A 72,089-nucleotide genomic window follows, 5' to 3' on the forward strand; every position below is an offset into this window, starting at 1 on the left:
TGCCCTCACCAACAGGCTCACAGGCGTCTCTGATGGAGGCAGTTCTTCAATTTAGGTCCCCTCTCCTTTGTATCAAGTTGACCAAAAAACAGCATATACAAAACTGAAGGATACGTTAAACATATTTCAAACGTATACTGTTAAGTAAGGAAAACCATAGGACAGGTAAGGTGTTATATAAAGTGCACAGATTAAAATACAGATGGTTCTATGCTTGTTTGTGGATATGTGGGCAAGAAGCACACTAACCTCTTCAAGTGAATACTTTGGACGGGGCAGGAAGGTAATTTAAGCTAACACTGTTGGGAGTTTTTAAAGACTTACCTTATTTTAAATTATGTGAATGGGGGAGTGGGTTATGTGCACGAGGTGCAGGTGTCAACAAAGGCCAGAAGAGGGTGTCTAATCCCTTGGAGCTGCCTGATATGGGAGTTGGGATCCGAACCCTGGTCCTCTGTGAGAGCAAAGAATGCTCTTACCTGCTGAGCCATCTCTAAAACCCATGATGGTATTGGTTTTATTTGTTTTCCTTAAATAGTAATGTTTTAACTCTAGATACTTAATCTATAATAATAAAATTACTGTGAGGAGGGTAAGAGTGCTCATTGTACCATTTTTGTATTTTCTCAATTTTTAGTTTAAGTGTGAAATACCTTTTCACTCTAGACCCATTAAATTAATTTGTAAATAAACTCAAATTAGAAGCTTGGGTTAGAGACACTGGATGCTGTACCCACCACCTTGATCTACCTCTGCATACATGGGAAAAATTGGCAAGAGTATCTTGTGTGACGAATCAGAATTGGTGTGTGTTTACCGTTGGCAACCTGCAGGTGCTAAGTAAGCTTCTTGAACTGTGCCTTCAGAACACTCATCTTCAAAAAAGAAAAATAAACAGTGCAAAGAAGATAAAATTGAGTGACAATTTGAGAGTTATTAGAGTTCAGCAAGAAGAATTATATTAGGACTGAAAGCTCAGTGGTTAAGAGCACTGGCTGCTCTTGCGGAGGACCCAGGTTCAGTTCCTAACACCTACATGACAGCTTGCAGTCACCTATAACTCTAGATCCCTGGAATCCTACAGCCCCTCTGGTCTCTGCACACACTAGGCACACATGTAATACACATACACACACCAAGCATACATGCAAAAATGCACACACATGCCAGGCACACATGTAATTCACACAAGCACACACATCAGGAACACATGTAATGTGATGCATTTATCTAATTATTCTTTACTAATAAAAATTCGGGAGTCAGATATTGGGGTAAGAACCTGAATGATCACAGAAATGATGGAAAAGTGACCAGTGACCATCCAAAAAACCAAGACCCTCTCTAAGTCCTACCCTACTACTTCCTGTCTTTCTATCCTCAGTCCTCCAAAACCTCTTTGGTCAATTTTGGTCAGCTAGTAGCAAGCTCCACCCTGAGTCAAAATAAATTTTATTGTCGTTTTGGGAGCTTCAAAATATCACACAACAATAATGCACACATCAGGCATACATGTAATGCATACACACGTCAGACATACTTGTAATGCACACACACACCATGCACACATGTAACGCACACACATATCAGGCACACATGTAATATGCACATATCAGGCACACATGTAAATCTCATACACACACCAAAGCACACATAATATACATACCAGGCACACATGTAATGAACACACACCAGGGACACATGTAATTGTAATGTGAACACACACATGCAGACACATCAAATAAAAATAAATAAATCTTAAAAAATTAAAGTAATAGATCATAGTGATACACAAGGCATGAGGAGAATGAAACTCGGTTCTCTACTTCCCCACTTTTATTTCCAAGCAACAGAGGTACTTGAAGATGTTGGTTGAGTACAAAACAAGTCATTGTAATTCTTGGAGCATAGCAATACTAGTCTTTATATGCAAACTGCCTATGGATACATTCAGACATACCTGGGCACCAATACTGGGTCATCTACCATGACTCAAATAGGAGGGGTTTTTTACATGCTAATTTTGCTTTGCCCTCAGATTCACAAAGGTAATAAAAAATTTATTGAACTATAAATGGCCACCGCACTATATGGCATGCATATATTTTCTTAGTTAGCTTTCATCCCATCATTGTGGAGGAGACATTGGGCTGTATTTCCACTGTATTGGTAAGAGAATTGTTGCAGGATATTTGATCACACTGTGAACCCCGAGATTACATTATTTACTGGAAAACTTGTGTCTATTGTGGTGTGACTCAGCCCTAGAACACATCTTTTAATCCAAGAGCTTTCTGTTTATTGTAAACAGAATTAAATAAAATCAGCCATAGGTCAAGAGGCAAACAAGCAACCAGTTGACAAGATAAAACCATAGAGAGTAAGAGGGAGTCAGGAGAACAAACAGAGACAGAGACAGAGACAGAGAGATGCACAGGAAGTAGAAGGGAGGGGCATTGAGTTGGAGAAGTTTTATTTGAGATGAAAAGAAAGGTTCCTTTTTTTTTTTCAGGTACATCGGTGGAGGAGGAAAGTCAACCAGCTGCTTTCTCTGCCTCCCTGAGCTAGCAGGCTTTCTCCCCAGCATCTGGCTTTACTGGTAAAATTGAACAATTGAGATTTTGTTTAAAACAAAACAAAAAAACAGAGAACTAAAGGTCAGAGGTATGAAATGACTTGCCCAAGATCAGACTAAGGCTACAAATGGTGTTGCTGACCATTAGGATGTGTCTAATTACAACCCTAACACCCCTTCCACACATCAGCATCATTATCTGCCTGTGGGCGCTAATAGCTCTCATAATTAAGACATCTCTGGTGTTCAGAATATGTGTTTATTCTTATAAATAATCATGGCTAGGTAATAGGCTAGAATTTTTAAAGATAGTTACTTCTTTAAAATCTAGTTTTCACTCTGGAATGTTTTATTTAGATTGATTCTCTCTCTTTCTCTCTCTCTCTCTCTCTCTCTCTCTCTCTCTCTCTCTCTCTCTCTCTCTGTGTGTGTGTGTGTGTGTGTGTTTTGTGTGTGTGTGTGTGTGTGTGTGTGTTGTGTGCATGCAAGCTTGCTTGCAAGTGAATATAAAGGTTAGAGGACATCTTGCATAAATTTTTTCTTTCCTCCTACCCATGTGGGTCTTAGAGATCGAAGTCAGGTCAGCAGGTGTCTGGCAGCAAATGCCTTTACCCCTGAACCATCTTGTCAACTTTGAGATGCTTTTAATTGCTGCCATAATTTAAGGATAAATATTATACAATACTAAAATATTAGTAAGTTATCAAACTTGTATTTGGTAGTCAATAAAAATATTAATAGCTTTTATGTCTTATAAATATTTCATAGTTTGAGGCTTAATGAAAAGCAAAAAATCTATAACACAAGTAAATTCTAACTTTCATATTCAATATACAGTCACAGAACATCTATCACCTCAGTTTCAGAGGTATCAACATAAGCATTTTCTCTTCTCATTAATCTAAAATAGAAATATACACTATCTTAACTGCAATTTTACTCAATACTTGTATAATACTTTACTTTTTAGGGTACTCTGACATCTAGCGGAATGATTATAGCCATTCAAAACATATAAAATACACACTTTACTTTTTACTTTTTAAAAAACAATTAACATCCTAAGTAAAAGACTGATCACTTAACTGCTAATGATTTATGGTTTTTGGTTTGTTTGGTTGCTGCTGCTGCTGCTATTGCTTCTCTTCTTCTTCTTCTTCTTCTTCTTCTTCTTCTTCTTCTTCTTCTTCTTCATCTTCTTCTTCTTCTTCTTCTTCTCCTCCTCCTCCTCCTCCTCTCCCTCCTCCTCCTCTTTCTCCTCCTCCTCCTCCTTTTCTCCTGTTCCTGCTGCTCCTGCTGCTCCTGCTGCTCCTGCTGCTCCTGCTGCTCCTGCTGCTCCTGCTGCTCCTGCTTCTGTCACTGTGGCTTGAGCAGGGTCTCACTAAGTATGACCTGAAACTTTCTATGTACATCAGGCTGGTCTCAAACTCACAAAGATCCACCTTTGCCTCCCAAGTGTTGGGATTGAAGATCTACACCACCACACCCTATCCTATGAGATTTTTAATATTGTAGATTGTATATCAACTCAAGATAATCAATATAAAATATCATTTAAGATTTCTATATTCCAGCTGGGTGATGGTGGCTCATACCTTCAGGGCCAGTGTGGTCTACAGAACAAATTCCAGAACAGGCAGGGATACACTTGTCTCAAAAAAAATTCTATATCCCATCCCATTGATCTGAGAGACTGGCTAAGCCACGATAAATACAATGTGCATGGCCTCCAGGTAGGTAAAGATTTTGATCTTTGTCCTAAGACCAATGAAAAGACATTGATGGGTTGAAAGCAAAAGATTAACTTGATGAAATTTGGAAGGATTTCATAATTATGAAGTAATTGGTTGACTTTTGACAGACCATTTACTAATACTTATGAAATACTATTAACTTTTCTTGAAGCATATTAATTCTATAATAGTAATATTTGACCGGAAAGTTTGTACCTTTTAAAGGTTTAGTGGATAAGATGGAAGAAAGTTTATGACATCTGTGTGTGAGCAGACACTTGAATGGAGGCAATAGTGTTACAGAAAAGAGCAAAGAGACAGCAAGTGAGACCTTGAGAAATTTCCATTAAGGTTCCGAAAAATGAGGATGTAGGAAAAACACATGAGAGGTCCTACTTGAGAGGTAGAAGGAATATCGGAGGAACGTTCTATGGTGCAGGCAAAGCAAGAGAGATTCTAGAGGAATTGCAACACATAAAATTAACACGTCAAATATGTACTTGGTACATGGATGAAATTTCAATGCATGATGATGGCTGAGGAGAAAACAGTGGAGAAAAATCACTGCTAAAAGCAGTTCTTGTAAATAATGTGGAAGGAGCCACATTGAAGTGATCTGGGGTAAATGAAAATTAATAGACACTAAGGCAGTATTCGCTGATCATTCTAAAGTTTTGACCACTATGGAAGGAAGGAGGTAAACGGGGCAAAGCCATGGTGGTGAGTAGAGGCAGTATTTGTGGTTGTGGGAATGGAGGGAGATGCGATTAGAATCAAGAGATCCTGGTGTATATTTAAATGCTGGCAAGGATCCTGTGGAAAGGGGAAAACTGAAAATATGGATAAATATGCAAGTTCTGAGGTGGCAGAGGGAGAATTTGGGCCACTCACATAAGGACTGACGTCTGATGGGGAACAGAAGGAGAGGAGGAATGGCAGGATTAAGTGGAAGCGGGAAAGGATGCTTACCCCTTCCCAGGGAATAAACAGAGTGCTTCCTTATGCTGGGAGTCAGTGAAAACGGGTGCTGCACAAGTCCTGAGTCCTGATCCCTAGCATGTGTGCCAAAGCTAGGCATGTTCACTTGTATCTGTAACCCAGTACTGGGTGCTGAGACGGGGGAACCCTGGGGATCAATGAATCTTCCTCTGAGCTTGTCGTGCATGTGCATGGGCACATGTACACATGTACCCACACATACACGTGCACACACATGCATATGCCACACACGAAAAGTTAATTAATGAAATAAAAAGGAATGCTTGTTTATATCTTCCAGTACCATTGAACACTGCTGACTCAGTTTTACTCTCTATCAATAATGAAAATAATTTTAAAAAGCAATACAAGTTGGCAGAGAGAGGACAAAGGGAAGATAAATAAATACACGAGTTCCCATTATCTCATCTTTAATATAGTAACGAAATGAATATGTTTAAGATTAAAACAAGTAGCTTGGAAAAGAGAAGAAAGGAGATAGTGATGGGTGCAAAGAGACATACACCAGTATCCCAGCACTCAGGAACCTAAGCAGGAGGTTACAAGTTCGAGGCCAGCCTCGGCTAGAGAGACCCTGTCAAAAAAAAAAAAAAAAAAGGAAAAAGAAATAACTCATACAAAATAGCTCTGTATGTGTCTTCCCAGACCCATCCATTCCATTCTCTTACTCTGTTGCTCTCCTTCTCGTGTTTGGACCTGATTCACCCATGCTTCATCCATGTATACAGAAAGAGACTTTATAAAATATAAGATATAAAAGACTTTATAAAATATAAAAGAACTTAAATACTCAGAATTAGTCAACATTGGCATGTGTTAATGAACACAGTCAGTCCCTTTCATCATTGTTCATTTCTGTGCTGTTTAAATATTTTGATGCCATGCACTATATTCATTAAATCACTGAAGTATTTGCTTCAAAATCAAAAAATAAAAGCAAGAAATGTTATGCAAGTGTAAGCATGTACACACGCAAGAACGTGAGCGCACACCTATACACAGACAGAAGTTGAAACTACAAGCAGCGTAGAAAGACACAATAGAAGAATCTATGCTGCCCACCCTTCTACTCTTCAGTGTCCCCTTGCTGCCTTCCCAGAAGTAAGCATAGCACCTGGACAGTTCCTTCCTTCCTTTCCTTCTTTCCCTCTTCCTCTCTCCCACCCTCCCTCCCTCCCTTCTTTCCTTCCTTCCTTCCTCCTTTCCCTTCCCTTCCCTTCCTTCCTTCCTTCCTTCTTTCCTTTTTTCCTTCCTTCATTAAAGGAAACTGGTGAGGTGACTCAGTACCAGAATTCAGTTCTCAGTCCTCCAGTGTGGGTCACTGTCTGTAACTCCAGGGGATTTCTTCTAGCTTCTGAATGCAGTAGGCACACATGTGATCCATGGACAAACATACAGACAAGACACCCATATACTTTTTTAAGTCATTCTACACCATAACATACAGATACACTTGTCTGGTATTGTTCCTTAATAATATATAGCAAAATTCACACAAATAATTTAACTTTTTAGTTTTGTTTAAAATGGCATTAAATAGCAAATTTTAGAAATACTAACATGATTAGTATTAATCATGAGTCAAAAGATAGACGACAGAAGAAATTACAGTTTGCTCCAACATGTTTTAACAGAATCCCCTCCCCCTTTTCTCCTGTAAGTTTTGTTTTCTTTCAGTTGGGAATGAAATCCATGACCTTACATATACGCTTGGAAAATTCTACCCACTGGGCTACATCCTCATAATTTTCCACCCGATTCTTTCAAATTATAGAGCTGGCCTAAAACCTGCAGAGAAGTTCTGGGAGCATAAGACTCCTTTAGTTCTTGTTCAATGACAGCAGAGCAAATGCTAATAGCTGTTCTCTCCTTCTCCGCTAACACAAGCTCTATTTTGTCCAAGATGACAATATGTACTGTTAAAAATAAGAGCTACTATTCTCTCACAAATGCCCTTCGTTTTTTAACAGGGCACATTACATTTATTAGATTAAACTGCCATTGTGAGGGGCTAACTGGCCCAGTTCTAGCTAGTGATGTGAAAATCAAAGTTTACTAGCTGAGGAATAGAGAAATGCTTGACTTCAAATAGAGAAAGAACACTAAGCTGGTGTGAACTTTTGCCTTACCCTTCATCTGCTTATCGAGCTGAGACTATATGAGGTACTTAGAGGTTCCGAGGCATCTTGAGATGTCGTGATTAAAGTTACATGATAAGAATCGCAAAGCAGAACCCAGCATATACAGTGGTCCGGTCCCTGGCATAAGGGAAGGAGAGAGAAGAGAAGAGAGGGAAGAACAAGAATGAAAAAAACAGAAAGAGGACGATGAGTTTGAAACCATCCTCAGGTTCCTGAAGGCAGCCTGGGTTACACGATGCCCTGCCTCAGAAAACAGAAACGAAATTAGCTGAGTGTGGGGGCTCATGCCTTTATCCCAACACCAAGAATTGGAAGACTGAGGCCCTGCCACACAGTTCAGAACTCAAGAGTGAATGAACGCATAGCAGGGTAGGATCTGGGTTCCCCTATTGTCTCTCTGACACACGCTCACAGATCCTCCCAAAGCTTTGTTTCCTAAATGATTCTAAACATGTCTCAGACAATCACAAGCCATCACAGGGAATTGATCTCTTCACCACAGACTCAGGGCCTGGCAGGGAGTGAAGCAATAGCCGGGTAGGGGACAGTAAAGACAAAGGTCTCCACTCAAGCCACAGGTAGCCCTTGACACCCGGCCACATTCTGTAGTGTCGGTTCTATTTATGCTTAAAGAACTTTAGTCCAAGCTTTCCTGTCAGAGATACTCACTGAGGCTCCCTGGGAGAATCAGGGCGGGTGCACAGCAGCCCAGGAAGCTCCTGCTCTTGGAAGAACTTCCACTGATGCTATGATCACGGACTGGTCCCTAGTGACCTCCAGAGTCGCTGTTCCGAGAGCTTCAGGCAGGAGTTGCACCCCCTCCAAGGGTCGCTGTCCCCCCAACACACACACACCCCCGGACGCACTACAGCGACCCCACCCGGCGGTGAGTCCTCGGTCGCCCGCCAGGGGCCGCTGTTCCCCCGGACCAGTGCACTACAGAGACTCCGCCCGGCGGTGAGTCCTGGGCCGCCCGCCAGGGGTCGCTGTTCCCGCGAGAACCCCTGCCGAGGCCACGCCCCCGCGACCGGTTGTCTTCCGCCGCCCGGGAGGGAGCCGGCTCCACACTGCGGGACCGCGGGGCCGGGGCGGGTGTCCTCCCTGACGGACGCGACCTGCAGCCCGGCGGCGGCTGCTCGGCGACGCGCCAGGCCGGGCGGGCGCGCGCTCTCGCGTCGGGCTCGCCACACCCCCCGCCTCCCCCCGCCCCCAGAAACGACAGCTGCGCGGGGCTGGCGCCGCCTCCCGCCACCTCCCACGTCCGCCCCGCCGTCGCCCGGCGCCCCAGCCCCGCCGTCTCCGCGGCGTCCCCCGCCTCCCCGCTAGCCCAGCCGGCGGCTCTGTCCCGCCGCCGCCGCCGCCGTCGCCCGGCATGAACATCATGGATTTCAACGTGAAGAAGCTGGCGGCCGACGCGGGCACCTTCCTCAGTCGGGCCGTGCAGGTACGGCGGCGACGGTTGAGGACGGGGCGGTGGCGCCGGGGAGGCCGAGGGGGACGACGACGCCAACGACCCGGCCTGCTGCTGGGCGCGGCCTGGCGCCCCGGTCCCGCCGGTCGTTTCCGCTTCGCTCTGCCCAACCGCCGCTCGGCGCCGAGCGAGGCGAGCCCGGACGCGGCCCCGAGCGTCCGCCACCCCGGACACCTTGGGCTCACCCCGGGCCGGAGGCCTCGGTGCCCCGGCGGGCGAGCCAGGGCAGGCTGAGCACCTCTGCGCCACCCCCACCCTTCCCTTGGGTCGCCCTCGCCCTCCGGGCCGCGTCCAAGGAGGGAGTTTCCTTTTCCTGCCCTTCTGCCAGCTCTGTTCCCACCAGAGCTTAGCAGTCCGTGCGGGTAATGGAGATCGCCTGTCCCTGTCGGCGCCCCAACTTCACCAAGGACGCAGGAAACCTGGGATTAGGGGCGCCCTTACCCATTGCCCATTTGGCAGGGGTGAGAGGCGGGCAGGACTCGTGTTGTTGTGTCCGTGGTCACGTTGGTATTTTTCTGGCACCCTTGGAGGGGAAGAGTTCGCTGCGTCTCCTTATTCTGTAATCAAGGAAGAGAACTTGGGCAATAGGGAACTTGGGCTGATTTTTACAGTCAACACATGATGCAAACGCAGTTAAATCTATGAACAGATGTCAATTTCACAACACGGGTTATAAACAATCTGGTATTTGCGTTACTGACATAGGGTAGCAACAGCATTCTCTTCTGTAAGGAGAAAAGTAATGTCCCGTGTGCCAGAATTACACCGCACTATACGTCCCTTCTGTTACTTCATTTCTTGTATCTTTTACCCTAATTTTATTGACATCGTTGATGTCCTATTGAGATGTCCTTGGCAAAAGAATGAGAGAGGCCCCCAATTAATGACCGCCTATCTTATGAAAAATAGTGTGACGAGCAGTTTGCTGTACATTTAACATATTCGCTGCACCCTCTGTCACCTCGCCAGAGACGCAATAGTAACCTCCTTTGGATAAAAGGAAGCAGCCTCAGAGGTGTAAATAGCTTGCTTGACTTGTGTGGCTAGTTGTAAGCTGTTGCCCTCTGGCCTACTCCAGTACTAGAAGCTGATTTTTCTGAGTGAGCACTGCAGGCTTACGTGTAGACTAGCAACACGATGCGGCCCTAAAAGACCTTGAAGATCATTTGTTATCAACAGTGAGTAACTCGGACAGATGGGAGATTCTAATTCCATCTTGCTTTTGATTTCCTGAACCGATGATTGACAAGCTAGCTGCCATACTTTATCCTTTATCCTCCGTCCTTCCCAGATATGTATAGCGAAATAAATTTAAAGAAAAACATTTTTAGACTTAAGATCGACTCCACTAGAGAACAGAGTCCGGTATTTTTTTGTCTAGTGTTGCTTACCTGTATTCTGGATATTTAATGAAGAGTTGACATTTCAGAATGCCACAGCTTAATACAGTTGTTTCAGACACATAATGTATTCTTCTTCAACAGGGCACACTTATGAAATTCAATCTAAATTATTGAAAGACTCAGTTTTAAAAAAGTAAATCTAGAAAAACTTAAAAGCTGCACTTCCCAAATAAATTTTAATTGTTCGTTGTTTCAAGTGCTTTTTAAAAAGGTTTTTAAGTTGTATCCTAATATGTGAGCTGGCAAATAATTTTCAGTCTTATTCCAGCATATGTTCCATGCTTAGCTTCTGTATTAGGAACACCACTGACTAGCAGCTAATACAATCAACAAAGTGTTTCTCCTCATGAAACTTAGTCTCACAGAACGCAGACTAGAGCATAGCAGGTGATGGTAGTGAATAGTGTGCTAGGAGAGGTGATTGTCGAGTTGCAGCAGTGGGGGAATTCGGCATGCTATTCTCATAGGATGAGTACGAGACCTGAGTGAAGTATTGAGACACAGTATGTGGAGGTTTTGCTTGGCTTTTGTTTTGGAAGAAAGGTATTCCAGACAAAAGAAACAAGTTCAAAGACTCTGGGGCTCTAGGGATACTGGGGAGATCCCGTGGGAAAGAGCTGTGATCACACTGGCTGAGGGTGTTTGTGATTTAGTTGGCAGTCTTGACTGTCACATTAGCCCTGGAGTGTGAGAAAAAGATGTGTGAAAAAGGACCCCTTGGATTTTGGATTCAACCAATTTTTATTAAAAAGGGAAAATTTTAAATGGAGAAAGTCTCCTTTAGTATTAAGGTTCCTTTTATATTGTCTGTAACTATTAATGTCACGTGCTGAAATATTATGGTTAAACTTACAGTTTGGGGTTTGCTGTACAGTTGAGAGCAGATTAGCAGAACGGTGATAGTTATTGAAGATGAATTGTGGGTACAGGCTTACAAAGTTTCATTATACTGTTTCCACTATACGGTTAGGTTTTGTATGTTTGACACATTCCACAGTGTTTTTTAATTAAATTTTTAAGGAAAAGGGGGTGTTTCTAAAACAAAACATGAAACCTAGAATGCTGGCATAGTAGTTTACAACAAAACACTGGTTTTTATTTCAGCATTTAGTCAATAACCGAGTTACTTCTCTAAGCTGTGGTGATGCAGGTACAGTGCCAGTGCCAGCTTCATGCTAAGAATAGTTCTAAGAGCTGTGCCGATGAAGGTAGTGGGGAGCCAAGCCTTCTCTGTCTTCAGATCAACTACTATAGGTACTTTCATGTCACCCAGACATTTTTATTAGAAATTAAATTTCTTGCTTAAAAAAAAAAAAACATGAGTTCAAAACTATTCAAGTATATAAATAGGTAGATAAGTCTTGACTTAGAAAAATACTAGGATAGAATGTATAAGTGGCTGAGCGTTACTTACTCATCACAGTCCCTGCCTTAAAGCAGTGTCTAGAGAGAATCTGTGAATTAAACGTTTTATCTTCATGCTGGTTTTCTGTGCTACAGATGAAATAGTATGAAACACTGTGCATCAGATTATACTTTTTGAGAAGTTGGGCCCCCAAATGTAAGATCCTGGGAAATTATTATTTTTATAAGTTTGCATTTTGATAAACAGAAATATAACATTAGCAGTGTTACTGTGGATCTGCCCTAGCCCCTCCCACGTTTTTTTTAAATTCAAGATAGCATTTAAGCCATCCTTAATTTGGTAATTAACTGAGTGTCCTGTAAGAAGCAAAGATAGACCTACAGTGCTGCAAACAAGGAAGCCCAGGGTATGGTATATTTGAATTATGGGAGTAAAATGAAGATTACTAACTTCTTGAGGTCAGCATAAAATTATTCAATCCCAACTCTGACACCTCAGATAAAATGTTTAAATAACTCCAACTCTCAACTTATTCCTCACTAGAATTATTATCCCTATCCTGTAAGGTTTTTTTTTTAATGATACATACCTTAGTATCTGGAATTTTTGAACATAAACTGAGCCCTGACATTGGGAAATTCAGAAGCATGACAAAGATGCATTATCTTCATTGAGGGGGAAAAAAGTCATTGTAAAAATAAACTACGCATGGTTGCACATACCCCAATGCCTGAACTCAGGAAGGTAAGGCAGGAAAATCAAGTTGAAGGCCAGACTGGGTATATATGCATGATTGTCTGCCTCTCAATAATGATGATAATAGCAAATGTGTTAAAATTTTTGAAAAGCTAATAACAAAACTATGTTTACTGAAATATGAGGCATATATATGAGTATAGTAACGACAGAAAACTGAATGTGAATGTGGGGATGTTTGCAGGTTCTTCAGTGCCTGCTCATGTGGGCCTTCCTTCAGCGCTGTTTTCTAGCAAGTTTCCACATTCAGACTCCTAACAGTAATCCATGAGGAGGTTACTGTTACTGTCTTTGAGGGTTTGTTTTGTTCATTGTCTGCTCACTAAAGTAAAAGTTTTTATTTTTGTAGAGTCTCACTGTATATGAGTCACTGTTCGAGTTTGCTTTCTGTCGCTGTGATAAAGACATAATCAAAACCAACTCGGAAAGAAAGGGTTTATTAGTCTTAGAGTTCACAGTCCACCAGCAAGGGAAGCCAAGGCAGGAACCCACGGAAGAGACCAGGTCCACCTGCCTACAGATGATAGTGGGCTGGGTCCCCTACCTCAGGTTCACAAGAAAATGCCCCACAGACATGCCTACAGGCCAGTCTGATGGAGGGAGTTCCTCCTTTGGTTTTTTGTTTGTTTGTTTGTTTTGTTTTGTTTTGTTTTGACCGGGTATATGAAGTTGACAACCATGATTAGGTGTCACAGTTATATATTTATTTATAAGTTATATAAAGTTCGCTTTTTTCTTGTTTCTTTGAAGACTCTTAAGTCCATAGCAAATATATGACTTGTTAGAAATATCATCTTTGCTCTCTTATATTCTCACTATATTTTTAAGACCAAAATATAAAAAATAATAAGCCAACAGGCCTACTAGACTGAGATTATTAAGTATTTTTTCCCAAATAACTGACTTTCTAATCATTAGCTCTGAAATACTGTCCCAAACTTGCCTGAATCCTAACTTGTTTTGATAAATTCAGTGACAATTTCTTGAGTCACTGTCATAAACATGTTTTAATAGTTTCTAATCTGTACTGTAAATCTAGTGTTTCTAAACATGTTAGACAAAACTGAGATTTTGCATACTAGACAGGGAGGGGCTGTATTTTCCTCACCCTTAGATAATACGTTTCAGTTAGTTCTACCTTGTAACAGACCAAACTTACTAGAAGAGTACCTCACACAACCACTGACCTAATAGATAATGATGTTTAAATTCATGATGTTGACTTCTGTTATTAATCTGTTCTTTGAAAATCTAGTCTTAGTCACAACAGATTCTCTAAGGAAATTAATATTTGATACGTATAAACATGGCACGTAAGCTGCTCCTTCCTCACCGATGCCGTCTCTCTAAACTCCCCTCCCAGGCTGTACCTTGCTTCTTCCTCGGTGACGATGTCCCCGATTCTCCTGTTTTCTCCTCTTCAATAGCTGTTCCTCTCTACTTAGATTTATTACATCACTCAGAAAACAGCAGAGTCGTCTGGTTGGTTTTCTGTTGAGCATATGCTGATTGTTTAAGCTTTGTTTCTTCCCTACAAAAATGTTAGATTCTTAAGAACAGAAACTTTGCCTATTTTGTTGGAAACCTAAGTGCTTACCCTAGTGAGTACTAGTTAGTAACTAGCGTGTGTGTGTGTGTGTGTGTGTGTGTGTGTGTGTGTGATGTATATATATGTATATACATACATATAGAAGGAGAGAACCTATTGCTACAAGTTGCACTCTTGACTGCCACATATGTGCATATGCATGCGCATATACACTAAATAAAATGTAATTTTAACTTTTTAAGGAAAGACTAAATATTTGTTGAAGGAATGGATGGAATAAAGGAACAACTGGCATATATTTTAAAAGCTAAAAGAAGTTTTTCTTGATCATCTTTTAAAGATGTTCATCTAAGTGTGTTTCCTTTGTCTCTGTGCTTTCTGAGTTTTACCTCACCATTGGAGGTGAAGTTTTAACATGTAAAATTCTAATATATGCCTCTCCAAAAGATCTGCTGCTTAGAATCCCTAAAGTAAAGAATACCAGACTGCATCCTCAGAATGAGAGTGCAGTTTATATGGCTGACCTCAGCATCAGGGGCTTGCCATTATTGCTACGCAATTCTTAGTTACAGGGTACTGCCTGTGTCCAGTATATGGCAACTTTGGGGGTCTCAAGGAAGTAGTTGGTCTCTGGCCCTATATAGGCTCTTTAGTAAAGAATATGTGGACCCTTCAGCTAAGAGTGCTGATAATCCTTTGAAAGTATTTAGTAATAGTAAGGCCCAAGGATATGGATATAAGACTCAGAAAAATAAAGCAAAAGAAAGGATTGTAAGTGAGGGGAGAGAAAGGTAGACATTGTTTTATTAGCTAACCACTGGATTTTTCTACAGTAAAGGGCAAACACCATATATTCTAGAAGAGAGTTACAGATGATGTAGCACTTCAGATATCACATCTGGTGATTAGTTGAAAGTACCCAGAAGACTCCATATGAACAGAGACCTTTTTTCTCTTATTATATAGACACTGCTGCCTTTCCTTAGCCACCGTCACAGCCATATAATAAAAATGGGTATGTTGAATGTATCCAACCTCATTTTCTTACCTTTAAAGAGAACACCTCCACTTTGGGCCTGGAGAGATGGCCCAGTGGATAAGAATACATACTAACTGCTCTTGCAGACCGAGGACCTGAGTTCAGTTCCCAGCACCCATGTCTGATGGATGACAACTCCCTGTAATTCCAACTTCAGGGATCAGTTACCTCTTCTGGACTCTGGGCACCTACACTCATGTATGCACACACACATACACATATTTAAATTTGTTTTAAAAAATAAGTCTTATAAAAATACTTCTACTGTGTGAATAATGTAGCAAAATATAACCTATAAACACCTTGTTAGAACATACCCTGAAGAAACAAACCTAAGTGGTGTCTGCATAGGTCCCACAAATGTGTAGCTTGGGTATGATTCAACTTGTAAGTAATAAATAAGTCAAAATTTAAATATTTCAAATTTGAGTAGCAATTAGCAGGTTCTAAACAGATATTTTTTCTGTAGACAGTCTTTCTTAATCCTCAAAATGTTTATGATTTGGGAAGCTGAAAAAAGTCAAAAACCATTTTGAGCTACACAGTGAAACCCTATCTCAAAAAGATTATAATATGTTATATCACTTTTATAAGAAAGTTGCCTGTGTCAGTTAGCATACATATAGTCAGGATCTAAACTCAGATTTCACCAGTTCAAATCTCAGTATTGTTAGGAATGTTTATGTACCATGAAATTTAGAATTCACATCATGCATGTTAGCAGAAGACATAAAATAGTCATCATAAGTGCTGTAGTAAGGGTGATGGATTACCATAGGCATGCACACACACACAAAACTTTCATAAGTAATGGTTTACAGATAAGCCTGGAGTTTATTTGTTTATATGCTTAGGATTATTTGGATTTGAATTTGATTTTCACTTATTAACAATTTCCTAGCATATATTTGAGATGTGTTTATATATTTATATACTTATTTTAAATAATCACAGTTCACAGAAGAGAAGCTTGGCCAAGCAGAGAAGACGGAATTGGATGCTCACTTGGAAAACCTTCTTAGCAAAGCCGAATGTACCAAAATATGGACAGAAAAGATAATGAAACAGACTGAAGTGCTTTTGCAGCCAAATCCAAGTAAGATATTTGCTTCTTGTCCAGCCTACGTATTGCTGGTAAACGTTTTTAAGGTTGAAAGTAGAGTCTGTGTCTTTCAGGTCTATGGCTTTTCTATCAAGTGTGATTTGGATTAGGAAGAGATGGTGAAATTTTCTGTATACCTCCTAACAGGTTTACAGTAGCACTTTAGAGTCCTCACATTTTAAATCTCATATTTTCCCATAAGTTATTGCACTTAATTTTTGTACAATCGCCAAGTGTTTAGGATCACACAAGTCAATAGCCTTGCAAATAGGGTGTGCACTAATTCTTAGAAATGGGACTGCTAAGTGAGCCTCTTATGCAAAGTAGCTAACTAGAAGGGGAGCTTCACCTAGAAGCAAATATAGACAGCTCGTCTTTTTAAGGTACATTTTAAATATCAAAACTAAAGGGAAAAGCCTACAATGCCTGTTTTCCTTTCCCTATTGCTTTTGTGAACACATTGCAAAATTCCATAGCCTTACATTTCAAGCATTACAAAAATACTAATAATCGTATGCCATTGTAGTTAAACTGTAGTAACTTTTATAAAATAAGTATGGAAGCCTCGAATGAGGCTTCTTATCTTTGGTTATCAGGGACACAGTTCAATGTCTCTGCTCATTAAAGAACATTTAAGTTATATACAGCTATACTTTAAAATTTACTTCTAGTTCTTTTTCTACCCAGAGGTCCCACATACATAGAACAGTTTGTATGCGGTGTATTTTTCAGAATGGCAAGTAAGCCCATGACTGGCAAGCCGAGAACTGTAATACAGTGCCCAACTATCCTCCTTTTCATTGTTTCCTAGTAAGCCAGGTTGATTGTTTTGTGCTCTGATTATAAAATTCATGGGCTTAAAGTAACCTCTTATTTTCTCTGAAAGTCCTATAGGTTTTATAGTTTAAAGAAAATGCATAAGTGCATAACATTATAGCAGAATTGCCTGCATACTTTCAGATCTGGGGAATGACTTAATGAATGGAAGCAGTATTTACTAATTTACCACATATTTTATTTACTGAATCAAAATCAATTTAGACTTCACCTTTTAATTCTTGATCATATAACTCAAAAGCAATTGTAGCTGAAAATCACAATCAGAAACCTAAAACCTGGACAGCACTCATGGGTGTTCTTTCAAAATGATTCATCTTGGTTGTCAGCAAAGGTTTTGGGGTTTTGTTTTTTGTTTTTGTTTAGAAGTGGGGTCTCACTGTATAGCTCTGCTAACATGGAACTAACTAAGCAGATCAGGCTGGCCTTAAACTTACAGATAATCTCCTGCCTCTGCCTCCAGAGTTCTGAGACTATAGGCGTGAGCCTCTGTGCCTAACTAACAAAAGGTGTTTAAGTTCTGCTTTAAAATTCTTGTGGTTTTGCTGCAGACTCTGCCAAAAATCAAGGATTATTTTGACATTGTCTAATTAATATATTTTGTGTACTACAGACTAACCCTTTTTTGTGTTATAAATTTTATAACATTATTTTCACCAACTTGTATTTCCATTACTGTTTCAGGACCTTTTTCTTTAAAAAAAAGAAAAAGAAAGAAAGAAAGAAAGAAAGAAAGGAAGGAAGGAAGGAAGGAAGGAAGGAAGGAAGGAAGGAAGGAAGGGAAGGAAGGAAGGAAAACTTTTCACTGTCACTTAGGAAGACACCAAACATTCACTTCTGACTGCCACATGTCCCTGTGTGCATGCACGTGGGCACAAGTTTTAGGGATCACACTGTTGCTGGGTCTGAAGTTTAGACTCTGTGTCTGTATTTAGACTCTCTGTAAGAGAGAATTCATGCATGTTCATGATAAAACATGTCAGCTATGGCTTTTGTAGCTGACTAGCCCTGATTTTATTTAAGATGATGAACATAACTTTAGAGTAGATTAAAGGCAGCTTCACTGGATATTAAGTTTATAATTCTTCTTCTGAAACTTAAGATCTCAAAGAATACCCAAATAACAAGTTTAACTTGAGAATGTTTCTATACTAAGGTATATTACCAGGTTTCTGAACTATAAACTTTTAGAGATTATATAATAGTCAACATATAATTATATATTATTAAATTTAAAGATATATACTTGAATAAATGCTAATTTTATATTTTTAAGAAGTAGTAAGTGACTGGAGGGGAACAAACCTCTAAATAATTTTGCTTTTTTGAAATACTTGCTGATTGATTTAAAATTCTTTTCATTTGTTTTGGGTTTTGGGAAAAGGTCTTCTCTGTGTAATAGAGGCTGGCCATGAACTCCACCTCCCCAGTACTGGAGTTACAGGTCTGTCTTTTGAAACACTGGTATTTGTAACCTTTCTCCTAGATGCCAGGATAGAAGAATTTGTTTATGAGAAACTGGATAGAAAAGCCCCGAGTCGTGTAAACAACCCGGAGCTTCTGGGACAGTATATGATCGATGCCGGGACCGAGTTCGGCCCAGGGACAGCTTATGGTGAGTGGAACTGAGGGTTCTGTTTAAAGATGTGAGCATACAGTAGAGCCAATCTTAACTTTGTTTATTATGTTAAAATTCTGATGGAAAAATAGTTATTTAGAACATTCACATCTTAGATCTTTTAGATCTAAATGTTAAATGAAGTCATATTCTTACTAGCTTTCAATGCCTCTGTTATAGTAGAAATTGTTGTAATGTCTTACATTAAAACTTTGAGTGCTTATTGATATTAAAGCACTTCACATGCTAAGTGATCGGCCAGACCACATTGCTTGTAACTGCTGCAGTGTTAGCCCAGGTGTGTCAGTGGTCATCCTCTCTGGATGCGTAAGTGCGCGGCATTTCTAGTTCCTGTTTTCCGTCACTGTTTACAGGTGACCAGCTTGTTATTGCTGGAGCAACTTGTATTACATTTGAAGTTTTTTGTTGTTGTTTTATTTTGCTCTGGGTACATGTATGTGACTATGTACGTCTATATGAATGTGTGTGGTGTACATACCACAGTGCTTATTCAGAGATCAGAGGACAACTTGAAGGAATTAGCACTCTTCAAATTCAGGAATCAAATTCAGGTTGTCAGACTTGGCAGCAAATACCTTTACCTGTTAAGCCAACTCTGGTCCTACACAGACCTCAAAGTTCCATGTTTCTATTATCAGACCTAATTTTCTTATGGCATAACACTATTTCAGATTTCTGTGCTAATATTCTCTTTGTGTCAGAAGGAAACAAACCTAAATATTATTTAATGCCACTAGTTGACTGAATAAATATATGTGTTTGTGTGTGTGTAGCATTGAAATATTTACAGTATATTCTTTATAATTCTAAATCTGAGAGATCTGAAATGATTAACTCTGAAATTAAAGTGTGACTGCTAATTTTAAAGAAATTTCAGGCTTTATTGCTTGCTTGTTCTGAACTTATACAGAATCTATTACTAGAAAATAATGGCCAGAAATGGGTATCCTAGGCATTGGTCTAAGCACAATATAATATATTTATTATTTTGGTAAATCCTCACTTTTTATATCTTTTGGAGTTTTGAAACAGAGTCTTGCTATGTAACATTTTTAATAGTATAAATTCTGTTGTGCCCATTTTAAAAACAAGGAAATTTAGGTTTGAAGAGGCTAAATAATCTGTGACAACCCTGATAACAATTCAGAGACAGGGCTCTTAACTCCTTAACAATGTGGATCTAATCCCATTTTAACATAAAAGGATTAAGATCTAAAGAACCTAAGTTTACTGGAGGAGAATTGGAAATAGAATCCTGATCACACGCTCTTTCTGTCTGCTCTAACTCTGTTTAAATATCTGTACTAAACTCTTGTGAAACATGAGCCTGCCTGCCTGTTTTCCTTTTTTTCTCTCTCCCTCCCTCCTTCCTCTCACCTACCCCTCCTTCCTTCCCTTCCCCCTCCCTCCTTTCCTCTTTCTTTCTTTCTTTCTTTCTGAGGGAGAAAGAGTTTCTTTTGGCTCACACTTGCAGATTACAGCAAAGACACATAAGAGAGATGGTTCATGCATCTGTATTAGAAGCTGAGATGAACACTAGTTAGTGCTCAGCTCATCCTGTATTTCAGAGTCTGCAGTCCCTGCCAGGGAAGAGTTGCACTCACAGTGAAGATGTGTGTTCCTTCCTCAATTAACACAACACAGACACACCCAGACTCTGTCGTGTTGACACTTAACACTAACCATCACCCCTAGCTTATGATAACAAAATGAATGAATTTCACATAAAGCTTTGTAAATGTCTTCAAGCATTCTTGGTTTGATTGTTAGAAATTATAGTTATGGCCAAGTGGTGGTGGCGCACACCTTTAATCCCAGCACTCAGGAGGCAGAGGCAGGCGAATCTCCGTGAGTTCGAGGCCAGCCTGATTTATAAAACTAGTTCTAGAACAGTTACCAAAGCTACAGAGAAACCCTGTCTCAAAAACAACAACAACAAAAATTATAGTTATGATGTGCTAGGCAGTTAGTTCATCTTTGTCATTTTCATTTAGATATTTACTTTTAATTTGCTTTTTAAATTTTTTTTCTTTTGCAGGTAATGCCCTTATTAAATGTGGAGAAACACAGAAACGAATCGGAACAGCTGACAGAGAGCTGATTCAAACATCAGCCTTAAATTTCCTCACTCCTTTAAGAAACTTTATAGAAGGGGATTACAAAACAATCGCAGTGAGTTGGGAAATATTCCATTTGTCACATAATTTAGATATATGCTTAGTTTTTAATGCATAATCCTAGTGCTGGTAAATGTTGTAGATTAAAACATTTAAATACTCTGAACAGGTGCCTATTCATCCAAGCACAAACCTTAAAGAGTTATTAGTAACACAGTCCCCATTTTTCAGTCCTGCATTGTTGTTGATATGCCTGTGCATTGATTTTCATGCATTACCAACTCTCAAATCTATGGTGGATTTGTTAGTATTCAGGCACACCTAGCCCACCCTTTGGAGACCTGGCAGAATGCATCACTACTGTGCACATGCCTTGTAAGCAGGCAATACCCTAACCTGCTGTGTGGTCTCTGTGCACATGCACTGTGCTCCTTCCTTTAAAAGGCACAACCCTTCTCTCTCTTCCCTTCTCCCCAGCCCCTGCCCATCTCTCTGCCTCTCTGTGTCTCTCTTAGTCTCTCTGCCTCTCTACACCTCTGTGTGTGTGTGTGTGTCTGTGTCTGTGTCTGTGTCTGTGTCTGTGTCTGTCTCTCTACATCCCTGTATCTCTCTCTCTCTCTCTCTCTCTCTCTCTCTCTCTCTCTCTCTCTCTCTCTCACCCCCCCCACGAGGCCACTCTGCACTCCCTTCCTCTCCTCCACCCAATAAAGAAACCCTGCGCATGAGTGCTGTTTGTTTGGTATGTCTCTTTCTCACCCACCCTGAGGCCCCTTGGCTCTAGCACACCAAGGTCTCTCACACTCCGTTTTACAACAGAAATTCCTGTAATGATTATGAAAGCAAAGTAGCATTATAGTATACTTGCATATTAATTTAACTGAAACTAGAAACCTAGTAATTAGTTCTACTTCTATACTTGAGTTATTTATAAACAACAGCTATACTAATTATTTCTGCTCCTATACTTTATCTATGTGTTCCAGGAAGTGTAATATTTTTAAAATGTTATTTATTTCATAAACATTTATGTTGTCACTGTCTTTCTAAATTTAATCTGCTAGTCCATGAACTTGTCTTATTCCTGCTATTTTTCCATAAGACTTTCTCAGTGCTACTCATTGGTATACATACACGCTCAAACTTTAATTTGCATATTCTATTTTACAGAGTGTCCTAGAAGTTTCAGTATGCTTAAGCATGACTTCATCTCTGTATACATAAGTAGTTTGGGCTTGGCCTAAATTGGTATAACTAAAGAAGGTACTAGCTTATGCCAAGAAAATGGCTCAGTATGAGAGTGCTTACCTAGCATGATGAAGACTGGGGTTCAATTCCTTCCACTAAACAAGTAACATGTCAATAGAATGAAATCTGATATATGAAATATAAAAGTTAAGAAAACAGACTCAACTATATTTAGTATAAAGCATTATACAGTAACTTGAGTTATGTTTATGTATTATTTTGTCTATAAATTTGAAATTCTGTTTTAGAGTAATTGAGTTACATTTGTTGCTGTAACTTGCAGCTTGCCCAGACTGTAAGGGAGTTCACAGAGCCTTGTCCTAGGCCCCTCTAACAATCTGAAACAGCTTCTTAGCCCTAGCCACCTCTGACACTCAGCCAAATGGCTCTCGGTTGTGGGAGCTAGACTGCATTGTAGGATGGTTAGCAACGTCCCTGGCTTCTGCCAAGTAAATGCTATTTTAACACCTCCTAATTGTAGCATCCGAAGACCGATAGTGCCAGATGTTCCAGAGGGAAGCCTGGTAGGAGGGAAACATACGGCAAGATATTAAAACCAATACACCTTTATTTCTGAGACATCTTTTCCAAATTCCTTGGATTCAGAATCTGGAATGTCTTGAAGTAGTTTTAATGGGGCGGGTAAGGGGAATGTCGGATATAATGTGCCTATAATCGTAGCATTCAGAAAGCAGAAGCAGGAGTATTGCCACAGTTCAGGGCCAGTCTGATCTGGTCTACATAGTGGATGTCCTATCTCCAAGCAAAAAGGAAAGATACCTGTAGGGTGTCTTTATGAGCTTGCACACATCCTCCATGTAGGGTGATTTCTTAAATGTGGATAATCTTAGCTTTTACTTTGTTCTTTTTGATTATTTGTAGAAAGAAAGAAAACTGTTACAGAATAAGAGACTGGATTTGGATGCTGCAAAAACGAGACTTAAAAAGGCAAAAGCTGCAGAAACTAAAAGTTCAGTAAGTAGTGTATGTTTATCTGTTTCTAATAGAAAAATACTTTGACTTAATAACTTCAAAAGTATTTTGCTAGTACACTGTTTAAGGTATAGACTAGACTATGGCATTTGGAATGTATTTTTGTCTTGAAAGAGATTGATGAGAACTAAATCCATCCAAGTAAACACTAGTGGTCATTATCAGGAGGCTTCAGTCCCCAGCACTGAGGTGACACTGTAGCTGCTCTGTGCTTCATTCCTAGTGTGCATGGCTAATAGGCTTTTTAAAAAAAATAATTATAGGATTTTTAAAAAATAATTATGGGAGAAGATTTTAATCAAGATTAAAATGAATCAAGTTTGAGAATATTTGCCTATGACAAAGTAATTTTCTTTCCATATCTAACTCAAAATAAATAAAGGAATTATCATCAAGAATAGTTCCAAAAGATTGAATAGTGTTAGCTGGGCGGTGGTGATGCACGCCTTTAATCCAAGCACTCAGGAGGCAGAGGCAAGCAGATCTGTGTGAATTTGAGGCCACCCTGGTCTATGAGAGCTAGTTCTAGGACAGCCAGAGCTGTTACACAGAGAAACTCTGTCTCAAAAAAACAAAAAAAAAAAAAAAAAAGATTGAATAGTCTTAACATAGTTTCCCTCGTAGCTTTTTCAGAGGAAGAAACCCATGTGAATTAATAAGTTTTGCTATATTTTTTAGAAAACCAGCCTTAAAATAGTTTTTAAAATTATCTATTAAAATTATAGTCCAGTGTTTTTATGCATAACTTTTATTAAGTAGTTTTAGTTTTAAACCTAGTCTAATAGGCGTGCTGTGTATATTTTTGTTCTATTATATACAGCACTTAAATTAGATTTAAATTCTAACAGTTTGAAAAATAGTATAAGTGAGTGTGAGTTTGTTAGAGGAATTAACATTTTAATTTGAACTTAGGGATGTGTTTTGTTAAGAGGGACTTCCCACCACAACCACAATCATTTTATAATAAACATATAGTTACAATACTAGTGATGTCAATAGTTTTCTTTGGAGAAAGAAAGGTTGAAAATTGCTCTGTGGTGAAATTGGTGCTTTGTATTAGCTACCGCTAGGGAAGGGCTAGCTTTGATAAGATATTAAATGCAAATTCACTCTCATTTCCATGTCTCCGTTTATCATGACATCATTACACAGTGTGATTCCCCTTAAGCACGCTATCTGTAAAATTAAAATTTATAAAAGAATGCTGTAGATAGCAAGAGACCCTACTGGTTTCTAGTTGTTAAGATAAATGAATTCGTTTGAATTTACTTTAAGATACAAATTTTATAATTAGGAAAGTCTTAACAAGAATCATTGCGAAAAAATATCTAGAGTAGAAAAAATCTTTGATGATTATGGAATAAGAATAATATTACCAGGCTCCAACACAAACATTTATTTAACAACCATTATGATGCTTCTTTATGATGGCTGCTTTTCAACCTAGAAAAGTGCCGGAAAGCACACAGATCTAGCTGTACCTGCCCTTTGGTGTTACTGACGTGTGGCTCCACTAAATAGAGTCGTCTTCTGAGAAGTGATTCTTCTTGATACATCTGAAAAACTTGTTGGCAGTTGATATAGCCATGAAATTTCATGTTCAGAATTAAAAGATGATACAGGTGGTATAACCCAGCAATTTATGTAAAGGTTTTTAGAATTACTACATTGTACAATCAGATTTATCTGTAGACAAATAATGAAGGTATTAGCCCAGACAAAAATCTGTTACTATTTTCCCAATAGTTCATTCTTTTCATTCTGTTTCAGACATTATTGCCGTAAGTCTGAATTACTTTTTGCCCTGTCTTTCAAGTAAATGAAAATGATACAGACTACTGCAAGTTTAGTTTTGCTTTTTATTTACTTATTTTTTTTTTTGCTTTTTTTCTGATATTTTTCTTGGTGTTGAGTTGGCAAGTACCCTAAATATTGTTTAATTTCACTGTTTGTTTTGTTTTTTAATGTGTATTATTTTGTGACTGCCCATTACTGTCCTAGTGAGGTCTGGGAGCCAGGTTTATTCCACTTTCTAAAATGTGTCCTTTACTGTTTTCCTGTTCTCGCTCTTTTAATTCTCTATGTGAGATGTACTCTAATACGAAGTTCATTAATAGTGCAAAAAATTTCTGCTACCCTCAGTCCACAAATTTTTAGATTAAACTTTTTGATGATTTAGCTCAATCAGTAAAAAAGTTTTTGACCTACCTGTGTCTAGTATTGGCTAATTTCTGTACTGGTTACTGTATTGAAGAAAGGTAAAACAGCATCACAGGTGTTTCCCAAAATATGCCAGCCTAGTGAAAAAGGAAATGAACAGCTTGTTGATGCAGTAGGACTTGTGTGAGAGTGTGACCTCACTAGAGACTGCTGCCCTGGATTCTGTTTCCTGCATCACAAAATAAATAGTAATAAAGTAAAATAAGCCAGACATAGATACACCTCTAATCCCAGTACTTGGGACTTGGGAGTTAGAGTTCCCTCTGCTACATAGTGACGTTGAGGCTGGCATGGGGTGAATGAGAAATGTTTTTCTTAAAAAAAAAAAGTAAATAAGTTTGCCAGAGAATCAAGAAAAAACTTGGATTAGTGCATCTAAATTATATTTGGTAACTTAATATTAGCTTTTTAAATTTTTAATGAGAAAAAACGCTGTTTTTAGTGTTTTCTAGCATTTAAAGGAATCTGAGAAAACGGTCCTTCAGGTAATTCACATAGCGTATGTTCTCTCCGTGGACATAAGTATTGCCACAGCCATCTAAATATTTGCCCTGTAATCCTAGTAGGTTAGAACACTGTCCGCACCCGTAACTTTACCTATACACATTTGTGTTTTCAGTTTTTTAGAATTACAGGGACTGTGTGACTTTCATAGTATGAGGAAGATCTGACTGAGAACTGAAACAGGAAATGGTTAGAGATGCCAAAAATACACAGCATAGAAATGAGGTTTAATAGGAAGTTTGTTGGTATGAAGTAGGCATTTATAGATAAAAATTTAATTGTGTTAGTTAATTTGTAATTTTTAAAGAGGTATGTTTCCCCCAAACAAGTCTGGTTTGAAATAAAATACCAACTGGTTTTTATTTTGAAAATTCTTTATCTTTTGGTAGGCACCGTTATATGAAATATGTAGAAAAACAAATACAGTTTGTTTTTTCTAGAAAGAACAGCAGCTCTCTTAACGCCTGTTGAGCATGTGCTTTATTGTACAGAAGTAACCTGTTCCGGTGTGTTCATAGATATAATGTGTTCTTTGTCTCCCACCTATGCACTTAAGCAACTAAACTCCGCCCGCCTTGAAGGAGATAGCATTATGGTAAATTTCTCTTACATGCTCAACTTCCTGCATGTAAAATGGCTGAAGGTTTGTTGGCCTACTGTGTTTTCTACATCTTCAGTAAAATGCCTTCTCTTGCTATTAGCTGCATGTAGAAATCTAAATAACTAAAGTTAATTATTGATTATGTCTGGGGAAAAATACCACTTGAGGTGATACTGAAACCTGAAGATCTGCCAGATTTGTAGGTCATGTTAAAACAGATTTTAAAATCATTGGTGTAGTGTTAGTTTAGACTGCAGTTTCATTGTGCCACTTGTAGCAGTGAAAATCACCAAGATTTACCTTACTTGGAAAACAGTAAAAGTATACAAATTAACTTTGTTTTTTGTTTAATAACTTCAATATTTATCATATTGTTATTGGAATTCAATATAGAATTTTTTTCTGCCATCCCAGGATGCGATAGATTCCCATGGCCAGGGCTACTCCATGTCCAGTACTAACTCCCTTAAAATTTCAGAGTAGTGATAGCTTGGAATAAGAGAATGAAAGTTGTTTATAATAACTAACGTACACATTGAGCTCAAATTGAAGAAAGTTTTGAGATGTTACATTTGTTTTTGGTTTTTGTTTTTTACTTTAATAAAATAAAATTATGTGAAGATAGGAAAAGAGTTAATTCATGTTAGCCTCTAGCAATTGATAATCCTTGGAGCTGGGTGCATGGTTCAGTTAGTATAGTGCTTGCCATGCACTCAGGAGGACCTGAGTTTGGATTCCCCAGCACCCACATCAAAAATCCATATATTGTAGTGCATATCTACAACCCCAGCACTGGAGGCCAGGGTAGAGACAGGAAAATCCCTAGTGCTAATTGGTAAGTTCCAGCTTCAATAAGAGACCCTGGTCAAATGTAAGGTGGAGAGCAGACAAGAAAGACACCTAAAGTCAATCTCCACCCTCTATTATATATGTACCACTACCACCACCCCATCATGCAAACGCACAGACACATGCAAATTAATTCTTGGAATTATAGTATAAATAAATTACTGCCATTTAAAGTGACAAGAAATCAACAGTCTACTTAATAATTAATGGCTCGTTGATTGCTTTTATTCTATTAGCATTGAATCAAAACATGAAAAATAAACCTGATGTTTTGGAATTTGCCTTTGTTCCCAACTATTAATTTTTGAAGTGCTGGCTAAATTACAACTTTCATTATATAGCAAGAGAACGTATTATTTATTTCCATTGACCTATCTATAGGTAATTGAAAAGGGTGAGACTATTTCAGTCATTTTTAATTTTGTATAAATCAGGTTTTCTCTTGTCCATGGTAAAAATATCTTAAGCAATTTGCAAAACTTTGCTTGATTTATTAAAAGCATTTGTTTTACAGTCATTTATCATCTACTTAGAATAAGATCTTTAACTGACAACCTTAAATTTATTATATTTCAAATTGATTGTTTATACAAAAAATAGTTGTATCAGTAACATTCAATGTCTGTATATCCTTTTATTTACTAAAATTTTAGAATTTATACATAAAAGAAAAGTTAGAAATCATGTAGTTCAAACCTCTCACTTTACATTAGAGACTCTGTCGGTTTTCTATGAAAGATCAAATATTCTCAATTTGCAAAAACTTAAGTTATTATCTGTAGAGTTACAATATTTTGAAGTTGGTAGTATTGATACATATAAAAGGCAGACTTCAAAATATATTCAGCTATACTGATTTACATTACTATTGTGTTCACTTTGTAAGGGGGAGGCTATGCCATTTAAATTAAATACATTTTTTTGTACTAAGTTGTAGGAAATGTTAAATTCCAACTTCATTTCATGCTCTAAATTTCTCTCTAATTTTTAATGCTGGCTAGATTTGGGCAGAGGAAGTGACAAAAGTAAGTAAAATTTTAAACTACAGAATCATGAAACAAGAGTTTAATTGACAATCATTCAATAAATGTTAAATGGGCACGAGCTTTGGAGTCACTCACAATTATGAACTATGTTGCAATTCTTTTAAAATTGGAAAATTAAGGAAATTATCAAGTTTGTTTACTATTAGCAGTTTCATACAACAGTGGAATTGAGCTCCAAAGATGCTGTATATACCATGGGGAATCCTAGACAACAGTTAAGCAAGTGGCACCATATTAATGCTTTGCTAGAAGACAGGTGAAATACTTGATTTATTCATTGACAATTATTTTTACAAATGTAAAGAATACTGAATGTTGTGACCACCTGTCTTCAGAGAACTGGGTTTTAGGGAAGTAAAGGTAGTTCTCTTGAGCACCAAAATGAAATTTTCTTTCACTTTAGTAGAAAATGTAAAGTAAATTTTATACCTGTAAAATGTATAGTTCATACCTGCATAAAACACAGCATAACAAGTAATTTTATTTATAATCAACATCATAATTAATCATAATTACATCTTCATCATTGTACAATGTGACAGATCTTTTGGTTTTTTTTGTCTTCTCCCTTAGTGTCATACTGCTACTTGTAAAAGCTCACCAGTCTGCCTGTTGTCAGCTGCCCCTCTGCCTCTGTTACCATCTCTCACTTTCTTTTGGCTGGGAAATAAAGTTTTAATTTAAGAAATTAAATAGGAAAAGTATAATTTTAGTGCAGATTCATTTCCAAACTTAGTTGAGGTTTTCAGACATTTGTCCTTGACTTCTGGTTCTCAGACTTACCAAAGTCTGCATTCCAAATGAGGATAATGTTAGTAATTGAGGGTGGGTACTTACTGTGGCCTCAGATATTTACATAGCTTGGTGAGCCTTGACTTTTATTCTATCACTTAGAAAATTGCTGATTCTACAGTGTTTCATGCATAGTTTGTTGTACTATTGATTGTGTGGCTTGGCAGCGCAGTGTGAAATGCTTGACTTAAGATCTCATCTTCCTGTGTGGAATCTTAATCAGCCTAGTGTGGTCCCACCATGGCTTCTGAGTTCTTTTGAACCTCCAGCATGAAAAGAAGGCCGAATAACATGTGAGAGAATATAAGTTGAACCATAAAATTGGGCTGTAATAAAAATACTATGACCAAAAGCCACCTAAGGTAGAAAGTTTATTTTGACTTACGGTTCGAGAGGGAGAGTCCATCATGGCAGGGAAGGCATGGCAGGGCAATAGGAGTAGGAAGCTGGCTGATCACATTTTCAACCGTTCCTAGGAATCAAAGAAAGAAAAAACAGGAAGTGGGGCAAGGCTATAGACTCAGAAAGCTCACCACAGAGTTGTACTTCCTACAGCAAGATGCACCTTCTAAATATTCCATGACCTCCTGTCTTAGGTTTCATTCCTATGAAGAGACACTGCACCAGTGGCAACTCTTATAAAGGAAAGCATTCAGTTGGGGGCGGTTACAGTTTCAGAGGTTTAGTCCATTGTCTTCAAGGCAAGAAGCATGCCAGCAGGCTTAGTGCTGGAGAAAGAGCTGAGAGTTCTACATCCCAATCTAAAGGCAACAGGAAAGGCAAGACACTGGGCCTGATTTGAGCATCTGAAACCCAAAGCCCACCTCCAGTGACACACTTCCTCCAACAAGGTTACACTTCCAATAATGCCACTCCCTGTGAGCCTGTGGGGGATATTTTATTCAAACCACCACACCTCCCAAAATAACATCACCAACTTTGGACTGTTCAGTACATGAGCCAATGAAGGACAATTTTTATTCAGACCACCACTTGGGGCATCTTTCCTTAGTACAAATTCATAAAAAAAAAATATATATGTCTACAAGACTGAAAAGTAAGCTGGGCAGTGGTTGCTCACGTCTTCAATCCCAGCACTCGGGAGGCAAAGGCAGGCGGATATCTGAGTTCGAGGCCAATGTGGTCAACAAGAGCTAGTTCCAGGACAGGCTCCAAAGCTACAGAGAAACCCTGTCTCAAAAAACCAAAAAAAAAAAAAAAAAAAAAAAACCCTGAAAAGTAGGGGAAATTTATATTTTTATATTTAAAAAAATAGTCTTATATAAGAGTATATGAAAGCGCAGTAAATTTGTCTAAGGATTTGAGTTCTTTTAGTGTACTTTAACTTCTATCATTTTATCATTTAAAAAATGTACAGAATTCAGAACTTTATGTTCCTAAAGACCTAACCTAAGGCCATACGTAAGTAGGTAGGTCAGCCAAGATTGTTAGAGCAAATCCTCAGTAGTATGATAAGCTTTTCTAGCATATAGTTTGCCCATTTTCCAAGTTACATCTTAAAGGATCTCTTCCTATACACCAACCCATGTTAAAGGGTCATAGTAAATAGGTAGTTTGCTAGCAGAAATTAGATGGTCTTTTCCCCACTAATCTTTACCTTAATTGTAAATGAAGTGAGAAAGAAAAAAGACACTCTAGAAGATCAATGATTATTGGTAAAATTCATTGTCTCTAAGCCTCTCTTCTGTATCATTTCTTGTTCATTAAACTGATGATTGTTGTTGGACAGGCCACCTGTTCATTTCCTGACCACCCAGACTCCTGAAAAAAACACACAGAAACTGTATTAATTAAATCACTGTTTGGCCTGTTAGCTCTAGCTTCTTATTGGTTAGCTCTTACATCTTAATTTAACCCATCTCTATTAATCTTTGTATTGCCTCGTGGCTGTGGTTTACCAGCAAGGTTTCAGCTCGTCTGTTCCTGGCAGCAGCTATATGGTGTCTTCTGACTCTGCCTTCTTTCTCCCAGCATTCAGTTTAGTTTTCCTCACCTAGCTGTCCTCTACCCTATCACAAGCCAAGGCAGTTTTCTTATTCATTAACCAATCAAAGCAACACGTATACAGAAGGACTTCCCACACCAGATGATGCTTATTATTCTCTATTATATTGGTCAGGTGGATAGACAGTTCAGGACATTTGACTATTTATAGCAACCTTGAAGTTATACTGGAGCCTGCTGAAGAGATGAGGCTCATTCCTGCTGTTTACTTTCTCAGAATCTCAAGTCTGGACAGTGCAGTGTGACTCTCTGGGCTTCACAGTATGGTGCTGTTCAGCTGAAGTTAACCATTAAATTTTTTCAGACTTAGAAGACTAATACCATGGCTTTAATGAGATGAGTTAATACTGTCTTTGTTTCCTTTTCTGGCCATTACAGCATTGTCATCATTTCAAGTCTCATGTGTCTTGCTCACTTTCAGCTGACACCTAAGCTTGTCATTTGTGTATGTTTGTGCGCAAGTAGTCCTGTTAGTCCATCACAAACGCCTGTGTGCAACCAGCCCACTTTACCTTTCAAGTTCATTTATTTTGATTTCCTGAAGATTTTTCTATTAAGAAAAGCTATTTTGTAGTCATCAAGCAGAACAGTAGTGTGGTAACAAATGTGACCTGAGGTGACTGGGATTTTTTATGCCTTCTGGGGAAAGAGCACTCTTTCCACGAACTTTTTTCTACTTCCTCCTGCCTTCCAGAGAAAATTGACTTTAGGCCTCCTAAAGTATTTGGTTTGACTTGAAGTTAATGTATTAACTTTAATTATTGTGTAATATAATTCAAGCTTATTTTTATAAATCTAGTCTAGTAATCAGTGCTTACTTAGTCCCCTCCCTGAGTTCTGTCACCAGTAGGATGGTAGAGCAACTGACCGTGCACTTCTTTGTTAGCTGGCTTATGGGGGTCACTTTTGTCACCAAAGGATGAAAGAGAGGAAGAAGGCTATGGGAGGAAAATGTTTGACCTTGCTCTGATACGTCTAAGAAGTGATGTCAGTTGTCTGCCTGTGGTTACTATGCTGGAGATTCTCACTAGCAATAGTTTCCAGTAGTGGAGTTAAGCTTGTTGTTTCAAATAAACTGTGAAGTTTAATTTTTCCTCCTCATTTTCCTACCAACTACTTCTAACCAAAGTTTTGACATCTTTAATGCCAGGATTTAGTATATTTAGATTTTTGTTAACTTTACAGTAAACTGTTTTGTTCCTGCATCAAACAGAAGCCAGCAGCACCACCTACTTCTCCTTTCCAAAGTCAGCGGCTGGTTCTTGGTGACTTGAAGAGTATTTGTATCATCAAATCAGGGGCTTAGTGGACTTCCTTCTCCTTGAGTCAGTGTACTAGCACACTGAAGAGCAGCCGTAACTGCTAGAAAACTTTTAAACCCTAATCCTAATAAATAATGCTCCTGACTAAAGACTATTGTACATACTTTAGAGAGAAATTGTAAAAGGAAGTTAAGTTGTAAGACAACCAAGAGCTGTCTTAGCAACAAGTGGTTATTAACTAAACACAAGAGGTGGAAATCCTTTGGCTTTGTAATTGAAGACTGTTGTTAACTTTAAGTATGGGGGGGAAAGCACACAGTAATAAATTGGAATTTTTGAACATAATAGTGTTTTATACTTAAAAAACTATGGTACTGGAGATTTTATAAAATACTTCGGCAAAATACTAGAAAAGGTATGCAATATCATGACTGTCATAATATGTCTTCAGACTGTAAAGCTTTGGCATGAGTCAAGTGTGGGTGAGGAATAAATTCTGTGCATGTGTTTGGTGACACAATTAAGAAAACCAGTTAAGGCGCACGCACAAGCACACACACAACACACATAAAGAGTTAGGGAATTTTCAAATTCTTATTTGGAGTATATTGGGGGGATTTTTTGAGGGGTCCTGTGTAAAGTGAACTAAATCTTCTAATGAGATCCTTAAAGTGTATTCTGATTTAAGTCTGAACAGGAATTACGAATAACTCAAAGTGAATTTGATCGTCAAGCAGAGATTACCCGACTTCTGCTAGAGGGAATCAGCAGTACACACGTGAGTATTAAATCATTCTGAACAAAAGACGCTGAGACAGCACTTAGGCAGCTAAGGAGGAGTTTGTGAAGTTAAGGGCACCCTGAGCTACATAACAGACACTGCCTTTAAAGAGAGCTTCTTGCGTAGTTATCTATCAAGGAGAGTTTGAAGTGTGAGATTTAGAAGCAATCTGAAGAAATATTTAAATTTTATATATCATCACCCATTTTGCCCATTTCATAAATCTTCATATTGCTTCTTCTTGGCTAAACAAAGTTTGTCAATATATTGTTCACCAGTAATTAGACCTAATAAACCTGGTCGGAATGTGAGCATTAATCAGCTTTGTAGTAGGATACTGCAGGTTACCTTCCTCATGACAGTGTTATCCTTTGTTCCTCCTGGCTTTTGGCACTTGAAGAACTGAGAACTGACTGTACTTTTCCATTGCAGGCCCATCATCTCCGCTGTCTGAATGACTTCGTAGAAGCCCAGATGACTTACTATGCACAGTGTTACCAGTACATGTTAGACCTCCAGAAACAACTGGGAAGGTAGCAATTTCCTTTTCCTATATGAAAGTCATGTGGGTCGAGTGCAGACTGGGAAGGAGGCTCAGTGGGTGAGCACTAAGCCCAACAGTGGAGGACCCGAATAAAGCAGGCTCAGCAGCATGCCTCTGTAATCCCAGCAACCTGACAGCAGCATGGTAGGCAGAGACAAGAAAAGCCCCACTTCTGGGCCTGGGAACACGAGACTTACAGGGACACAGGGTTGGCAGGAACATGAGGTTAGCAGGGACATTAGGGGGCATTAGAGAAGAAGAATGAATGAAAGCAAAGCATGACACGTATGTATGAAAATGCCGGGATAAAACTCGTTACTTTGCACAGTAACAACAAAAGAGACATCTTTTTTTAAGTCCTGATGAAAGAAGTTCACATGTTTTTATTTTTATGTGTGAGGCTGATGAGCTGGCTCAGTGGGTAAAGGCTCCTGCTGCCAGGCCTGATAGCTTGAGTTCAGTTCCCAGAGCCCATGGTAGACGGAGAGAACTGGCACCTGAGAGTGTCCTCTGACTGCCACATGCCCACCATGGCACACATACATGCACACACCAGAGAAAATAAATGAAATTTAATAAAAGATATTTAAGATTTTTATCTATAATCCAATAGCAGGGGTGATAACTGAAAGAGTTAAGGGTGTTGTTAGTTTGTATACAGTTCCTGTTTGTTTTGTTTATAATTATCAGACTTTTGAAGTAACAGAAATCAATGTTACCAGAGATGAGAAAATAATTAAGGGAATAGTTTTTTAGTGCTATTTAAAGTAGATGTATTTGAGACTTAACTTTTCTCTTACTACTGAATATTTTTTGCTGTTAGTTGAAGAAAATAAATACAGCTACATTAATACTTTGTTACCTTAAAGGTAAGTTTCATATTAATTTTGGAATAATCCAAAGACCTCGAGCCCCTTACATAATTATTTCAAGTATGATAATATACTTTAAAGCAAAATAGTACATAAAGCCCATAGTTGAATCATTTAATTCTCAAACATTTATATAATATAATATTATATAATACATATTATATAATATTAGGCCCCAAGTATATTCTGGAGTTATATCAGCAAACAAAACAAGCTAGGGTACTTGCCCTGATGGAGCTCACGTTGTAAGGTGACATTGGAGATAATATAAAGTCTGAGCAGAGCACCAGCCGTGGATAGACCAGCCATATAAAATGGGGAAGAAGCAGGGTGTTGTGAGGACATCTTATTTGTGGCCCAGCTGCATCTAGCTGAGCTTTCCAGGTGGAGTTATTTTACTGGGAGACATGTAGATGAAGAACAAGGCAAGAGAATGTTAAAGGCAAACCAGGGTACAGAGGAAAGAGAAGCAGCAAGTTTCTCTTTAATCACCAACACTTCACTCTAGTGAGAGCACAGCAGTTAGTGGAGGAGGGATTTGTTGTAAGGCTACAGAAGTTGACAAGGTTGCCTTAAAAGTGAACCATTAAAAGGTGGTTGGCATTTATACAACCATTAAGAGGAGTAATAGGTGAGAAGGAAAACTTTAAAATACTGTTTCAAGAAATACTGTTTAAGAGTCACTGCTGTGTCCATTCTGAAAATTTATCCTTCAGATTAGGCCTAGACCAAACTTAGCCAACATCACAAAAGCTAATTTTAGATCTTCAAAATAAACTGTAGCCTATTATTTTTAGATCTGGTAGTTCTGCCTGGTTTACATCTGTACATTCTTAGTGTTTTGTTAGTAGCATTCGTGTCTGAAGGCAGAGCACTTTAAGCCTGAGGAACTGTAACAGTTCCTTCCCACTGTGCCCTGATACTCTGGAAGTCCAGAAGATGGGCTGTGCTTGTTAACCATTCATACTTAATTCTCTTAAAGACACCAAGTCCTTGGCACTGAGCCACTCACACAGAGCTTCATCGCTGGTGCTGAGGTGAAGCAAAGTCAGCCAGCGCTGTTCTGGTGAAGACGGCCCATCCTGCCTCTGCCTCCCACTAAGGACAGTGACAGGAGTGGAAAACTGAATCCTTTCATCGAGATACATTTTCCAAGAGGGTCAGATGTCATGGCACATGTCCAAAATCCCAGCAACTGCCTATTCAGCTACAGTTACTGAGATTAATAAGGTCGTGATGGGAGTATGAGGAGGGATAGCAGCTGGGATCTCGTGTAAAATCAACAAGAGGTTCATGGATGTAAGAGGCTAAAGTTTTGAAGAATTGTCTGTATGTATGGCTATTAGAATCACCAAGAATTAGGATATAGTATCATGTAGTGTAGTCAGGAATTATATTTTAGAAGTAAACATCTTCAGGTGTTTGCAAAAAAGGTGGTAGACAGTATACAGTTAAAATAATGTGAAGGTCTGGAGAGTTACTTTGAGAAGAGTGGGAATGAGAAGCTTGGAATCCCTACACTCTTCGCCTCTAGGCCCACCCGTAAGAGCAGTAAAGGAAATAAAGTAATAAAGGGGATGTTGCTAGTAGCTGACTGATTTCTTCGTGACACAGTGATCATAAAGAGAATCTTATCAGGCTATAGAGGTGGCTCAGTGGTTAAGAAAACTTGTTCTTGAGAGGACCCGGATTCTATTCCCAACACCCATATGCTGGCTCAACCATCTGTAACCCCAGTTCCAGGGATCCAACACAAATGTGTGGTGCATATACATGCATGCAGGCAAAACATTCATACGTATAAGTCTTTTAAAAAATTAAGAACAAATGTTATTTTCCCATAGGCATGAATCTCATACAATTTACCAGATGAAAAGCCTTGCATATTTTAATGAATAGGTTGACTAAATATGGGCCAGGGTGTATAACTTGGTAGGAGAGAAGCTCACAGCATGCACAGGCCGACTGTTTCAGTAGAGCATTGCTGGACAAGCCGTCTGTAAATGCGGTGGAGCTAGATTGTGTCGCTTGTTTGTAGTAAGTGGTTCTTTTAAAATACTAGAAAAAATAACTCAGGAAATTTGCCATATTCTCCTTTCGAGTCTTGCATTTCATTATAATTATCAATCATAATAAATTAACTTGAACATTTTAACCTCTCAATCTGCATGTCCCTTAAAATAATTATAGCATACTTGTTACTTGACTGATAGGAAAATGTGATTTATTGGTTTTATGATAAAGCTCAGGTAACCAGGTATTTCCCAAAAAATTAAGAAAATTTCATTTTTACAATACTACCTACTCTTTAGCTTTTCTTTGTTTTTATTTATTTTGCTTCCTCATAGAGAGGAAAAGAGATTAATATTACTTACATAATACATGCATATGTGTTTGTGTATGTATATATATATATATATACATACACACACACACACACACACACACACACACACACACACACACACACACACACACACACACGTGGCATATGTATCTTGGCAGCATTTAAGAATAAGTATCCACGCACATTGACCCGGGAAGGAAAGTGAGCCAAAATGTTCTTTAAGTCAATAGAGAGAGACAGCTTTGAAGCAAGCCTTCAAGGGTTTTATGCTTGAGTGCCACCCAAGAGGAAATGGGGAAGACAGGCCATACTTCCTCCCTGAAGTATCTGTGTCTCTAAGTCTTCCTAGTGGGGAAGTTAGCAAACGGTGCCACCAAGTGGTGATAATGAGGAACTTCAGTCACTTTAAAATAGGTAATTAAGGATTTGGTTTTTTATTTGTTTTCCAACAGTTTTCCATCCAATTATCTTTCTAACAACAATCAATCTTCTGGGACACCTGTGCCATCTGCTTTATCAAATGCGATTGGTCCTTCTGCTATGGCTTCAACCGGTAGCCTAGTAATCCCTTCTTCCAACCTCAATGACCTTAAAGAATCAAGTGGGAGCAGGAAGGCCAGGGTGCTGTATGATTATGACGCTGCAAACAGTACTGAGCTGTCACTTCTGGCAGATGAGGTAAGTGAGTCCCAGACAGACATACCCAGTCTGATACTAGGACAAAGTTGGAAATAATGTATTATGAATGCTTTGTGAATTTCAGTTGTTAATATTGACACTTAAAATTTTATTATGTATAATAGACCAATAGAAATAATGTTTTAAATGTTCATAGATGTAAGTTCTACCTATGTATGAAACTGCCACTGATAAAATCATAACTTTTCAGCTAAATGTAAAATTTCAGCTAACTGGATGTTTAAAACCCTTAAATAGTAAAATAATTTAAACATATTTAATATAAATTTGATTTGTTTGTAATATGCTTGTTTTTAATATAATTAATAATTGGAAATATTATATTTTGTAGGTAATCACTGTGTTCAGTGTCGTTGGAATGGATTCAGACTGGCTAATGGGGGAGAGAGGAAATCAAAAAGGCAAGGTGCCAATTACCTACTTAGAACTTCTCAATTAAATAGGGAGACCGTCAAAGATTGCCCCTCATGACACCATATTTATATACAGTAACTCTAAAGCAGGTTTAAGTATCTTTCGTGTTAATGTCATAAGGGACTGAAAAAGAAAATTTACAAGCCATCAGAAACTGGCAGTTCTGCCAACAAAATCGCATGGTTAATACTTCATTACAGATTTATGTTAGAGATTTCATGACAAGAATGTTTTCTTACACAGTTCTCTTTCTACCGAGGTTTCACTAACAAGCAACTTCTACTTTTGAGCCCCAATTTAAAAACAAAAGGATTGTTTTCTACCGAATTTTTCATTAATGGCAAACTTTTTCTTTTATGCAAAATAAATTTATTATGCATGATTCTAGTGACTCATTTTTTAGGTACAATAGCCAAAGAATAAAGTAAAAACTCATTTTTACCTTGCTGCCCAATAGGAATCAGATGACTTAAATACTGTGCGTTAGCTGGGTCTCCTAGCTTTGGAGTTTTGTTTTCATTTGGTTTGGGTTAGTTTTGTTTATTTTTAAAGCACTACTTGAAAGTCTCTTTTAAACCTAAGTCCTTGAAAAATATTACTTTATTTCATAATGTTGTTAAGGTTGCAGAACACTGGGGACAAATACATTCACTAAGAATAATCCTGACATTTTCCAGTTGGCACAATTTGATGCATCAGAAATGCAACCATTGAGAACATACTACACTGCAGTAAAGATTTGTTATTAAGCAACAAATGTTTGCAAAAATAAGAATTAGTGGAGTAGCTCTCACTATAGTGTTAACTGTACGCAGTGAGTGTAGTGTATCTTCACTGAGTCTCTGGTTATGAAATATAACCCTCTGGAAATACTAATGACACATTGGAAGCCAGAGAATTGCTCTGAGTACCATACTATATATACATTAGCAATTGTTGCTATAAATTGCTAGTTGAGAAATTCTTTTGTTAGGTCTTCAATCCTCATCGTTCTTCCATCTATCCATCCATTCAAGAAACATTTGTGGAGGACCAGATACTTTGTTGATCAACCAAGTGTAGTGCTATGAACAAGATGATCCTAAAGAAGACAGAAAACTTAACCTATAACAGGACTAATTCTGTGATGGAAGAACTAGAAAGTACTGTGTTAGGAACTGCCTCAGATCTAAGAAGTCAGAAGTAGACCCAGGTAGAAAGAAAAAGATGAACTGGGCCTGGAACCAAGAGAGCTCAAGTTTCTTCAGATTAGCTTAACAATTAAGTTCAAAAGTGTAATTCATTTTATTTATTCAGAGACTCTTGAATTGTAAACTTTTCAATTCTAAGAAGGTGGATATTTAAATGGCAGTTGTAAACGTCCATTTGTGCTAAGAGTGCCTAAGAGCTCGGTAAACATGGAAAATGTAGTTCTTGGTGCCAACTTTAACAGCCCCTTTATTTCTATGTGGAAAGATTCATTCTTCTGAAGTTTTATAGTTGGGTAGGGCTCTGATTCACACTGAATTACATACTTAAATAACTCCAAAAGCTGCTCAAGATGGGATCAAGTGAATGAAGCTTTTTTTAATACCATCTGTTAGATTTGTCCAAATTTAGGTTTTAAGGAACTATAAAATTTTGGGTGAATTTAAATAGCATCTTTAGTTCAGCAAATTTAGTTTTGGAGAGATAGAACAGTACAGAAGAAAATATAAATATGGAGTGAATTGATCCTGAATTCATATCCTGCCTTCCTCCCATAGTGCGCTCCTTGGGTTTCAACTCAGATTTATAACTACCATTTTTTTTTTAAGGTAAAATTGAGGTAATAGTTATGTCACCTAATAGGAGACTCTTTCACAAGTGTTTGTATCTTTTGCTCTTAAGTGAAAACCTAGCACATAGTAAACATTTTATAAAGACAGATGCCACTTTCCAGTCCCTGTAGCTAGCTAGCTTCTTGACACATGGTGTGCGAGCTTTGTGACTGGACTAGAGGAACATCGCTCACACCTGTGCTGTGCTTAGTCCCTGTCAAGTCTGCTCTCCACCCACTTCAGGTCCAGCCAGATCCAGTTCTCCCCGCCGTACTCAGTGTGAGGACTGTAGCGGGGGCCTTCTGCTTTCCATCAGCAGTGTTGGCCCCTGGGGCTGCACCCAGCTACCATAGGATTCGTATGGTAGCACTAAAGAATCAGAGGCTCCTTGTCCCTTTGTATACCACAAGTCCCCCATATTCTTTAGGCATGGTCTTCTATTTTTATTGTATTTTTATTTTATTTTATTTTTTAATGAGGTTGTATTGTTTGGTTGGGTGTTTTGATTAATTTTGGTTTTGATTTAAAGTTACAAGTTTAGTTTTTGCTCAGGTAAAGGCCCAAGGAGATTGTTAGGCATAGAAGAAAGCTCTTGGAAAGCCTATTAATTCATGGTGCAGTTCAGAGTTATGTAAACAAACCCTTGGCCCCTGAGTGTAATTCAATAACACAGTATTGAGTGAAGGGTGCATATATTCATGAAATAATAAACAAGGAGGTATTTATAGGTTCTCCACAAACTGAAAAAGAAATGGATTTTATCCACCTTTGTCCTTAAAGTAATATAGCCCACAGGGTTATAGTTAAAACATTTTCATGGTGCTAATAAAAAAATTCATATTGCAGATTAGGTTCCTAAAGTGAGAATGCACCTCACTCTGGGGAACAAGGAAAGTACCTAGGGCCAGCATCCCCAATATGATCCAGCCCATCCTCCAGTCTGGGGTTAACCGTCAGCTAACAGGAACAAAGGGACTAGTGTTCGAAGGCTGCTTCCCAGTACAGTGTAGCAGGGAAAAGATGACAGGGTGAGACAGGAGACTTGTTGTGCAGAGTCTTAACAGAGTACTACACTTTGTTGACACATGTCCCTGGAAATCCACTTGTTTATCTCCCCAATACCTGAAAGTTTGCAATGAGTTGCCAGAGTGAAGAACGGTCAAGAGGAGAACAGCTGCCAGCCAGCTCTGCTCCAGGCTCTCCTTCGCTGCATGGCACTCCTCTCCCCATGAAACTCTGAAGTTAAGGAAAGTGCCAGGCTTTCCTTCTCCACTTTGTCCTGGAGTACAAGACCCCAAACCAGCAGTATCAGCATTGCCCGGAACCGTGTCAAAATGCTGCTTGCTGTTTTCAGATATCCTACCTTATTTATACTTTTGTCTACATGGGCCTGTGGAATTAGTAGTGTTAATGTTCGCTGTGACAGGTTTCTAAATGTTTTAAGACAAAAGGAATTTTACTTTCTTTATTATGTTCTATTAGTTGTAATTACGTTGTTTTTATAATTTATTTATTTAGCATGTACCTGACACTCTAGAATGTAGCCTAAGATAGCGACTTTAATTCTGTTAATCATAAATTACTCTTAGCACACAGCCTGACTCTTGGTATGTGCTCTATAAATACATGTTGGGTAAAAGGAAAAAACTGCTAATACCTGTGTCTTACCCCACACGATCTACTGAGCCAAATTCTGGAAACAGGGCCCCCAGTTGTACAGTAAGCCTTTCGTGTGATCCTGCTGCAGTCATGTTGCAAAACACTGCAGAGCTAACAGAGAAGGCCTTCCACCCTCAGGCACCTGCAATTTGTCATATCTTGGAAACATCCCCTTGCCTTCTGTAAGCCTTACCACCACTCTAATGGACTGAGATACTTTCAGACCAGTCTTAAAAGTGGGTATGAAGGTGGAAGGATGCATTTAGTGTTAGTAAAAAGTATTGCTTAGAATGCCAGGAACTGGGTGCCATATAAGGTCTCTAGGAATGTGGACCCATCTGTCTAAAGCAGCGGTTCTCAACCTGTTTTTGCAACCCCTTTGGGGATCAAACAACTTTTTCACAGTGGTCGCCTAGGACTATCTACATATCAGATATTTACATTACAATTCATAACAGCAGAATTACAGTTATGAAGTAGCAATAAAAATAATTTTATGGTTGGGAGTATTTGCAACATGAATAATTGTATTAAAGGGTCGCAACATTAGGAAGGTTGAGAACCACTGGTCTACAGAAAGATGAGTTTTAACCACCTTACTTCCACACAGTGCCTTTGAACTGGTGTTTAGCATCAAAACACCCAGACAAACCAGTAAAGCATATAGACTAACGTATCTACATCTCTGTACCTCAGGTTGCTAAGCTGTACTTATTCCTACATCAAAGTATAGACTTTTTAAGAATTGTTAATGCTTTTTTATTAATACAAGTCAAAAATGCTGACAAAAAGAAAAAATTTAGAGGTAAAGAAAGAAAAATGACCTACAATTTCAACATCTGAGGAGAGGTGCTGTGACAGGCGTGTGGCCTCAGACTGCACGTTTAAAGATTTTTTTAATGGGATCAATTGTCCATGCTGTTTTGTAACTTTCTCACTCAACAGTACCATGACGGTCTTGCTGTGTCATATGTATTTCTACATTTTTAATGACTGCATGCTGTTTCTTCATATGTGCCACATTTTATTGAACTACTGTTGAATTTTTAGGTTTCCAGTTTTCACTAATAAACTGCTTTGAAGAACATTGTGCTATTAACCTTTTGTGTTCCTAATTATTTCCCCGAATGTTATGGAGTGAAGTTGCTGGTAGAAAAAGCATACCAGTTTATAAATGCTCCTGCCCCTGCCGCCGTGCCATGCCCCCTAGAAGGCATTTAGTCCTTTGTGCTCTTTCTCAGCAGTGTATGAGGGAATGTAGTAGATATAGGTGGGGTATTATAGGGGAGGGACTTCCAGCTGAATGTCTCAGTGTCGTTGGTTTGAAAAAGACAGTTTGAAAGTCAACAGTAATCGGTCTCCATTTTTCTCTCCTGGCATGGGCTTTGTGATACCTTGGAAATATTTGTACTGCTAACCTACCTGTAGTGTCTACTCAGCCTCCTGGAAGTTGCACCTTTTTTTATTGTTGCTGAGGTGATAGGAAGAAACAGCCTTAGGCTGGAATCTGTGGTAGTTTTGAGACGGGCTGGTGTTTAGAGAGCATCAAGTGCACTTGGAAAGGTAGACAGTGTTGGCTTTTCCCCTTGGCTGTCTGATGTTAGTCATTAGAACTCTTAGAGCCCTCATCTCTAGAATGGAAGTAATAGAAACTACCTGGCAGAATTGAAGACCAGCTACATTATAAACAGACCTGGTGGTACCCAATATATAATAGATAACAAGCAGATTTCCAAATAAGTGTATCAGAACAATTGCTATTGTCAAGTATCAGTCATTGTAAATAAAGTTTCCCTGACAGTTGTCCCACTGACTGAACATTGTCTTGTATGTTCTACTGTACCTACACAGTCTGCTTATACATTCCTGGCTCATGTTGCCAGTCAAGTACTCAGAATAGTCTCAGTGAAGTGTCTGGTGGGACATTCAGCACAACCATGCCTTTGCTGCAGTGGGCTAGAGTAGCGGTGGTCTTTTTAAGGGGAGGGAGTACATCAGCCTACCAAACTTGTAACTGCAGCTGCCCTGCTGGTGTGCTGTGGAAGAGTGGCCCTACGAAGACTCCGTTCAGTGGAGGTGATTTTAGTTAGCTAATTGCAGGATCATCTCTACAGATAAGAACACATAGAAGAACTGATTAGTCTGCAGTGATGAATTTAGCTTGCTGACAGTATTTCAAGAAAGGTTCCTGTTCTAGGGTTAGGACTGCAGTATTGATAAAGCCCAGAGAAGCAACTCATTTTAATAGTTGGGTGAATCCCAATACGATTAAATTAGCTTACTGGTTTGCTGGTTATGAGCCAAACTGCTCAGCCAATGAGGGGTGATGAGAGAACTTTTACGGGGTTGGGAAGAAGGGAAGCTATACGGGAGGCTTGAGGTTTAGGAGGACAAGACAAATGGCTGCTCAGGGACTGGACCGATGGTTCTAAGAGGCCTTGGCGTATGAGAGCCCACCACACAGCATTTTAGGGCTACTGTGTCATTCTTGTCTCATTTCCTAGTGACATTTTCTCTACTGAGCTGTACCAGGTCATTCCAAACAGCATGTACTTTGATATGTGTTAGCTTTTGTGTGTAATCACTTTTAGCTGTCTCCGCTTGAAAACCGCATTTGTCAAGAGTAAGGTCAACACTATTAAGATATTCTAGATTCCCTCTGGCAAAATTATATGCACACACACACACACACACACACACACACACACCCCATTGTGGCACACACTTCAATAAATTGCAAACTTTGCTGAACCTCAAGAACAAGGACTTTATATCCCCAAGTAGCTAGTATACCCATAAATCCTTATAGTCTTCCAATTTAACATAAAAGAGCTACTGATTCTGTCTAGGTGCTACTATGTGTATTTGGCTTGAGAAACAGACTTTTTCAAATATATACAATCAATTACTTTTAAAAGAATAAACCCCACAATCCACATTCCCAGTGACTCGCTTATTTTACATGCTCATCGCTAACTTACACATTGCAAGCAATAATTTATTGTAGAATAGACTTTGCTGGTTACATCTGCACTTCAAATTTAGGATCAGTCACCTCAGGTGTTGGAATTGAGCTTTTTCTGTTGATAAGCTGTTCTGTGTAAAATGACCTAAATCTTTCCTTTCTCCTCTGCACCTCTTTCCACTCTCCTTCATTATGGTGTCTGCAAGGTCCTCACTTCTTCAAGTGGTAGGTGGACAGCACCACGTAGCAGGGAAAAATTAAATGTCAAGAATCTGTTCAGTTGCAATTTGCTAATGGCAAATCTTAAGATTTCTGGGACATAAGTGTGATCAAACTTCAGATTGGCCATTCACATGTGGCAGCCTGCTGTTGCTCAGGAAACAGGCCCTCAGAAGCACATGGAGAGCACATGGGCATTAAGTAAGGCAGAACTCAGAAGCTGGAGTTGCCTTCACTAGAGGAATCCAGTTTACTTGACTGCACATTGAGGTTTTCACCAAACTGGGACTACAGATCAGCACAAGTGATTTCCATTTATACCCTGCACCACAACGACTGAGCTGGCACTTGTCAGTGATTGGAAGAGTCCCTTCATCTGCACGTGCCTTCATTTGCATATGTCCACAGACCATTCCTCCCTTCTACCAGCTACTGGGGAAGGGCATTCCACCTATCTCACATTCCTGTCCTGATTACCTGGAAATGTCCTGTGGTCACTGGCAGTGAAACTGGGGAGTGGGCTGAAAGCTGGTAAAACAGCACCAGTGGCCTCATAGTGTTCTAAAAAAGAGAGTGTAGGAGCCGGCCTACATGCACTCGCACTCAGAAGGCAGAGGCAGGAGGATCTCTGTGAGTTCAAGGCCAGCCTGATCTACAAGAGTTAATTCCAGGACAGGCTCCAAAGCTACAGAGAAACACTGTCTTGAAAAACCATAAATAGTAAGTGAGTGTAGAAGGTGACTTTAGTGTTGTTGGAGGAAGTCAAGTTGCCGGTCAACACTTCCTGAGTTACCTAGTAACATTCTTTTTCTTGCTGATAAAAGAGTAATTGGATAGGGCCGGGGAAATGTCCATGCAAGCCTGAGGACCCGGGTTTGAGTCCCCTGAATCACTCAGATCCAAATGTGATAGCAATCGTCTGTAATCCCAGTGTTTCTGTGGTGAGATGGGAGGTGAAGGTGAGATTCCCCATGTGCTGCTGGGCCTGCAGCAGCTAACAACAAAATCAGAGACCTTGTCCCAAAGTGAAAGGTCAAGTCCTCTGAGTTCCACACTGTCACTGTGGCACACGTCCCATACACATAGCATATATGCAGTTGGTTTATTTTTTTTTTAAGTCTTTTGGCTCGCTACTCTTGACTCCTTTGGGGGCCCACCACCCAGCTCCCAAAAGAACCACACAGAGTCTTACTACTTATAAATGTCCAGTCTTTGCTTGGCTTGTTTCTAGCCAGCTTTTCTAAAATTATCTGGTGTATCTTCTGTTTCTGGGCTTTTATCTTTCGATACTTTATATACCTTTCTTTCTTACTCCATTGTTGGTTTTGTAGCTGGGTGGCTAGTCATTGATGGCCTCGCCCCTTTTCTTGCTCCTAAATCCTCCTCCCAGATTTCTCCTCCTATTTATTCTCTCTGCCTACCAGCCTCGCCTATCTTTTCTCCTGCATTGCTTTTGGCTGTTCAGCTCTTTATTAGACCAATCAGGTGTTTTAGACAGGCAAAGTAGCACAGCTTCACAGAGTTAAACAAATACAACATAAAAGAATACAGTCTTAGAAGCATTAAAAAAAATGTTCTGCAGCATAAATATAACACATATTTCAGTAATATTCCACAACACATATCACACACACACACACACACACAAATGGGAACCCTCTGCCATAGCAATTTCATAGTGACAGAGACCTAGCCCACACATAGCTTCTTATAGACCCTCTAACCCAACCCCTCGCTCACTGCTGCATACCGCCTTCAGTACCTGTTCATTACAGCCTCAGACTGGTGGAGGTTAGAGCATCAAGGCTTGAGAGCCACATCTCTCCCTTCCTATGCTCAACCAAGGGCTCTCACAACTCAAGTAGAGAAGCTCTTAGATTTTACACACACAAAGCTAATTCTTCCAGGAGTGCATACCTTCACCAGCATAGCTAGTAAAGATAAATGTCATAATACATCGATAAAACACTCCTACACCTTAGACTCAAAGGAACACTGAAGAAGGGGAAGCAGGAAGAGTCTAAGAGCCAGAGGGTCAGAGAATTGCTGTGAAATTGTGTCTCGTAGTAACATCAGAAGCTATATCTGTAAAGTCTCACCAATATGACTGCCCAAACATGAGCCAGACAAGGACACCAACTAACATGCAAGACTGGCTGGGGAAAAGCCCATGAGGCCTCAACCCTGGACACAGAACTACAAGCAGCTCAGAGAGGGAGAGGGTGGTCCTCCCCAGAGAAGAGCATCCCAGTCGGTTGTCTAGTGTAAATGGTCAGCCCTGAAAGCATGCATGCAAGTAACATGTTATGTTTAAGAATATGTATACAAATGCATATATGCATGAAATAACAATTGATGAAAAATAGGTTAAGAATTTGAAGTAGAGCAGGGAGAGGTCTGTGGGAGAATTTGGAGGAAGGAAAGGGAAGAGAGAGACTTAATTTAAAAAAAATCTCAAAAGTAAACAACAACAGAGATACACGTCATAAGCAGACGTTGCAGGCATCGCAGCGAGGCTCCATTCTGTCCCGTGTCCATTTCTATCTGTACAAGGAATTTCTCTTGGGAGTATATTACTCCATCCTACACTCTGGCTTTGACAAGACTGTATCACATCCACATTTTAATATATTTGGAAGATATATTAACATTGGGAATCATAGAGACCTGCCTTATTATTAAGATCCATTCCAATTATTATTGTTATGAAATAGCACTGCTACTATTCTGTCTAGAAAGAATGGATTGGTGCACAAAACACTGAGCACAGAAACTAAGACTACAGACTTTGGAATACAATATAGAATATTGAATCAACGAAGCAATCTTTCGAGCACTATGTTTTAGATGGGTTGTATGACCTCAATTCCTGTGCTTTCATATGTAATACATGGATTGACATGCTCTGCCTCCCTGGTGTGTAGCAGGCAGTTGTTCTGAAATAACCCCCGAGCCATCAGCTCACCACTTGGTAATGTGTTAGAAAGGGCAAATCTGAGGCCCCTACTGAATCAGAAACTCCGGGGATGGAGTACAGCAAGCTTGTGTCTTAACAAACTCCCAGAACATGATTGTGTAGAACTTGGGAACCACAGTTGTGAAAAGTAAAAGAATTCATGCAACTTGCATATCATAAATAGTTAATAGTTTCTAGATAACACTTAGAATTTTAATGAAGTGGACTATTCACACTTCAAGGAAAGTTCTTTATGTCCCTCTCATAACAATGCTTTTCATAAGAATTTGAAAGCTAAAAGTCCGAGATTAAGATTTTTGATGAGCATATGAAATACGGATCCCTATACTTCCACCCTGTAGACAATGGTACTCTTTAGAAAAAAAATAAGTAATTGAGATTATCTTAGTCAGTGTCCTATTGGTGTGAAGAGACACCATGACCATGACAACTCTTATAAAGGGTTTAATTTAATTGGGACTTGCTTACATTCAAAGGTTTAGTCCATTGTCATCATGGTGGGGAGCATAGCAGCACAGGCAGATGTGCTGGAGAGGTAGCTACATCTGGATTAGCAGACAGTAGGAACAGAGAAACACTGGGCCTGGCTTGAGTATTTGAAAGCCCACCCCCCTCCCACTTCCTTCAGCAAGGCCACACACTTCCTAATCCTTGTCAAGTAGTGCCACTCCCTAATGACCAAGCATTCAAATAAATGAACCTATTAAGGGCTATTCCTATTCAAACCACCACAGAGATCTATTTAGAAAATCCTACCTCCTAAAAGGGTAACTATTAGGTGAGGGCCGGGATTTTTCTCAAGAAACAATCCAGAATCTGCTTCTATAGAATGGGTAAAAAAGGTGGAACAGATTGAGCTTCAACATGTCAAATCATAGGTTGCAAACATGATCGGGCTACTAGCCTAGTTAAGGCATTTAAAAATGCCTTAACTTTAAAATGAAGATCAAAAAATGTATTGCTTGGGGGAAGAGATTGTGCTTTTGTTTTCCCAGGAAATGAAAGGCTGTAGATTTGTTCCAGGTTGACAGTGATCAGGTTTGATTGGAAGAGACCTGCTGAAAATCCTGGCTACAGTTATAAAGAAATAAACCTATAAAAATTACAAGACCAGTGATGGATATTTTACTTGCTCAAACATAAAACAAAAAAAAATCATCTTTGGCTGGTTTATGTACAACCCCCAGTCCATACTTGTGTTAATGTAGATATGAATGTTACTTTTGAAAGTTTGTGTGTTTTCGGAGCAAGGAGACCAGACACCAATGAAAACAGGTGGTCCAGGTGGTCCAGCCTCTCAGAATGCCTGTTTCAGTTTCCTCAGAGTTTTGCATCCAGAACAGCTTCAAGGCAGCTGGCTAAGATGGTCCAGCCTCACAGACTGTTCTAGCCAGGACTACAGATAAGTCTTGCACTTTCTCATTGTGCAGAGACTGGACAACAAATATTATAGCTAGTATTTCCAGGACTTGACCATTATCTCAATTTTCTCAGATGCTTTCACCCTAAAAAGATGCTTTCACCCACAGACAACATGAAGCAATTTAGAGAGCACAATTCCCACATTTCCAAGACGTGGGGTAGGTGGTTTTTGGTCATTCTGTGGGTTATGGATGTTTGTCATCATTTAGAGGGAATATAGAATGAAAAGACAACTATTAACCTCAAATATTTTACATCAGTATTGATACAAATTTAAAGTTATTTTTGTTATACTGTATGTTTCTATTCTTGTTTAAGGTATTGTACCTATGCAACTCATTTAAAAATGTAATGTATAATTAATAAATACAGGATAGTAGTCATCTATAAAAATCAAACTTGTAGTCATATTAAGTATGTTTTCAAGGTTAAGCAGATATATTTAGGTAGCTAAATGGCCTTCAAACACTTCAAAGACCTATAGAATATGGATATGGCATTTAAGATGTTTAATAACCTAAGGTTTTTTATGACATGAGTGAGACATGTCTGCTCCTGGCAGCACCAGTTTACTTCAGAGAAGATGATGGGCATTGAAGAAAACTCCATATGGAGTTTGCTCTCATGTCAAGTCAATCTTGCCTTGACTGCTAACAGTATGCTATATAAACTGAACAAGCAGAACACAAAAGAAAAAGACTGTCAAACTTTGCCAAGATAAGGTGGGACGGTCCTTCAAATTTCCTGCTTCATTGAAAAGTCTGCCAGATGTTCTAGGCCTATAGGCTTAAGATGGGTGCCCCCAACATTGCAGAGGAACCTTGGGTGACTACCCAAGCAGCCAGATGTCTCTCATTTCTATAGTTTGGGAAACGGCTTGCACTGCTCTTCCTGTTTATTCAGTAATAGTATATTCATCTGGAGTCTTTGATGAAGATGGAGACTATATAGTTGTAGTTTTCCTTAGTTGTGATAGAAGGTAAATTAGGTACAAAACTTTAAACTCACCAAGTAGGAACAAATAGTGGAATGTTTTCTCTGAATTTGCCAAATACAAATAGACTGGATATTGTAAATGTAATTCTTACTTGATAACTGGTCTTACTGTATATAGTCTTGCTATGTTAAAGTTAAAGCCTTTTTATTTAAAAAGGGGAAAATGTTATGGAATATTATTTTAGCTAGGCAAAGATATGTTACATTTGTTTATGATGCAGAATATTACTTTAACTGTGTAAAGGTGTGTTTACATTTCTTTATGCTGCATTTGTTTAATTATGTAAAGATGTATTGCATTTGTTTCACCTTTCCTGCCTAAAGCACCTGATTGATCTAATATTTAGCTGAATGGCCAATAGCTAGGGAGAAGAGGGGTAGGTGAGGCTGGCAGAGAGAATAAATAGGAGGAGAAATCTAGGCTTAAAATTAAGGAGAGAAAAAAGAGATGCCCAGGGTTAGAAGCCAGGCAGCCACCACCTATCCAGACATGAGAAGCAATGAAAGTAAGACCCACAGAAGGAAGAAAGGTAAAGGTAGATGAAGAGAAACAGGTTAATTTAAGTTAAATGAGTTAATTAGAAATGAGCCTAAGTTGGCCAAGCATTCAGAACTAATAATGAGTCTCCATGTGTGATTTGAGAGCTACTTGGTGGCTTAAGAGAAAAACCTGATACAGAGGGAATCTTGAGACTTGGGGATGCATGGGAACTAAGGGACAAAAATGCCCTGAAAAGGAAAGGAAGAGAAGCAACAATATAGAAGAGTGACTTAATAAGCAATACTGACCATGACAGAGAACACCTAGCAAAGAGGACCATGGAAGGTGTGTTCAGTCAAGAGGAAAACTTAGCAAACAGTGGGTAGATTTGCAAATACCCTTTCTACCTCACTGTCCTGCACAATGGTCAGGAGGCAGTCTGTTAGGTTATTAAATTTGAGTTGAATTGACCTTGGGATTTAGCTTAATTTTTAAAGTCTTATCTTCATTTTATTATTTGTATGTGAGTGTGAATGGGGACATGTGCATGCCACAGGTGCGTGAGTGCCACAGTGCACCTTGGTGGCCAGAGCAACTCTCAGGAGTTGACTGTCATCCTTTCCAGGCAACTGAACCCAGGTCATTAGTCCTGCAGGGCAAGTGCTTTCCCCACTGAACCATCTCAGTGGCCCCGAAGTTGGTCTAGTTGGAATAGTGACGTCCTTACTATTCCAACAGTGCTACACTGCAGAGTCTGCTCATGACTGCCAAGTTGGAAAGATTGTTGAAGGTGTCTGAATCAGAGAACATATACCTACAAATGATTCATACATTCTAATGCAAAAGCTTTTCATTGTGTTGATGTATGTGTAGTGTGTGTGTGTATGTGTGTGTGCACATGCGCAGGTATGTAGAGCTCAGAAGGAGACCTCTAGTGCCCTACTCTGTCATACTCTGCCTTATTCTATGGAGACAGGATGTCTCCTTGAACATGGAACTAATAACCAGTGAGCCCCAGAATCCTCCTTTCTGCTCCCTCACAGAGCTGCAGTTACAGAAATGTTGCCATACACAGCGTTTAATGTAGGTGCTGGGGATTTGAACTCGGGTCCTCCTACTTGCACAGCGTGAGCTCTTTACCCACTGAGCCATCTCCCTAACTCCCAAAGAAGTTCAAAGTTTCTTCCTTTTTTTTTTTTTGTGATACTAAGGATCAAACCCAGGGCCTTGAACGTGATGGGCAAGGTACCCTACTGATAAGTTATATCTCTAGTCCCCAAATGCTTTTTACAAACCTTTAGTGTTGTGGTGAACAAATAGTACTGATCCAGAACCTACCAGGCCTGTGTTCCCATTAGAAAGCCAGTAAGCTAGGACTGAGAGCCTCTTCCATTTGTAGTCATTTGCTTTATTTGATCCCAGGAACCACAGGAAGAGTCATAGTATCTGGGCAGGATTTCCTTTGCCGTCTTCCCTACCCCTTCCCCCAAAGGCTTCATCAGCAGGAACACTGCGAGTTTAGAGAAACGCAATAATACCAGCTGCAGTGATCTGAGCCTTAACTGCAGAGTGAGGCCGGTGGTAGGGGGAGCTGCACCATCTCATCTGTGCCTGTGAGGGAGGCAGTTCTCTCTGTGTGCCACAGGGCAGGTGGGGCAGAGAGGCAGAGCCTGGGCCCAAAACAAATCTCCCAGGCTTTGCTCTAGAGGGTTCCACAGGGGACTAGTAGGTCAGTTAGCAAGGGCAGTGGCTAACCCCTTCTGTAACAGACAACTCAAGCATAGTCCACCCTCTGCCATCCGGGAGTGCATCTCTGGGAAGCCAGCTCCTGTCCCTCTCCTTCCTTACCTTGTATTTGTTCCCTCTGGAACCCGCAACAGCTAAGTGGGATCCTTCCCAGCCGCATCTTCAATACAGGGGACTCCCCTCTCTAGTGTGCTCAGCTCAGCTTGATAGCTTGGGCAGAGGCTCTTGAGACCCGGTTACTTAAACCTCAGGGCACATTCCTAAACTTCAGATGCTGATGAGGCTCCCAGGAGAGTGCACCAAAATCTCTTAAATCCATAATTTGCCTAGAAATTGACAGTGCAGCCAAGTAAGAAGAGAGAGAGCTCTGGAAGGTCCTGCAATCCCGCTGAACCCTTCACTCCCCAAGTCTATGAAATGAGAAGAATATATTAGGAAATGAGAGTGGCTTGTAATTTTTATTCAACTTGTTCTTTTTTTGACAATTTCACCCATGCACACAGCTCCTTCTGATGACTGCCACCCCACCTTCTGTGTCTACCTCCCTCCTATCCCTGCCTGCCTGCAAATCCCCTTCTCACATTCACGTCTTTTTGAGCTGTTTTGTGATCCAGGGGGGTTAGCCAGGGCCATGTGTGCAAACACGGGTTTGGAGCTACCTGTGAGAGCCCAGTGGATTGAGATAGACGGTATTTAGTGACCACTTAACAAACACGTGACAGCATTCCACATGCAGTGTCTCATCCAAACCTCCCGGTAGCTCTAGGTGGCCACTATAATATGAAGCTCAAGCAACTGAGTCGGGGCAGGGAGCTCGTCAGGAAAGTGCTCGCCTTGCGAGCAGGAGGGCCTGTTGTCATGTGGGAAAACAAAACAAACAAACAAAAACGGGTGCTATGGCACACCAGTAACCCCAGAGCTGGGGAGGCAGAAGCAAGTGAGTCCCTTGGCTAATTGCAGGCAAGCCTGCTTACTTGGTAAGGGTCAGATCACTGAAAGAGCCGATATCAAAAAAGCAGTCAACTCCTAAGGAATGGCACCCAGGCTGCCCTCTGGCTCCCACACGCACTTGCATACACAGTCACACACAGGGGGAGAGGAAGCATACAGAAGAGTTAAATGACTTCCCACCCTCCCAGAAATAGTAAGTGACAGAAGCAGGAACAGAGTCCAGGCTTTTGTACCCTGATGAATACACTGTGTGGCTTTACTTAACTAGGAGAGAGGGGAAGACCTGAGTCTGGGGGGAGGCCCCGCTGTGTAGTCAACTCTCATGGTGCACACTGGGAAGGCCTCAAACGAGAGGTGCCAAGGGGGCTACATGGAGCTCCATAAAGGTTGAGTGAGGTCCAAAACCCCACATCATGAAGGAAGGAGGGTCAGAGGACCCTAGGAGGTCACAGAGAATGTGAGTAGACAAAAAAGGCATACTTTGTTCACCAGCACGGGCTGCTGGGCAGGCAGATGCTGACAAGCGTCCAGGCACACACATGCCAGCATGAACGGACTGCACAGGGCTGGGCACAGGCACGCAAGCAGGCGGGCACACAGGTAGAGATAAACACACACAGCCCTACGGAGACTAGCAAAGGCAAAAAGTGAAAGTGAAGGCACACTCTTCTGACCTCAAGGTCATATTTAGACAGAATCGTACAAAAGTAGCGCTTTGCCTGGAAGGAATTTAGAATAGACTACATTGCTGCTTGCTTTGGGGTTCCCCAGACACATGACGTCCGTTTGCACTGACAACACCAAGGTGTCTAACGTCGGCCATTCTAGATTTCTGTATCCGTGCCATGCGGTCTAAACAAACTGGCTGGAGCATCCCTCTGTCCCCTTCAAGTGGTAAAGAATAATGTTCTATAGATGAGCGTCTGTGCCTTCAGAAAAGGAAGGGGTCGGTGCATAGGAGGGCTCAGTGGGGTTGCCCCAAGGGATGATGGGGCTCATTCTACAGGAGAGCAAGCTCCTGCGTTAAGTTTCTCCTGCTCCCCTGGCAGGACCGATGGTGAGTTACATAACATCTGGCTAATCAAGAGTTATACAAATCCCCACCTGTGGCCTGCTTGTGGCAACGAAATGAGACGTCTGGAGTACTTCGCTCTGTCTGGCACCCTCCCCCTGTGCGTGTCTTCCTGTGACTATTACCACTCTAACTACCATTTTCTTGGACTCTAAAAACAAAGGCCGAAGCCAGAGGAAAACTCTTCTCAACTGACATCACCGTTGCAAGATGGGGGGAAAACCTTACAGTGGAAGTTCTCTTGCTTCCGCTGACAACCCGTTCACCAGCATCACCAATGAGACACATACCAAATGGACCCAGCCCTCCTCTCATTTCTGTTTTAGTATGCTTAGAAGCTGAGGGTAAGAGGTAGAGAAATGGGTGGGAGCAGTTGCCTACCTAAGCAATCCAGAATTTACTGTGAGATCGTCTCTAATTGGTGTGGGAGGTGGAGGCTCGGCTAAAAACAAAACAAAGAACAAACAAGGAAACCAGAGGAGCTAAAACAGATCCCCTTTGAGGGCGCTCATCAAAAAAAAATCTTAATGGCCCACACTCTGTGGCCGCCATGGCGTTTGCAAACTAAACTGTGGCTCTTCATAAGTCCAGCTCCAGAGGCAGATGTAAGTCCTTCCCATCCCACAGCAGAGAGGCACTGTTGTCTTTGCCGGCACCGGCTTCTCTGCTTTAAATAGATCCAAGATAGATGGACCCTAGGCCTGACATTCGGTTTCACCTTCCGCTGATGTATAGAAGCTCCAGGGGCATTTGGAAGACGCAACACAGAGATTATATGTAAATCAATAGCAATTTTTCTTTTGTGCTCAAACCACGAATACCGACTAGCTAGTTTTCGGGACATTGCAATAAGTGAGCTCTATGTCCCTGTTCCAATTCAATTATGCTTCAGTGTTTTAATTAGCCTAAATGATTTTACTTTCTCTCCATAGAATGAATTTTTGCCAGATCCCTGCATTTCCATCCAACTGTCTTGTCACAGCTAAGTGACAATGAGTGCAATGAGGTGGACAGAAATGGAGAAGTGGGTAAGGAAAGCCCTGACAAGGACTAGCAGGCACGATTGGAAGGGTGGGTGAAGGGACACAACCCGGGTGGTAGGGTGGGGAAGAGCTGGTCAGGTATACTGTAGAAAGGCAGTAGACATGCGTAAAACGTGGGCCCCTGGGTTGGAATAGCGGAGGAGGTGCTGTGTTCAACAGACATACTAGGTTTCCCCGAAGGGACTCTGCGTGCCCTTCCCTATCTCCATCAGAAGCATCCTCCCTACCTGTTGAGTATAGGCTCGGCCATGCGACTTCCTTTGTACAATGAAATGTTGAGTACATTAGTTTGTTTTGTGTTGCTTTAACAGAACCCCTGAAACTGGTCAGCAGCAGCATTAGTCTTTCCACTGGTCAGTTGTGACCCAACCATGTGTTCAACCCCACGTCTGAAACGTACCACCATCTCTCCTTACCGCAATGCTAGAAACCAGACTTACAGCATAAGGGCAACATCTCATCGTTTCTCCATTTTTAATGTGTTGGCTTTAAGAATAAAAACCTCACACGATGTGTTTGATCATATTATTTCCCCTTCCTCAATCCTTCTCACCTCCCCACCCATCCAATATCATGTTCTTTTTCTCGCTCAAAAAAAAAAAAAAAAGAAGAAGAAGAAGAAGCTAAAAAGAAAAAGACAAAAAAAAAAATACCAAAACAAAACAAAAGGTGCATGTAAAACATCGCGTCTATTGGTGTGATCCATCTCCTCTTAAGCATGGGGCCCGCCCTGGAGTATGGTTGGAATACCCAGAGTCACTCCATTGGAGAAACTGACTTTCGCTCCCACAACAAGTATCAGTTACAAATAGCTGCTCGACAAGGGGGAGGGACTTTGTGTCCCTTCCCCTTCTTGTGCTTGGATTCACCCACCCCTTCTGGCTCTTCCAGCCTGCCTACTCTTCCACCCAGAGCCTTGAGGGAAGGGACTGGATCGAGATTCCAGTTAGGACTGAGTGCTACGAGGCCAATCCCTGAAGCATGGCAACAGAATGAGAAGCAGAGTCGTCTAGTGTGTCAACACCTTTAAGCTAGGCCTCTGAGGCTTCCAGTGGCACCAGGAGCAGAGCTGGCCCTCATAGCTCTAGCTGAGACAAGATGGAAAGGCAGGCAGGACAGCCCCAGTCGCACCCACTGCTCAGAGCAAGGCTGAGTGAGATTCCACCCAGAAAGCTCTTCTTAGTGTCAAGGCTGCGCTAAAGCTGCTTCCCTTCCTGGCCCAGTCCAAACCTACACATTGCATCCTCAGGCTACCCGGCCCTGCCTCTCCTCCCATCAAATTGATGCCTGCCCTTTCTGCTCATTTTTTCCTAAACGCACCCAACTCTTTCATCACAATCTGATTATATGTCTCATGTTGGGCTCTCCCATCATGCAGTGTTCCCTGCATCAGTGGGTGTGATGTAAGCTTCACTTAGTGCTAGCACAGCCCCGCGTGTAGAGCAGGCATTAACAAACACTTGTGGGATGAAAGATAACAAGCGCTCACCTGGAGTATGATCTGAGGACCACCCTGATGGCCTGGGGCCCTTCACGTGAGGAGATATGCAAACACTCACCTGGAGTGTGAGTCTGAGGACCACCCTGATGGCCTAAGGCCCTCCACTACCCAATGTCAGAGGACATAATGACTTGGTGTCTATGGTTAGGATTGACTTGAGAGACAGGCATAGGATCTCTAAAGAAATTTAAGCCAAAATTCGGTGTCTTCAAAGAGCAATTAGCTCTCAGAGTGACTATGTACTAAGAGCTTGGCTGGGCGCTTCTGGCTCAGGTACTTGTTATGAGGCTAGGGACTCGAGAAGCAGGGACTAGCAACCAGCATGTCCCTATATCTGTATCGTCTCAGGGCCACTGCATGTGGGACTGTTGCACAAATCTGGGCACGTTAAGTGATGGAAATGTACCTCAGTATCTCAATTCATCACAAGAGAAGGCTCAGACTCACCTGGGTTTCTCAGAGGCTTGACTCGGGTCCCTGTATTCCCTCCTCCCATCTAAGGCTACAACCGTGAAGGAGTCTCAAGTACACCCTTCTCTTACCTTCTGACTTTCTATAGAATTGCAGTCAGCCTGCAAACAGTTCATCCAGGAAAAGGGAGTGGCTAAAATCTCCAGGGATAATTCTTAATTAAAGGTAAATGAGAGCCACTGGACAAATGTCCTATGGATAGATGTCTCTGGAAACCACCGTGTAGGACTCAGTGGTACCCACAGCATCTAAAGTCCCGTAGTCCAAAGTGGCGGCCTCATCCTTTACACTGAGTAGCTTCTTCCTTCTCTCTGCTTTCTCCCCGCTCTGCACACCTGCTCCAGACCACCTTACAAATAACAGCATCCCTCCGTGCATCCCTGTACACCCTGCTTTTGGAGAAACTGAAACTAAGAGATTAATGCATTGGGGAGGCAACAAAATTCCGAACATATCTTAGTCTTGCAGGAATTATCACTAGGTGTAAGTAGAGAAGGCAGGTTAAGTACGATCCATGTAAATTACGCCTAGCTGAATGCCAAGCCATCATAGATGCTTACTTAGTTATCATGTTTCATCCATTCCCAGACACACCATGTCTTTCAGGTTTTAACTTTTCTTGAAACAAGAAACGCTGCTGCCAAATGTAATTAGAACACTGATTTAAAGTGGACATTGGTGAACTTGTACTTTTGTTTGTGGCTGGGGCCTCCTAAGGAGGAGTAGAGGTTCTCTATGTCTCCTAGGAGAAGGAAGTCTCACAATAGGGATGACAAACTTGAATATGTCCCCAGTCATGAAATCAAAGAGACTACGAGGACCAGAAGGTTTTCTGGACAGGTACTGGGACACCGAGTTCACAAAAACAGACGTCATTTCTCCTGTGTCTGTGGCACCAGCATAGAGCCTCGTCAAGGTTATTCACCCGGTAAGAGAGCTGGGAAGGTGGACCATCCTGCCTGACCTGGAAGCACACACAGGAAGTGAAACAGCCACAGCAAAGACAGAGGCAGGGCACCGTGACCAGCTGTAGAATTACAAGAACACGGGCACGCTTTATCAGCAGAGGAGACCGAGTGAGCCCTTCAGTGCAGTGCCTCACACTTGGTTGTGAACACACTGCCAGCCTGGAACCAGGAGGAAACGGGTAACCTAGTAACCTCTGCATCACCATCCTCTTTCCTTCCCTTTCCAGGGCTGTGAGGGCTTCCACAGGGCTCGAGGCCTTCTTTCTCCTCCCAGAGGCAGCCTTTGCCCCGCACGGGTCTCTGTCACTCCTGGCATACTTCAATACCTGCCCTTCACCTCATCTTCCTCCAGAACTGAATCTCCTTCCTTCCCATCTCTGTAGGCTCAGCCCACTTTCCAGCAGACAGATGGATGCATCTGGCATTCAGGGCCGATGATAAGTTATCTCTGTTCAGGGCCATTTGGACTGTAATAGCGCTTTCTATGCCTCAAGCCCACGAGGATGAGCCCATGCTAAGCATTTGATAGTGAACTCACAGGGGCGCTTTGGGGTATTTTTAAAATTCCAAGGGAAACACAGAGGCATCTGTCAGGCTGTGCACAAATTACTGCTATTAAGTTATTTGGATTCACCTACTTAATAAACACAACTGTTAGAGATTTCTTGGGGCTTAGAGGAGCCATGGGGGTGGAAGTAAATGTTCTGTGACTAGGCAGTTTAGAAACTTCAGCCTCAAGCTAAGCAGTGGGCAGGGGTGACGTGTGACATGACTTAAATGCTCTTAGGAACAAGCCTGCAGAACAAAGGACCCCTCCATGTGCCCCAGATCACAGCCTGTAGGTGAGTCCATCCTTCCAATAGGCCGAGATCCCTATCGCCAAATTCCTAGTATCTTCCTATTTATTTAATGACTTCAAGACTACCTATTCTGGAGCACTCCCTGATCATGGCCCCAGGGGATAGAGAGATTGTGAGGTTCCACGGTAGACCCGAGAACAGCCTGCATTTTTAGGCTTTCCTATTAGGGGAAAGAGCAGAAAGCAGCTAGGTCTTGGGTCCATTTCCATGTGGTCACACCCTCCCAAATCATGCTAGCTTCCCCTCCTGGTAGGTTTGTCCCATCTTTTCTTCAATATCTATAGTTAGAGCTTTTAAGTGTGTGTGTGTGCTGGATTCTACATCAGAATGTTTTGTCCATTAAAGCATGACTTCACATGTACATTACAGCATAACCAATACCTGCTAGAGTGCTAGTCATATAATAGTCACTCAATAAATGTACTGAACAAATTAGCTAGAGTTCCACGGAAGAACTAAGCCCGACACCCTATCCTCCACCATACGGATTATCTTCTTCCCTGTGCTTCCAGAATGGTACCGACTGCCTTGGAGGAGCAGAGAACACAGTTACTCTCAGTACAGTCTGTGCACTTTGATTCAGAGAAGGAGCCCTATTGGGAAAGACTGAGCTCCTGGGCCAGTGAACGGCTGGAGAAGCCTAGTCCCCTAAGCAGTCGACTTTGACCAACCAATCCACTCTTCCTGCCTCTACTAAATACCTCTGGGTTGGAAATGGTTAAGTCCTAAAGCTTCTGCTTCTACTGGCAAGCACTTAGGAGGGATGCTCAGCTGCCCCTGGAAGGTGGCCTGTGGAACCCTACAGCTAATGGCTCTGTAAGCAGATCCAGCCTTTTAAAGGTCTCACAAAAGAGGATGTGCACAATTGAGGCTGCAGCCTAAGTACCGTCTGGTACTGATAAGGCTGCCTGGGAACGCCCCGTTCTAGCCCTTCCCCAAACCAAAGGCTCTTTGAGAGGCGGCCAAGCATGCGAGACCAGCCAAGCAGTGCTAAGTGCATTATCTTGTCTAAGCAAAGCATGAGAAGTAAATTAAGATCCTCGCTGACCTCACTGACTTAACATAAAAAAAAAAAAATCCTCTGCTTTTATCGTTGCATGGCCGTCACCCTGAAGAACACCCTCCCTTCCCTTAGAATAGTATTTAACTTTAAAAAAAAAAAATCTGGCTGCTTCTGCCATCTCGTCCTATAAAGAGCCTTCTAGCTCATCTTCCTCTGGTCATTTTGAAACCAACCACTAAGAAGGGCAATGGGACTGCCATAATTAACTTAGACCCATAAGATGTATCCCACCCCTAGCAAGTAAGGGTGCAGAACCCCAGGTAACAGAAAAATAAAGTCAGCGTTCAATAAGCTGAGAAACCGAGAAGAGGCGCTGGTGTGCAGGCAGCCCTGTGCATGGCCATGAACTTTACATCCAGGACGGACAGGTACAGAGACAATAACTGGACCAAATGTTGCTGCTGTCGAACTAATGTCATCTGATGTCGCAAATGTCCTCCAGCAGCTGCAATGGTCACAGGACTCTCTGCTTCCTGACAGTGCGGCTTTGTCACCTCTGCACGCCATTCCTGTGTGAGTCACGCAGATGGCATGCTGGGAATCACCCAAGGAGATGGTGGAAATCTGCGGAACTGAGAGCCCACGCCAGGCTGGAAATGCCAAGATGTGAGCGGAGCATAAGGGGCTGGGTGGAGGAGAAGGATTCCCCACCAGCTGGGGGTACTTAAGGGACTCCACGGAGGGGGACTGGAGCTGAGCTCTGAAGACAGGCATGTCAGCAGGACCGGAAAGCAGTCAGACTGGGAGGGTGAAAGAAACAAGACACACACAGAGACAGAGTGAGGAGTGTTACACAGGAGCAGGGCAGTGTGTTGGGTTTCCTCTCGCTCTGTAACAAGTGACCATAAACTTGGTCCCTTAAAAATTACAAAATGTCTGGTCGTTGGGAAGTCAGAAGTCTGGCCTGCCTCTTGCTAGGCTAACGCCAAGGCCTAACGCCAAGGCCTAGCAGGGCTGTGTCCATTGCCAAAAGTTCTGAAAGAGAAACTGCTGCCTCTCTTCATGGTTGGCATCCTCTCTGCCGTCATCTAACCCCGCCAGAGTGTGTTGAGCCCTTTCCATATCGCCATCGCTGGTTCCATTTCAGAAGACGCACGTGGTTAGACTGGATCAGTCCGGAACGATTTCCCCATCTCAAATTCTTAGCCTTAAGAATATCTGCCAAATGCCTCTGCAATGGAAAGATGCCCTGTTCTCAGGGTAGATTAGCTGTGGGCATGGCGGGTGGGGGTGGGGTAAGGCTGCCCGACACAGAAAGAAAGCAGAGGGCTTATGGCCAAGAGGCCAGCGACCAGAACTGGAGAGAGGAGAAAGGGTAAATCCTTATGTTTGTGGCAATTATAGGTTTAGTGTTACTGAATAACAGATTTTTTTTTCCTGGGTTCTCAATTCATAGTCATTTCATACCGTAGATCTTGTTCACTAGCCATGAGTTACCTCCGAAGCCAAATGAGAGAACAGTGTAGTCCACTTGGTGAGGATACTACCATCTCTTAGTTAGGCTGGGCGGCATAGTGCCATGATGATCAGTAATCTCCAGCTCTCAGATGCTAAGACAGTTTCCCTCCTGCTCATCCTCCACTGTTCAACAGAGGCTGGCCAAGGAGCACTGCCCCAAATCCCCTCGCTCCAGGCCTCAGACTCACAGGGAAATAGTATTTTAAGCCTTGCCAGATTCCACCAAAAGGAACGAGAATTTTAAAAGGCCTCACGCCAGACATTACATGTTCCAGCATAGACGACACATGTGTCCATTTGACCCACAGTTCCTTGGCCCAAGCGCATCACATGCACAGAAGATCCAGGCTGATCAGCCCACCCAGTGACCACTGGCAAGCAGACGAAATGCGTGAGCAGACTGGTAATCTGCTACTTCGGTTGTTCCGAGGGTTTTGCCGGTATGTATCTTCTGTTCTTAGTCATGGAGACCTTTTGGCTAATCAGATGTCAAGTCCGTCTTCTTGCTTCAAACTGTCTGTCCTGCTGCTATCAATTGATCTCGCCTGCCAGGCCATGGTCTCTGTTAATCAGCAACAAAGTGTGCTCCGGTGTTTCTACAACTGTTTTCACGGTGACCCGCAATTAGAAATCCATTTGTTACTCAGAGCAAATAAAAAATACATACTTATACATGCACATAGAGACACGTAACTGAAAACAAAAGTTAATGTTATTTATCCTTCCACCCCTTTCACAGTGATGATTATAACCCAACAAACTGATTTTTAAAATGAACTACTTAGCTTGATGACCAAGAGTCCCTGGTACCAGGGAAGATGCAATACTGTTGAGTTCTTTTCTTAGGCCAACCCTCATCATTTTCCTTTAGAATTTCTTTTGTTTGTTCCTTTATCATTAATCTAAACTTTATTATAATCTTGTCACAAGAGGGAAGATACCCTAGGAACTGGAATTACAAAGATGGAAGAGACAGCCTGTGTTCTTGAAGACTTTATATATTAGACAAGACCAGTATATAAACAAATATGCCATGTTTGATGTGTCTCCATGTCACAGCATGGGAGACATCCTATAGTTAAAGAATGGAAATCATCTCATAAGAATTCAGAAGAAGAGCAACATATTCTACTTAGAAACTCTGAGAGAGGTGGATTAAATCCAGATTGCATCCTGGAGTTTCAAAAACCTTTCAGCTTTCTTACTATTCATTCAGCTGTTCAATGTCCCCTGCCTCAGCTTCTGAACAAATTGAATGTTAATTCTTGCCAGGCTTAGACAGATGACAAAGTTAATGCCCTTGACATTCTACTTCTTCTCGTTCCAAGATGAGGCTGGTAACACACTGCCAACGACAGTGAGCCAGCAGGTACAGCCGTAAACCTTTGCAGGTGCTGTTGTCAGTGCTGGTACAACCTGAAAGCTCTTGTACATGCTGTTGACATTGGAGTAGGTAGCCTTCGCTTGATTTTTTTTTTTTTTTTTACAATGAACCAGTCCTATCTTCTTTAGTACTAAGCTCAGTCCTTCCACTTCAAGGCACCTCCTCAGGCTGCTTCCGCCCAGCCTATCAACCACAGACCCTGGAACAGCTGGCCTCAACATGTTTTGCACACTCCAAGTTTATGTTTCCAACTAAGCCATGTGCATTGTGTGGAATTTGAATGTACATCCAAAATGTTCACTCTGAGTCTAATTTTCAACATAGTTCATAGTTTCTATTGGCTTGGAATGTTTTCTAAATGTAGGCTTAGATATTCCATTTCTACAGGATATCAACTATAATCTTGGCAAATCCATTTCTCATTGTGAACCAGTCATCAAAACCAGACTTACTTTCTGTCAGAAAGTCTGACTTCATTTTTCAATTCAGATAAGCATGTGGACGTCCACTCGGACAGTGATCTCACTTTCCAATTCAAATTCAAGGATGGGTGGATGGGTGGGTGGATGGGTGGGTGGATGGGTGGGTGGATGGATGATAAGTCCTCACTCTGCCTTGCCAAGGGTTTATCTTTGGGATGACAAAGGGGAGGCTCCCATCTGGGTTTCCTGTTGGCACTGGTCCTGCCTTGGCATCCTATTGTTGTCTCTGTGTTTGCTGCCCTGGAGCGATGCACATTAATAAACTTTTAAGGCAGGAGAGAGATGTATTCTTCATGAAAGGGCATTTAAAAGATGCAGTGGGGTGAATCAGACAGCCACATACTTGACATACCAGTTTTAAGAGAGCATCAGAATTGAGCATCTAGAAAATACTTCCCTTAAAATTAACTAAAGGCTTCTGAGAAAGTCATTCTTCCCTCAAAGGGTCCAGCGTTCCATTTGGGTTGAAGACCACTGCCCTCTGGATGACCTTGGGAACCATGAGTCTACCTCCACATGTAGATGGGAGCTGAACAGTGGGGCTTAGCAGCTCTCTCATACCCATTTCAATTTTAAGAGACTCCCACAAGATCATAACTCAGTTCCTCTCTCTTCTACAAACATGAGGGCCTGAGTTTGATCACATGAAAAGCTGAACGTTGGTAGCACATGCTTGTAAGTCTAGCATTGGGGATGTGGGAACAAGAAGGATCCATGTGGCTCACAGGGAAGCTGCCTGCTCTAATATGTGAGGTGCAGGTCCCAGTAAGAGAGTGAGTTCCTGCCTCAAAGATACACGGATGATAGCTGCCATGAGCAACAAAACCCAAGGCTGATCGCTGGCCGCCACATGTGTGCACACGTACATACACATACAGACACACATGCACATGCACACGCACACACACATGGTAAAGGGTGAATGAACCATCTTCTATTTCAGTCCAAATACATGTTTTTAAAAGTACTATAGCTGTAGTGCAAAGATTAACACGTCAGCCTTTACGATCATAAATACCACATTGTACCCAGAAGGTCTGACATCGGATGACTCAGGACTTTAACTCTTCTTGTGGTTATCTTTGTTTAACTTTTAATAGACATCTCAAGGTAAATCTTACCTGATTCACAAACCAAGACAAAACACGTGCATCCTAGCAAATTCTGTCTAAAACACAGGCTTGGCCTATTCTTTGAAAATAAATCTGAATCCAAGGAAAAGCATTTCCTTAGCCAGCCCAGGGGACTGAGAAAGAGCTAGGTGTAAAGTCTATCTCTCCCCTCCTCCAGCGCCATCCTCTCCCAGCCTGACCCAGCACCTCTCTTCTTCCATATCCATTAACAATGAACAAAAAAGCTGCTGTGCTTGATGGGTAAAGAGCGAGGGCAGATGGGTAATCTTTAGACCTCTGAGGTGGAAGCCAGGTGGACTTTCCAACTCATCTTCCTTTCAAGCCACACTCGGCGCCAACCACCGGCTCCTTCCTTTCTCCTTCTAAGGTAGGCTAACAAAAATGCCTTGCTCTTGGGATTGCAGAAGGACTCCAGCGTGCTCTCTCCCAGGGATCCCTAGCTCGGGATCCATGCCTGCCTTCCTGTGGCGGAAGCCGATGCATAGCAACTTCTGCAGGAGCAGCTGTTGGGCCCAGGGCCCTCCCTCACCAGGTCACATTCTGTTGCACATTCCTGGGCGATATTTCAGATGCTTACACATCCTGCCACTCACTTCCCCCACCTCTGCTCCCAAACAAGACATTAGGAAGGAAACACGAGAGATCGTATTTTAGCCTAATTGAACAATAGCCCTTATTTCATCTTGAGGAAGATAAATGGGCTGTCCAACTTCACTTCTCGGTTTATCTGTAACGAGGTTTCTCTCTCAACTGTTTACTAAAGTATTAAAAAGCACTTTGCAGAGCCTGCTGGTATATTCCATCAAAGGGAGTCAATAGAACAGATGAAGACATATGAGAAAGCCAGGGAGATAAGGAGCCTTTATGAAAGTTCAGATTCTAAACCCATTAGAAATAACAACCTCCCCTTGATGAATTCAGAGGGGGAAAAAAAACAGATGTTTTTCTCTCTGGCGGCAAAATGACTGTTGTATAGGGCAGGACAACACCTGACAGGTTTTCCCAGGGTCAGACCAAGGTGGCTAACTAATTGTAATCATTAGCAAGGAAAGAAGCTGCCAGAATTGTGGAGTCCTAATGGGCCATTAGTGTCTCCAGGGTGTGTGTGCTTCTCTGGACCACTAGCATCTCTGCAGAGGAGGTACTTCTATGGCCTCTTCCCTCTCACACAGGCTCTGTCTGTAACTGTTCTTGGGCTGCAGTCAGGGGTTGAGTGCTACAAAAGTGAGCCAGAGAACAGTCCCTGCTGGATGTGTTGAACTTACACATGGAACTCACCACCGTTACTGCAGGCCAGTGCCTTCCCTTACAAAGCAGAAAGTAAAAATTGAACACTGGTAATTATCACAGTATGGAGAATGACCAACCATCTGTTTGATGGACTGAAATTTTATGTATGAATTAAGCATGGATTCTTTGGCATTCGTGTTGTGTCTTCCATGATGAAACCTTCCATCCTGCAGAAAAGCTCCCGAAGCAGGAATGTACACAACTTAAAATAGCTCCAGGAAGTCCCTGAAACTGACCAGATTTTCTAGGTCCTGCCCTGCCAGAGTAAGCAATGGAAACTGAGCGTTCCTCTGAGGCTAGAAGAACAGAACTGCCGAGAAGACTCAGAGAAGAGCTGACTCCAGACAACTGCCTGGAAGTAGCAGAAATCAGTGGCCTGGAAGAGGTCTAGACTCGCAGAGGCCCCTGGAACGGTCACTCTCCAGCCTGTTGAGCTGCCCACAGGCTGTGCAGTGTGCTCCAGGTTCCCAGCTGTTGTGAGCTGTCACCCATGTTGGGGTGGGCCATGGCAATGCAGCTGTCTTTGAGTCATTCCTGTAAGGAACCCCTCACCCATACTCCTGTAAGTAACACCAGGAAAACGCATTGGTTCGTCAAGTTGTCCTCGGAGGCATCTGTACTCTGGGCTGACAAGAGTTCCCTCTCTGTGTGTGTCGTGTCCCCGCCAGGAAAGGCTGTGTCACACAATACACTGTAGAGGACACTTGGAAACTGCCATTGCTAGAGAGCGCTGAACGCTCTCCTGCATTCCCAAGATAACTGGAAAGCAAGAGAGAAGCTTGGCATTTCTGTTTCCACCCTGAGTGTCTCCCTTACTTCTATTGATATATCTCTGCTGCCTGCCTCAGCATTGACGTGTTAATCACCCAACAGCGTCTGTGAACCTCACCCAGCTCCTCCCTCCTTCAAGGTGAAGGCACAAAAGAGATAAGCCACCTCCTGTGGGCAGCCAAGTAGGATCCCAGCAAGACCACAGCCAGGCAGACTGCCTCCTCAGATGAGACTAATTATTCATGATGGTAAGGCTGCCCTCTGGAGCAAGGATAGGCTGCACTGAAGAAACAAACCATGAGCAATCAGGCCTATCACAGACCATCTTACAAAACAGTGACCAGAATCACAGTTTGACCAGGATGGCTTCATCATGCACATTCCTTGCCCCTTGCTCCTTACCCCAGCTCTTCCCCTCCCTCAACCCAAAGCTCGTGCCAGCATTCCAAAGGCAGAGCTCAGGTGACTGTGTCCCTTTATCTTTCCCTCTCAGAGTGGCCAATGATTGAGCTGCCTAGGTTGATTTTCCACCATTTCTTGTCTCGGTAACTGGTGTGTTAAGGTGGGTGTGCTGCCTAGCCTGGTGGGGCTGCAAGCCCCCAGGCTTTGGTCCTGAAACACTGGCTATGGTCCCACAGTCGCAGTTCTGTCCCGGCTTTCGTTCAACAATCTGCAGACCCACTGTGTTTGTTCATAGAGTGGAGAAGACAAGACCTGTAAGCATGAAGCGAAAGGTGTGGCCCCATGAGAAGGGAAAGTCAAATGTCTACAGATTTTTTTTTTAAAGATTTATTCATTTATGGCTGACTGCTCTGTCTGTATGTTCATCTGAATGTAGGCAGAGGGCACTGGATCCTGTTTTAAATAGTTGTGAGTCACCATGTTGTTACTGGGAATTGAACTCAGCATCTCTGGAAGAGCAGCCAGTGTTCTTAACCACGGAGCCATCTCTCCAACCCCAAAGACCACACTGAATATTTCTTCCTGCCTGCTTTCACGGTATCATACCCAAACCTCATTCTGTGGCAGATGAAAGCAACTGCCGTCTTATCCTGCCCTCTGCTTCTCAGTCTGGCCTCTTGCACTGCTAGTGTCTAAAACATGGGGCTGGGTTCTGTTCATTTCTTTGTGTTCTTTCTCTAGAATGGCTCCTGCAATGTGGTTGATACAATGCAACATTTATGTACACCAGATGAGATGAGTAAATAAATAAATACAAAATATATATAATAAGCTGGAAATGGATGTTGTGGTAAGAAGAGCCCAATATTGGGAGTTATAATATCAAGGTGCAAATGTCTAACCTATCATTCTGCAAAAGCCTTTTAGCTGGGGATGGTGGCGCACAAGTTTAATTCCAGCCCTAAGGAGACAGAGACAGGTGAATCTCTGTGAGTTTGAGGCCAGCCGGCCTGGTCTACAAAGCTAGTTCTAGGACAGCCAGACCTGTTACACAGAAAAACTTGGGGGGAAAAAAAGACAAAAAGAAAAACTATCAATCCAGAATAGACCCAGAATACAAGTCCCGGAGTGAGACCGTCGTGAGTGTCAGGGTAAGGAGTTGAGGAAAGGAGATCAAAGCAGGGGAAAGTCATTCTTTCAATAGAGTAAAAGTAAAGAGATTCACTGTTGAATGACAAGCAGGGCACCCTGAACCTTCTTCTTCTTGTAGTTTTTATTGGCATTCACACAAAATGGTCCTCCTCAGAGAATGACACAGGCCTTAAACACAGAAGCGGTACTCTACCTTTTTGGTCAACGGAGGAGGAAATGTTAACTTTAATGTCATTCAGTTTGTCATTGGAGTTGGCTGAGAGATACTCTTGGGTGGGTGGCCTAGCATGCAGGAAACACCTACAGTAGGAAGGACTGACACCTAACTGTACTGATTATGTCCGTTTGCCTCACATCTTGTCAGCCAAGGAATCGCTCATGGCGTTTCTGTCGTCTGTGTGCCCCGTAGTTCAGTGGCCAGCTTAAAGCCTCTGTCACTCGTCCATCTTTAGCTTGATTTTAGTTACAAGCAGATCATGTGTCATTATTAATTAATGAAAGGCCAAGACTGGCTCATTTTTAACCTAACAATGGAAGTCGGGTGCCTGAAAACTAGTTACAAGCTGCCTGCATACCTGATTTATCTCACGCAGCGGGTTTGCAGGCAGCTGCCTCTAGGGGTCAGGCTTTGAGTGTATATGAAATGTATATGGGTCCCCTGGGTGAGTGATTTTTGTTCTAGAGCTTTCAGGTGTGCTGTTCAGTTGCTAGTATGAGCTTTCTCCACTTTCTTTATGTGGGCACTTAGTGCTATGAATTTCACTCTTAGCACTGCTTTCATAGTGTCCCATAGGTTTGAGTACGTTGTGCCTTCATTTTCATTGAGTTCTAGGTAATCTTCAATTTCTGTCTTTATTTATTCCTTGACCCAGGGGTGGTTCAATAGAGCACTGTTTAATTTCCATGTGTTTGTGGGTTTTCTGAAATTAGTTTTGCTGTTGAATTCTAATTTTAAACCAAAGTGATCCGTTAAGATACAAGGGTATAAAAATCTGTTGAGGTTTGCTTTGTTACCGAATATGTGGTCAATTTTAGAGAAGTTTCCATGAGGTGCTGAGAAGAAGGTATATTCTTTTGTGTTTGGGTGGAACATTCTATAGATGTCTGTTAATTCTATTTGAGTCATGATATCTGTTAGTTCTCTTATTTCTCTGTTAGGTTTCTGTCTAGTTGACCTGTCCATTGGGGAAAGTGGGGTGTTGAAGTCTCCTACTATTAATGTGTGGGATTTGATGTGCGATTTAAGCTTTACTAATATTTCTTTTACATATGTGGGTGCTCTTGTATTTGAGGTGTAAATGTTCAGGATTGAGACTTCATCTTGATGGATTGTTCCTGTTATGAGTATAAAGTGTCCTTCTCCATCTCTTCTGATTGATTTTAGTTTGAAGTCTATTTTGTTAGATATTAGGATAGCTACACCTGCTTCTTTCTTTAGTTCATTTGATTGAAAAAATATTTTCTAAGCCCTTTACTCTGAGGTGGTTTGTCTTTGAGGTTGGGGTAAGTTTCTTGTATACAGCAGAATGCTGGATCCTGCTTTTGTATCCATTCTCTTAGCCTGTGTCTTTTTATAGGTGAATTGAGTCCATTGATATTAAGAAATATTAATGACCAGTGATTGTTAATTCCTGTTATTTTTCAGTGGTATGTGTGTTTGCCTTCTTAAAGTTTTGTTGGTGTGGGGCTATCTGTTGGTTGTGTTTTTGTGGGTGCAGTTAGCTTCCTTGGGTTGGGATTTTTCTTCTAGTACTTCTGTAGGACTGGATTTGTGGATAGGTATTGTTTAAATCTGGTTTTGTCATGGAATATCTTGTTTTCTCCATCAATGGTGTTTGAAAGTTTTGCTGGGTATAGTAGTCTGGGCTTGCATCTGTGGTTTCTTAGTATCTGCAGCACATCTGCCCAGGACCTTCATTCAGCAACTGATGGAATCAGAGGCAGAGACCTGCATTAGAGCACTGGACCGAGCTCCCAAAGTCCAGTTGAAGAGAGGGAGGAGTGAGAATATTGACAAAGAGGTCAAGACCATGATGAGTTCACCCACTGAAACAGTCTACCTGAGCTAATGGGAGCTCTCCAACTTCAGCTGGACAAGGAAGGAAACAGCTTAGTGTAGTATGAGGGTCAGCTTGTTGGGGTTTCTGTCCCGCCCAGTACCCCAACACGCCAGCAAGTCCCAAGGAAAATCACACGGAGTCTACATCAGGTTATAAACTGATTGGCTCATTAGGTCAGGCTACTTATTAGCTCTTATAACTTATGTTACCCCATTATTCTTATCTACGTTAGCCACATGGGCTCATTACCTTTCTCAGTGTGACAGCTTACATGTTGCTTCTTCCGTGGTCTGCACAGGAATGACAGAGGAACCTCCTTGCTTCCCAGAATTCTCCTGTTCTCATTGCATCACCTCTACTTCCTGTCTGGTTTTCCCACCTATACTGCCTGCCTGGCCAATCAGCGTTTTATTAAAATATGATTGACAGAATACAGACAATTTTCCCGCATCAGCTTAGGTCCAAACTAGTCCCTCTGAATGTGGGTGACAGTTATATGGCTGGGACAGACTGAGGGGCCACTGGCAGTGGCACCAGGACTTATCCCTACTGCTTGTACTGGCTATTTTGGAACCTATTCTCTTTGGATGGATACCTTGCTCAGCCTAGATACAGTAAGGAGGGTCTTGGATCTTCCCCAAAGCAATGTGCCTTACCTTCTCTGATGAATGGATGGGGATGAAGGGGGGGCACTAGGTCAAGGGAAGGGGTCGAGGGGAGGGAGTGGGAACTGGGATTGGTATGTGAAATGAAAAAAATTATTTGTTTTCTTTTTAAAATGATTAACTAAGGAATTAATTTTTAAAAAGTTATGGTTCCCATTGCCTCCCTGGCCATGCCTCCTTTATCTTTAATCTGGCCTTTAGGTTATAAATCAGATTTTCCTCTTTAATCTATATTAAAGAAAAGGCCTCACCTCGAAGACAGTCCCTCTTGCCTGGTCCAGACATGGAGACACTTACTATCCAGATCTCTGCTATGGTAAAGAGAGCTACTGACCACCTAGCATGCCATTTGTCTCTATAGAAAACAACATACTGATATTCACATGGCTAACATGGTGTCTGGAAAGCGGATGGCTACAGAGGGCCACTTCATTCCCTATCAGTCCCACATACCCTGTTTTTAACTTGTAGAATAAATCCCAATGACCACCCACTAAATCGGGAGCTCCCTGAGGTTAAGAATGGTGCTTTTCTGTCTTTTTGATTACCCAGCGAGGGCTTGGCAGATGGCTGTATCCACGCCACATTTCTCTCACCATGCTCTTTGGGAAGTCATTTTCCAGTTCTGTAAAGCTTACCAACCAGGCTGCAACTGACCATGCACTCTGATTTTATAACCAATCTTTTTAGGGAAGAATCATTTATTCTTACCACAGTCCCTCATTCTCAGGGAAGTATATCACTTTTTCCTTTTTCCTTCTTTTTTTTTAAACCATTTTCATAGAATATCTGCTAATCATCCTCCCAGAGTGCTGCTATTGAGTTACTTTTCCTGAAGAATCTTGATCAAACATCTACTCACCCCAGATACGGTACCAATGACAGACCACAGCAATGACTGTATCCAAGTGGCAAATACATGACTGTAATTGGGGTTATTTATAGAATCATGAGTTAGGGGTTATTTAGAAGGATATAAGAAACTTATGGACAACTACACCTCCAAAGAGCACCTCTTCCGAACCCAACAATTATTAAGCACTTTTACATCCTAGGGGCTGAGAGTGACCTCATGAACTGCTTCACACACTGACAGTAAGCCCCGACCCCACCTTCATAAGGGAATGTTAGTGGGTCTAAGCCTGTGAAGATGTGGATAATCACAGCTGTCCGGAGTT

The 72,089-nt window shown here is 41.2% G+C and overlaps 1 protein-coding gene and 1 long non-coding RNA gene across 4 annotated transcripts; both read left to right on the forward strand.

The window, feature by feature from the left end:
* Window positions 1-8,720: 8,720 nt before the first annotated feature.
* Window positions 8,721-42,478, forward strand: Sh3glb1 (SH3 domain containing GRB2 like, endophilin B1). Of its 3 annotated transcripts, none has more exons than XM_085677607.2 (11): window positions 8,721-8,892; window positions 15,987-16,128; window positions 18,458-18,586; window positions 20,649-20,782; window positions 22,855-22,947; window positions 26,246-26,332; window positions 28,141-28,164; window positions 32,953-33,042; window positions 33,478-33,578; window positions 37,261-37,486; window positions 37,839-42,478. In XM_085677607.2, exons 1-11 carry the CDS (start codon window positions 8,821-8,823, stop codon window positions 37,944-37,946), a joined length of 1,206 nt encoding a protein of 401 aa, XP_085533733.1. In that variant the 5' UTR covers window positions 8,721-8,820; the 3' UTR covers window positions 37,947-42,478. The 3 variants fall into 3 exon arrangements, with proteins under 3 accessions (XP_085533733.1, XP_085533734.1, XP_085533735.1); XM_085677608.2 differs by having other exon boundaries at window positions 8,722-8,892; window positions 26,246-26,284; XM_085677609.2 differs by lacking the exons at window positions 26,246-26,332; window positions 28,141-28,164 and having other exon boundaries at window positions 8,725-8,892.
* An 8,524-nt stretch (window positions 42,479-51,002) lies between these two features.
* LOC125412869 (uncharacterized) lies at window positions 51,003-55,776 on the forward strand. Its single transcript, XR_007235725.3, has 2 exons — window positions 51,003-55,236; window positions 55,563-55,776. It is a non-coding gene; the product is annotated as an uncharacterized LOC125412869 (long non-coding RNA).
* The last annotated feature ends 16,313 nt before the right edge of the window (window positions 55,777-72,089 follow it).

This window comes from Myodes glareolus, chromosome 17 (genome assembly GCF_982192425.1).
Source record: "Myodes glareolus chromosome 17, mMyoGla1.1, whole genome shotgun sequence".
NCBI lineage: Eukaryota > Metazoa > Chordata > Mammalia > Rodentia > Cricetidae > Myodes > Myodes glareolus.

Bases quoted from the DNA above. Each gene is read 5' to 3' on its own strand.
- Sh3glb1 (XM_085677607.2), top strand. From the start codon at position 8,821: ATGAACATCATGGATTTCAACGTGAAGAAGCTGGCGGCCGACGCGGGC. The intron at 16,129-18,457 runs GTAAGATATTTG...CCTTTCTCCTAG, and splicing joins GCTTTTGCAGCCAAATCCAA to ATGCCAGGATAGAAGAATTT. The intron at 22,948-26,245 runs GTAAGTAGTGTA...TATGCACTTAAG, and splicing joins CTGCAGAAACTAAAAGTTCA to CAACTAAACTCCGCCCGCCT.